General features: G+C 35.9%; 4 protein-coding genes across 5 annotated transcripts; 3 read left to right on the forward strand and 1 right to left on the reverse strand.

Annotated features, from left to right (window-relative positions):
- Positions 1-24581: 24581 nt before the first annotated feature.
- On the forward strand, positions 24582-25007 carry LOC114541735. Its single transcript, XM_028561541.1, has one exon. It carries the CDS (start codon positions 24582-24584, stop codon positions 25005-25007), a length of 426 nt encoding a protein of 141 aa, XP_028417342.1.
- Positions 25008-26369: 1362 nt separating this feature from the next.
- LOC114541736 (receptor-type tyrosine-protein phosphatase F-like) lies at positions 26370-42936 on the forward strand. The gene is made up of 19 exons (XM_028561543.1): positions 26370-26655; positions 27227-27532; positions 28877-29145; positions 30286-30412; positions 30507-30803; positions 31628-31933; positions 35005-35080; positions 35751-36006; positions 36113-36170; positions 36448-36714; positions 36946-37021; positions 37560-37836; positions 37985-38030; positions 38778-38916; positions 39563-39651; positions 40393-40499; positions 42436-42523; positions 42705-42772; positions 42895-42936. The coding sequence occupies exons 1-19, from the start codon at positions 26370-26372 to the stop codon at positions 42934-42936; spliced, it is 3180 nt and encodes a 1059-aa protein (XP_028417344.1).
- A 644-nt stretch (positions 42937-43580) lies between these two features.
- Positions 43581-51118, forward strand: LOC114541740 (receptor-type tyrosine-protein phosphatase alpha-like). Its single transcript, XM_028561546.1, has 12 exons — positions 43581-43644; positions 45262-45381; positions 45513-45661; positions 45937-46078; positions 46268-46414; positions 46825-46924; positions 47127-47203; positions 47862-47993; positions 48198-48326; positions 48475-48626; positions 49482-49617; positions 50584-51118. Exons 1-12 carry the CDS (start codon positions 43582-43584, stop codon positions 50659-50661), a joined length of 1425 nt encoding a protein of 474 aa, XP_028417347.1. The 5' UTR covers position 43581; the 3' UTR covers positions 50662-51118.
- Positions 51119-66957: 15839 nt separating this feature from the next.
- LOC114541741 (A disintegrin and metalloproteinase with thrombospondin motifs 20-like) lies at positions 66958-69857 on the reverse strand. 2 transcript variants are annotated; one of them, XM_028561548.1, is made up of 3 exons: positions 69705-69857; positions 68339-68562; positions 66958-67476 (listed from the first exon to the last, which is right to left on the reverse strand). In XM_028561548.1, exons 2-3 carry the CDS (start codon positions 68444-68446, stop codon positions 67132-67134), a joined length of 453 nt encoding a protein of 150 aa, XP_028417349.1. In that variant the 5' UTR covers positions 68447-68562; positions 69705-69857; the 3' UTR covers positions 66958-67131. The 2 variants fall into 2 exon arrangements, with proteins under 2 accessions (XP_028417349.1, XP_028417348.1); XM_028561547.1 differs by lacking the exon at positions 69705-69857 and adding an exon at positions 69160-69245.
- Positions 69858-72089: the final 2232 nt, after the last annotated feature.

The raw sequence follows: 72089 nt of genomic DNA on the forward strand, positions 1-72089 counted from the left end.
TTAATTTCATTGCTTTTCCATGATTTTAATACCTATGGTGAGGTTGAAAGTTCATTATCTGGTGGATAGCGCCATCCAACCTTTGTGCGACCGGACCCTGACTTAAATTCCATTATAAGGGGGCGTCGAGGAGAAATTGAGGAGGCCGTTATTCCCGTTAATTGGGAGGAAATTGAACTCGCGGATGTTCACTCATTCACGATCACTGCTCACGATGTCTGAGGCCGAAATACGTCATTTTAAACGTTTTTTTTTCATTATAAAATATCATTTCAGGATGTCTAAGGTAGTAAAACCAATTTGAAAAAACAGTTTTTCCTCAAAAAACGGCAAAGCGACCTAAAAACTAATATAAATTTTTAAATACAAATTTTAGTTGTTGCTAACGTGGTTGCTAAGAAGAGGCATTGTTGTAGCCAATAGACGCTTGGCTTAGCATTCGGGACTTGAATTTGCCCCCATTAATGCGTTCCCTTTTTCGACTGATGTTTCCGATACCAAGGGCGCTTTCCTTTAAGCGGCCAAAATGGTCAGACCGGTCGTATTTTAAATTGAAATAGAGTATTTCGTTAAAAATATAGCGGTGAAACTGCATTTTCCTTGCTAATCAGTTGTAAATAACATTAAATCTCAATGCAGATCTCAAAAAACACCCTAAAAACTAGTAATCTGTCTGAATTGAAATACAACAGGACCGGTCTGACCGTTTTCACCGTATAAAGGAAAGCGCCCCAAGCCTCCTCTAGTGTTATTTATAATCCCTATGGTCCCGCAGATGTTTCCATGATTTAGCGAAAACCAAGTAGTCAAGTTAACACTAAAAAGTACAAAACGATGAATTTCTTTATTAGTGTTTTCACTATTCCTTAACTGTATTTTTGAATAAAAAAGGAAATATTTACGTAAATTTAAGCAAAATTTATTTTATCCTGTCATGATACTTTTCAGATTACATAACGGTAGCCCTTTTTTATACTCTTTTGGTTTAGATATAGCTTCCAAAATTTGCTTTCATAATGAAATTTTTCTCACTCTGAAAAACTGAAAATTTGCGTCGGATGCATGCGTAGGCCTTTATAGCCAATAACCCTGATAAGTTACCCTGCCTAATATAGACAAAACGCTTCTTGACGTCTCGACTTCAGGGCTTTCGTCATGCTGCAGAGTATGCTCTTTTCGGATGTGTAGACTTTTATAGGCAATAACCGAAGGAGACAATCCTTATAGTATTTTAGCATTTAAGTAATCATTATTACAGACAAATAAGCCTCTCGAATCTGCTTAAACAGAAGAGATAGTATATGAAATACCTTATGAGAAGTTATTCGAAACGCTTCTATACTGTCCTTGGCTATATTGAAATATTATGAGGTATTTGCATTCAAAGTTTCCGAACGAAATGCTCTTGACAGATTCCTCAAGAATGAATTCATTTACATAAATATTAATATTCCAATTTCCTGTTTTCGTGAACTGAGTGTTATATTGAAATAATATTGAAATCTAAACATTCAATACTTACGACCCTTAAATTTCGGCTTCCCTTCGCTGTACACAGTAAAGTTTTGTACACAGGAGGATGTCTTGGCTACTTCAACGAATGCTAATCTTCATTAGTACATCCCTACTGTGGTGTAAAGGTGAATGTTATGTTTACTTATTATTTTAAGTAATATAAAAACACTTGTGGTGTTGACGATATTGAATTGTGCTCTTCCAAAAGATGAGCTGTGTGGTTTTCAAAGGTCAAGCGCAACGATATAGAACAAAATTAAATGACCTCCAAAGATCTTAATTTTTCAGGAAATTTTCACACAAGAGAGTGTTTAATATAACTCGAATTGTAATTTCCGATGAGAATAACATGAATGTATGCAAACTTCCTTGCAGATAAATTGCATACAGCGTAGACTAATTTTTTGGGGGGGACGAGGCAAATAAGCTACTACAGTTACGGAGAACATTGAACACTGCTAAAATGTGTGTGTAAAAAATTTGTGTATACTTTCGTATACAAAGTCTTTGTATACAAATTTTGTATACTTTTGTATTGCATGCGGAAATTGTCTATTGTCCACGTGGATCAGGCGACGAATTGCCTCGCTCAGTATTTTCTGTTTGTTAATCCAACTTCTTCTTTGAGTTCGCATTATTGCTTGATCATGATGCCTTGATATCATGTAAAAGATTGGGAATTTTTACCTCTTATTATTAATAATTACAATTAATTCACTAGTTTGATAAGTTTTAATTTCTCATATGCCTCATGCATGAAACATGCTGCTTTTTAAAGAGGGAAATTGTTTGTAGCTAAGTCCAAAGAACGGTTTTCTTGTACGGAAGAGAAGAGAAATGAAAAAGTCGACGTTTGAAACTGAAACATGTTTCCAACATCTCACATGTTTTCATGTGAAGTGTTTCCTTGTAATTTTGATATTACTGCCAAAAGAAATATCAAGAAAGTAAGTGAAACATTGTAATAATTATAATACCTTCCAATATCACGATCCCATCTTCCTGCTGCATTGAACTGATGCATGCAGTTTATGTGTTGATTTGAGTACCCAGAACTGTGAACTTGGTCGAAGCTAAACGACTGGAATTTGCACCCTTTAGCCTGCTAATTGCTACGATTGATAGTTGTTGGAAACTGCTGATGAAAAAAGATCAGTAATTAGACTAGATAAAATACCAAATGGGTTGCTGAAAATTGCAGCACATGTAATTGCACCTTCCTCGACAGAAATATTTCAAAATCCATTTATTCTCGAATATTTCCTTATGAATGGAAGGTATATTATATAAAGAATGACCCAAGCAATTATCGACCAATATCTGTTGTTTTGTTGTCTGACAGAATGGAGACATTATAATATTATTACATAAAGTAATATAAACTGATAGTTGACATTTTTGAAAAAAGGTTGAAAATAAAGACGGAGCATGTGTTTTGTATGAGAAGAGAACTTTAAATGTTATGAACAGTGCTAACCAGAGAGTCTGAAAGAAAGTTGCTAACCAGTGAAAGTTAATATAATTGTTAAAGTTGAGATTCGGGAACAGAAGTAAGCTAAATTAAACCATATAATTGTATTCTTGTATTATGTCATTATAGATCGAATAAAAACGTTTATAAGATACCACATAACCAACTTATCGGTTCGGTCTAAACCTGGCGAATCACCTGTTATTCCAACAGTTTCCAAAATCTTTGAAAAAATTATTTTCGACCACCTTTATGTACATTTTATTTCCAATAATTTACTGATTTCATGCCAATTTGGATTTCGCTCATTACATATTACAATGACTTCGTTATTGGAGGCTACAAATGGCTGCTCTGTTAACATAGATAATGGTTTAATTAATGGAGTTGGCTCTATTGATTTAAAGAAAGTGTTTGACATAGGCGTACGGGCCTATAAATTTTGGAGGGAGGGCGGGATCATAGTTTCCCCGACGAGCGCCAAATACCGAGGAAAAAAACGGTGGTGCAGGGGCCTGCTCCCCCGGTATTTTGGAACGTAGAATCGCTGGAATACCATTTCCTGCGTTTTGGGAATGAGATTTTCTGCATGCAGCAAGTGAGGAACGAGGAGAAAATATTACGAATATTAGCTAAGAAAAAGACCAAGTTTGACAACTATTTTAATTATATCATACAAAATGTGACTTTTCCCCGAAAATCTAACCTAATCTTCTGGGGCCGGTTGTTCGAAAGGTGGATAAGTCGCTATCCAACGGATAATTCGCTATCCAACGGATAAGTTTTATCCAGCGTGTGATTTGCGTTGGACGAAGCTTGGATAACTTTATCCAGCGGATAAAAATCGCTATCTACCGGATAAATTTATCCAAGGTCTGGAGGTGGTTTAAATCCACTATCCAGTGGATAAATTCAAAGATGCAAGGTAACACTGTAAACATTTATATAAAATAGGACAAAATGCCATACTCCTGTTACTGTGTTTCAACAAACTAATATACATCATGATTGTATTCACTATTAGAAATGTTTTCGAAGTGCAATTTATCGGAGCAGCGTTTCACGTTGCCTACACATTCCGTTCCGACGATTTTTTGGAGATCCTCGCATTTATAACAGGCGGTAAATTTACTATACGCTTCTAATCAGTTTATAAACGCGAATATGCAAAGAAAGATTCAACCTATTCAAAGGAAACTTGCTAATATCTAAGTAATTTCATTCACGAACACTAAAATAGTGTTCCTAAATTTGCTATGGAACCGAATAGCAAAGCGCTGCAAGGTCAAGGAATAAAATTGCAATGTGTTTAATTAATAAAATCCGACTACGATGTGAAGTGCAATGTTCGAGCAAATCACTTGTTCAAGTCTTTTCCATTCCGTAACTATACTCGAGAATTCGTAATGATTATGAATTCAATGTTGTAAATGCTTAGCAACAGCTGACGTTGTGGTACGAAATTTCAGGATAATCCTGTTTTCTTCCGGTAAATTTTAACTTATCTATTGGATAGTTATCCACTTCACTATCCACGCTTCGTGCAACGCGTTTTTATCCAATGGATAACTATCCACTGGATAGCAGATTTATCCGTTGGATAGGACTTATCCGTTGGATAAGTTATCCATCTTTCGAACAACCGGCCCCTGTACTACAAGTGTTTATTGTGTATTGTATATGAGTATAGTAAGTATATTCTCAAAAGAAATGTGAAGCGCGGTGACTTCGTTTCTTTTATCAATTCATTTATTCCCGTTTCCTTTAGGCTTTACACAAGCTGCAAGCATATATATTCTACCATATTTAAGAATTAATTGAGCATTCTTAAATATTTTTATGTAGTGAAAATGCCAAATTCACTTAAGTACAAATTGCCCGACTAATTAATATTTCCGACTAAACTGGGGCGGCCGCAGACCGCCCAGCCCTCCCATCTCGTACGCCTATGGTGTTTGATACGATTGACCATCACATTATTTTGCGAAAATTAAGAATTTATGGATTGGATAAAAAATTTAACTTTAATTATTGACTTTCATATTCGATTCCCGTTACTGTGGAATTCCCCAAGGAAGTAATTCAGGTCCACTTCTGTTCCTTATCAATATTAATGACCACCGTGCCGCACCTACAATATCTGCTGATGATGCAAGCATAAGTTATGCAGCGAAATCATTGAATGAACTTTAAATTATTATTAATTAGGAGCTAAAAGACCTAAAAACTAGTTGATAACCAAAAGACTTAGCTTAAACATTGCAAAAACGGAATTTATGACAATGAATTGGTTCGCGACAAAGAATTAACACGATGCATGATAACATTTCAATTAAGATTGACGGAGCTGAAGTAAAAAAAGTAGACGCAGTTAAATATTTAGGGTTAAGTATTTATAAATACCTTTCATGGTCAATTCATATTGAAAAAACGTCAAAGAATTGCCTCTTCCATGCATAGGTGCTTTAAAATGCATAAGGCCATTCATAACGTTAAAAACTGCCAGCACAGTGCTTTATCCGGCTCTAATTTAGCCTTATTTTGACTATTGTTGTTCATTTTGGGATGGACTTGGAGGAGGACTTATAAATACGGAAACTCCAGAACCGGGTTATGGTAAAACGCGGGTACGGACGGACAGACGGATAGCGACGGACGGACCGACGGACGGACCGACGGACGGACGGACGGACCGACGGACCGACGGACGGATAACTTACTTTTCAATAAAACAAATTTTAAACGTCATATCCGCGTTTTACCCGATTGGGTAAAACGCGGATAGGATTTTTAAACGCCCGAAAAGCACATTTTAAACCATATCCGCGTTTTACGCAATGACGTTTAAATTTAAAATTTGTTTTATTCAAAAGTAAGTTATCCGTCCGTCCGTCCGTCCGTCCGTCCGTATTCGCGTTTTACCCTATTCCACAACCGAGCAGCTCGAGTCATCAGGAGGTCGAGTTATGATGATACAAGTGCTGATAAACTTTTACCACCTTACCCAGAAAATCTTATTTCTATACATGACATAGGGTGTGATTTAGGAATGTCCAAAATAAATTACATTTACTCAAACCTCGTACCAACTATTTGAAATGAAGTTTTTGCTACAATGGGGCAGCACTGTGGAGCAGTTTGCCTGAAAATATACGAAAGCTTCGTTCATTACCATTATTTAAGAAAGCATTTAATGTACATTATGATAATAATGCATAGATTACTGCCATACGGCAAAATTGTAAACCTGTCCAAATTAATTTATAACGTGTAATTAATTTAACAGTATAGTCAGTACTGAGGTTTTTACCGTATTCAAGTAAAATTGACTTGCTTACTTATACTTACGCATATTCTGTGCGATGAAAATTAAACGTCTGTACAAATATTCTATAGGCCCATGCACACAGACCGGACGCGATATGGCAACGCGACGCGAATTTTCAGTTTTCAGAAGCACAATCATAAACTAATTTCTGGAAGCAAAATCTGGAATCTATAGACGCTAGAGCAGTCAAAATGTCTTATCGTTAAGTAATCTACAAGAATCTTATGATAGTTAAATTTATTTGCTTTTAGAAAATCAAAAACTTTGAAAATCGCGCGGCGTTGCCAAATCGCGTCCGGTCTGTGTGGGCCTTATATGTCTCGATCAAAACTAAGCGATTGCGCGTATCTGCTTTCATTTATAAACTTCAGTGCGGCTTAAAGCACGAGCAAAAAAACTCCTTTAGCTCGAGTAAACGCTTAGCAAGCGTCTTGTTCCTGTTAAATTTGCCTGGCTAGTTTAATTGTTTTTCAACTATGAGGTCGGCATTTTTTCAAATCAACCTCATATGCAGGGAAATGCCATTGATTTCAAAATGAATCTTCAAACGGCTCACATAACCAGAAATACACAGCAGAGCGGAAGAAGTATTTACAAAGCGCCATATATTCAACTTGTATGATAAACATTCACCCTTACGTACCTCTATATCAAAACTGTTTTTTATCTGTTTTATAACTGTAAGTACCAGCTAAGTATCTGTCTATAGAATAGGATCTAAAAGATCGAATTTAGATAGAAATTTAATTGATTTATGGAACAGTAGTATAAATGTTCATATTCTGTTTCCAGGTTGTGAAGGGTTTTTTCTCAGGCATACTTTGTCTGGAAAATGTATTTCAGCAGAGGAGTTATTTTCGAATACTTCCGCCGGTGCACGTTATTGGGCTGAATTGGTTGACGACTGTTTGGGTAAAAATGCATCATTTCGTTACCTTCAGAGCAAAATTATGCAAAATATTGCCACAGGAGGAAACCTTGTGACTTCTGATATTGCTAAACATCAAAACCGTTTGTTCGTATTCGGCGGCAAAAGTCGCTTTGGAAAAATATTTATGAACAGTCCTACTCACCGTTTAAAACAAACCAATGCTGGATCGCTATATTTCTACGACAACAGGACGAACTTGTGTGCTCAGCCTGATGCCAGAAAAAAATATATTGATGAAAAAATGAATGGATGCAGGGATACAGAGGAACAAAGATTTACTTTTGGTAAGATTTTTACCAGTGGCGTTACTAGAACGATATAGGGGGGTGGGGAATATCCATAAATTCATTTCTGCCCAACGGATTTCTTTTATAAGTGCAATAGATTACAATAAAAACCCATCGGGCAGAACGGAATATATGGATAATCACCCCCCCCCATCCATTATGGTTCAAGTTACGCCCATGATTCTTACATATCAAATCAGGGGGGCTGTATGTAAAATTATTTTAATAGAGTTCGGGGATGAATTGATAATTACAAACTTTGGTAAAACGCCTTTTAGAAGCCCTTGACTTCTGACTCCTGACCCCTGACCTGACTATAAACAGCATGTGAATGATTTCGCATCAAATGTGGTAAAACAACGCAGTTGTGCCTCCTGTAGGGGGTTGGTTGGATATTCATATATTCGTTCTGCCTGACGGATTTATTTTTTCAAAAGTTTTGAAACGAAATTCGTCGTATAGAATAAAATACTTATCATTTATTGACCTGGAGTGAGGGGGATTAGGCGAAATATTTCCCTCAGTGATGATATTTCCCTCGAGCTCCCCCGAGTGGAGGGTCTATAAATGATATATTATAACGAAAAAATATTGTGAGCTCGTAGAATATCCAAACACACGGTACAAAGGCCCAGAAAAATTTACCGTATAACTTATTTTAGCATTAGTCAACTTTCTTGTGATTTCTGTATGTCTTTTGTCGAGAATACGGTTAATTTTCTCCTCTCCATACACGACCACATCATGACGTGGAGTAATAGTTTCTTGATTTCAAACAAACAGCTACACTATTCCCGCCATTTTCTCCATGCGCGGACGCTCGCGAGGCCGCCACGCGTTTTTCTGGGAATTGATATTCACCGGTAGATATGAAAAAATCTGCCGCTGCGGCAAATAGGAATATCGCACGTAAGCGCGATACCGAGAAAAAAATCATGATCACGTGGTATAATCCCCGAGCGGGCGCGGAGCGCCTGCGAGGGTACTAAATCCGCTTGGAGATTAGGAATTACACGAAGCGCAGAATGTGTTGCACAGAAATATTCCCAGAAACGTATTCAGTTCCTTAGTAGAAGGCTTGTAAAGGAAATAGTGGGGTTATATCATTTTAGCCTAATCGAATGCTTTTTTGTGCGCTTCATGTTATGGTTTATGCTTAGCGTCGCAGACATGAAGGCTATTAAAATATTCAGTGCATGCTATTATTTCATTAGCGACAAATTTCAAGTCATAAGCTTTCTTTCAAAAATTTATCGTTTTTTGAGTTTCGGTAATGCACTGAATGGTTAGAATTCGTGCTTTAATTATATATACTTCTTTAGCTTCTATAAAGCATCTATGGACTGTTTTGAGGGACAAATGATTTCAAACTTATATTTTCTGTCCCTCCAAATAGTACATAGATAGAAATAGATCGATAGAAAATTTTATTTAAGCACACTTGTCTCATTCAACATTTGCTGATTTCCATGAGAGGTGTGCAATTAACTATATACAAAATTAAACCTATTTCTAATACATGCAAACTATTATGACTATATTATAAACACTTAACTTTATAACTGAGAGGCCGAGGAGAAAAGGTTTTTACAAAAAGAATTATAGCATTCTGAATTTCGAATATTTTCTGGTATTCTATTCCATTATTTCGCTCCACTGTAACTAAAGCTTTTTTTAAGAAATTCTGTCTGGGCCTTGGGATGAAAAGCCCAGTTTCAGAACTTCTAAAATTATAACTATTAATTAAAAATAAGTACGCAATGCGTACATGTGGGTAGCCTGTTAAACATTATTAATGCGATAAAGCTGCTATAGTGGCAAGTAAATATCAACTGATGCAATAAAATATTATTTTCTAGTCTTATGTTTTAACGCCATAGACAATGGAATAAACGCCCTATAATTAGCTGGTTGAATACAGTTATAACGAAGTCGATTTATTACGCAATCTATATATTATAATATTTTATTGTATTAAATACATTTTAGGACAGATCAAAACATATATAAAAGCATTTTTACAAGAGATAGGAAATGAAATTTTTTAAGCAGAATAGGTGAACAGAACAAAAAAGACAGTAAGGTTCCGGGATGGTGGCACACATCGTCTGATAACATAAAGCTTAGTTTAGAAGGAGAAAGATCTTAACAAAGATTTCATTGAGGATAAACTACTTGATTTGCCAGATCATTTTACAGTCACATAACAAAGAGTCCAAAATTGTTTCAAACGTTTCGCATTAACATTTTTTAAGGACTTATCTATGCATGTATCTGAACAATATTTTAAATATTTTTGATCAGTTGAAATGCACTTTTGTTAACAGCTTTGTTTAATTGTTTTTTGAACTCCAAAGCATTTGGTTTAATAGCCGCATGTCCACAAGCAAGAAATTGACAAGTGAAATATTGCATTATAATTTATAAAACAGGGCAACTTGTTACTACCATTTGCCGAATTATAATTTATAAAACAGGGCAACTTGTTACTACCATTTGCAATAAGGTAATGTATTTGGTTTAATAGCTGCATGTCCACAAGCAAGAAATTGAGAGGTGAAATATTGCATTATAATTTATAAAACAGGGCAACTTGTGACTACCATTTGCAATAAGGTAATGTATTTGGTTTAATAGCTGCATGTCCACAAGCAAGAAATTGACAGGTGAAATATTGCATTATAATTTATAAAACAGGGCAACTTGTGACTACCATTTGCAATAAGGTAATGTATTTGGTTTAATAGCTGCATGTCCACAAGCAAGAAAGACAGGTGAAATATTGCATTATAATTTAAAACAGGGCAACTTGTTACTACCATTTGCCAAATTATAATTTATAAAACAGGGCAACTTGTTACTACCATGTGCAATAAGGTAATTGTATTTGGTTTAATAGCTGCATGTCCACAAGCAAGAAATTGACAGGTGAAATATTGCATTATAATTTATAAAACAGGGCAACTTGTGACTTCCATTTGCAATAAGGTAATCGTATTTGGTTTAATAGCTGCATGTCCACAAGCAAGAAATTGACAGGTGAAATATTGCATTATAATTTATAAAACAGGGCAACTTGTGACTTCCATTTGCAATAAGGTAATTGTATTTGGTTTAATAGCTGCATGTCCACAAGCAAGAAATTGACAGGTGAAATATTGCATTATAATTTATAAAACAGGGCAACTTGTGACTTCCATTTGCAATAAGGTAATGTATTTGGTTTAATAGCTGCATGTCCACAAGCAAGAAATTGACAGGTGAAATATTGCATTATAAGTTATAAAACAGGGCAACTTTTTACTATTTATTTCCTATTAGTGTAACTTTGTAGTTGTAGATTCAACGCTCACCGATCACCGCTTTTGCGTCTTTAAAGTACTCAACTTCGCTTTAAAATTTGACAAACGTATTAACGTAACCTCGGTTGCTTCCGTCCTTCGAAAACAACGAAATTTTCCGGAAGTAGAACGTACCGTTCGTCATCTTTCGTATATCCGACGATTGCCGAAGATTGCCACAGACACACACACACACATCCGGACACTTTTTCGACTACATAGTGGTTAGCCGCGCATGCGCAGGCTACCCACAAAAATGTTACACAGTCTTTGTGGAGCTAATTGATTCACTGTTTTATACACGAGTTTTGCCTTCATCAATGCTCTACGTTCTTCAAGAGATGTCCAACCAAGAGCAGTTAGAGCCAAGATAGACTGTCCATGTTCGTTTTTAAAATTCATAATTAATCTAGCCGCCCGATTTTGGAATTTTGAAGTTGTTCAGCTAGGTCTTTGTCAAGCTCATCCCAAACTTTACAACAGTAATCAAAATGCGGTTGGATCCCACCCATCCCTAAGGATACTCTACTAATGATACATTCAATGTGTTTTTCCAAATTTAAGCTCTCATCAATTTTCAATCCTGGCAGTCTTGCGCACTTTACTCTTTTGATTGGACATGTTTCGATCTTAACTGTAGGTTGGACATCCATACTATTAATCTTAGGACGCGATCCAATCAAAATATATTCTGTTTCGCAATATTTAAGCTAAGTTTGTTTAAAGACAGCCACACTTTAACATTTTTCAAATCCTTATTTGCTATCTCTTCTAATTCATGTAACGTTTTGCCAGCGGCAGTAAGGTTTGTATCATCTGCAAACATCCTCGGTGTCGTATGTTTGAGACCATTTGGCAAATCATCTATATAAATAATAAACAGAAGAGGGCCAAGTATACTTCCCTGGGGGATACCACAAGTTATTCCTCTCTGTCCCGAAAGCATTCCATTTAGCTGACATTTCAGTGCTCGATTTGTCAAGTAATTTCTGAGAAGATCTATGGCTTTATTTCTAAAGCCATATCGTTCGAATTTACAAAGAAGAATTTTATGATTGACAGTATCGAATGCTTTCTTTAGATCGAGAAGAAAAACTATATTATATAGGCCACGGTCCATGTTAATATACCATTCATTCGTACAATCTAAAAGTGTGGTAACTGTAGAGTGAAACTGCCTGAAACCAAACTGATGTTCTGAAATAATATTCTGTTTCTTTAAATAATCATACATTTGGTCACACAGAATCCTTTCCATCAGTTTGCTGACTACAGGTAGAATTGAAATTGGTCTATAGTTATCTAACGAATTTCGTTGGCCTTTTTTAAAAATTGGAGTGACTCGTGCTACTTTCCACTCCGTTGGGAATCTATTAGTAGCAATAGACATATTAAAAATCCTTGTTAAAGGCTCTGCAATAGCAGGAGCTGTTGTCTTTAATACTTTAGCTGAGATGCCATCAACTCCCGTAGCTTTGAAGATAGTTAATTTGGTTGAAAGCCTGTAAATTGTTGCAATATTTACGGGTTGAAAAGTAAATTTCTTAACAGGTTCATGTTGAGGAATAAAATCTCGAAAGCTATAGCTATCAATTTTTTCAGCAAGTTTAGGTCCAACATCAGTAAAATAATCGTTAAGAGCATTAGCCAGTTCAGCAGTTGATGTAACTGTTTTCTCTGGTAATTTAATTTCATTGACAGTATTGTGCTTCTGACCTCTTCCTAATATCTCATTTACTGTTTTCCAAACGTGGTTTGGATTCGTTTTGTTATTGAGGAATTTTGTTGCATAGTATTCCCTTTTGCCATTTCGCGTAGCAATGTTTGCAGCATTTCGAGATGACCTGTACTGCTTCCAATAATTTTCATAATTGGTTTTTATTGCAACACGCTTAAAGGGATCTCTCTGAAGCAACTTCTTTTTGACAGTTTTATTAAGCCAAGGAACATTACCCTATCTTTTTCCTTAATCTTTTTTATCTATTCGGTGCGTGTTTATCAAGCACTTGAGTAAATAGGGTTTTCCAGCATTCCCACATTTCATTCACATTGTGTCTGTAGTCAAGCTCTACCCATGGAAGCATATACAAGTCCCCGAGAAAGCCTTCAACTTTGAACTTGCTAAAGTTTCTAAATTCAATGAAATTTTGAGAGGTTCCTTTAGTGACATAGTTAAATTTACGTGTTGCATAAATTAAACTATGATCACTCATACCAAGATGCACCACGCCTGATTGAATAATTTTATCTGGAGAGGAAGTAATGCCGATATCAAGTATCGATTTTGTACATTCTGTAACACGTGTAGGATCCTCAACCATTTGTGTTAATTGATACAATTGCATTATTTCTTGGAGCATTTTATCATTCAACAAATGTGAGTCGAGTAGATTACAATTTAGATCACCTAACATGTAAATTTCTAGCTTTGTTTTCATTATCTATTAGTTGAAACGACCTTTAAATTCTTGACAAGGTCTCAACAGTAGAATTTGGTGGTCTATAAACACTCGAAAAAATAAAAGACTTATTATTAGCTTAATTTATTTCCAAACAAACAGCTTCTAGATCATCTAGAATTAAATCTTGACGATTTTCGTAGTTTACGTGACACCTGATATATATACATACTCCCCCGCCATTTCGTTTTCGATCAGAGCGCAGTAGAGGCCAGTGGCGTCGCCAGCATTGATAAGTGGGGTGGACATATTCATATATTCATGTTCACAGATCGTTGGAACAATCAATTTGAAAAGAAATGAATAATGTAAAACACGAATAAATGAAAAAGTCCCCCCCACTTATCAAGCTGGCATTGCCACTGATAGAGGAGTCAAGACGGGTTTCATTTAGTGCCAAGATATCCAATTTTTTATCATGTAATAACAGGCGAATTTCATCAAGGTGTTTCGGAAGGCTAGCTACATTGAGAATAGCCATTCTAAAACCTCTTAATTTAGGAATATTTAACCAATTAATTTCATTGCTTATTTCCCTCGGCCTCGTACCATATCATTTTAAAATATTTCCTATATTAACCTGAAATAGGGCACTTCCTTTATGAGTTAGGTGTAAGCCCCTGCGGTTTAAATGTAAACTATTTATGTTACTATTGTCTAGGAACGACTAATTGTTCTCTTCACACTTCAATTTCAAAGCAACGTTAGTCTCTTTTAACTTATTTGCAAATTCGGGATTGTCACTTCTGGTGATTACAGATGAAATAATGACTTCCGTTTTCTTTGATTGTTGTCTTAACTGGTGTGCCACTTTAGCAACTTCGTCAGCGATATTCTGCGGCGTTGAACTTCGTAAATTATTTGTGCTCGCGTGTATAATCAATTTGTCAGGTTGCCTTGGAATTGTTGGCCTGAGAAAGTCATTCATGTCCTCTACGGTGGCTCCTGAAAAGATCTTTACTGCGACATTTTGCTCGTTATTAGATAGTTCCCATCCCTTCACGTATTGTATTATAGAATCTCCTGCCACAACAACAGTTTTTCTTTGTTGTTAAGGCTGTTTTTCTTGTTGTTCAGCTTTTTCCTGATCTAATTCCTCCGATTTACGTGACACACCATCTTTAGCTATCTTTTTCTTTGTCTTAGATTTCCTTTTCGTATTTTGTCGTACTTAATCTTTCTCAGTTTTCTGGTTTGATATTGTGCTTGATTCGCCGTCGTCTGCCTGTTCGTTCGTCCTTTTCCAGGACCGAAAATTTATTCTTTAATTTAATATTCGGGTTTAAGATTTCTTTTGTCTGGGGGCACTCATCCACTTCATTGCACGATTTTTGTTCAATGACATTATTTTCTACTACGTTACTGGTTTCAGCAATTAGCAGACGCATGGCGGTGATTACACTGTCCCTTTCTTGTTCTACATTTTTTTACTTCTGTTGCAGGTCGGCTAAAGTGAATGATAGATTGTTGATTCTTTCGATGTTTTTATCATTTTCATTTTTTAAACATTCGTTCTCGTCCATTGGTTTACAGATTTTTTCCTTTAGGCAATCGACTTCACTTTTCGATTCAATGACCTAACAATGGGTTGGAATCCATGTTAGCTTCCCTTATGCTTTTTAGAGCCGCCGTATTTCCATTTACTTCTTTGGTAAGAGTTTGAATTTGACTCTGAAGCATCTCAAGAAATAACATTTGGTGATCTTGTGTAATGCGCGCTGGGCTTAAGATGGTATTTTCGTCAATATTCGTTGGGCTTTCTATAGAACTCACTGAAGCGTTCAGAGCCGAATTATCACACCCATCGTTTCCCTCAGGATTATGAATTGCCAACTGCTCTGAGATTCCGGCTAGTGAGACTAACTTCACTTTTAATAACACTAAGAGTTATTGATTGGCTTTCTGGATACCATCTCATATCTATAACTTTAGATTTAGACTGCTTTGTATCACGGCCAGGATTTCCCCATTCGCCATCAGTAAGATTTAAAACCTCTTCAAAAAACATCTGTAGTTCTGAATATGATTTAGTCCATACCAACTTGCCTTTGCTGTTAATCGATATTCCGTGTAAGAGGCTACTTTGCTTTTCTTTTTCAACATTCATATTTAAGATCTATGATACAATTTTACGGAGCAGTTTATCACACGTCTTACCCGTAGCACGTCGAAATAAATGCTTTGCGGTTCGCGAATAGACCCAGTATCCTGCTCGATTGGGAAATTGCTAATTGAAGGATTATACCAGCGCCGCGAATCGGCGCGCCCGTATAATCAATCAATCAAATCAATCAAACAAATTTATTTAAACACGGTAAAATCTTCAGTATAACAACTTATGAGAGGATTAAAAATACATTATTACAGTACCTATAACTAATTACATAATTTTTAAAACTTAAAATTTCACTGATTTACAAGATTGCCGTGCGGGAGTTCAGATTAAGTATTATAGAGTATTCGCCCTCCGAAACTGCGAAAATGATTGTAATTTTCGTATATTTTTGGGAAGGCTGTTCCACAACAATGCTCCACTATAGTGGAATCTTCGCTTTAAATAATTGGTACGCGGCTTAGGAAGATTCAACTTCGTGCAATATGGCGGTTTGCGGACGTGTCTCACAGCACAGCGAGCAGAGTAATCAAAAATACCAAATTGGTGAAGAATCATTTAATATTTTAGTTGCTTTAACAGATAAGAACTCTCTAACTTCAATTATGATGGAAAGAGCGTCAAATGGAATGGAGATCTAGCCCTATTGAAGCAAATAAGATCAGACATCTTTCACTTTGAGAGCAAACAAAACTCATTGACCTTTCAAGGTAGGGACGGTGATACCTTACAGAAATTTTGTATTAGATTCTGTACAGAAAACTCAAGTAATACTGGAAATGTGAGCCCGAGCGAGGATTGTACGAGTGCACGCGTAAGTGAACGTTTGAGAGCCAGCCGACAATAGAAATGTGTGCTAACCGCATGACACTAAGAACTTAAATCCGATTCCAGTAGCTAACCTATTAAAACAAACAACCGACCACCTATCTGTGATCGATGCCAAAGCAAAGGAACATAAAAATGTTGGATTGGTTCCGTCTGTTTGTCAATTAAATAACCCGGTGTGTGGCTGCCAGTGTAACATCCTGACTGCGGAGTCAAGCTCGATATGGCCACAGATTAACACCCAGATGTCTCACTTCTGACTCAAAAGCGTAAGCGATTCGTCACTGCGCATCGCTTTCTGCGCACGCTTAGCAAGTGACTAGAGGCATTCACCCCCCCGAAATAAAATTTCAAAATGGAGACGAACTGAATTGAAGTGAAAAACTGCACGATGTGTTAAATGAGTCGGAATATATGTACATTTATTGATTTGTACAGGAAGCTCCATTCAATGTAAAGATATTCAAACACTTTTTAAAAGAAATATGTTTGAAATTATGGAGATTTCTACTGCTTATAATTTTCCGCTCCTACGACAATCGAAAAAAGATAAAACACTCGTACAATATTGAAAACGAGGTACTCTAAACTCACTTTTCCAAAGCGCGTATAGATGATGATGGATTCAGACACAAACTTAACTACACAGTCGCCTTCTCTAGCAAATGAAAGGAGGTTTTTTTCCATGTATAAAATAGTTCGGCTCCATTTTGAAATTTCGGGGGGGGGGATGCCTCTAGTCACTTGCTGAGCAAGCGCTTACGCTTTTTTAATCAGAAGTGAGACATCTGGGTAATCTGTGATATGGCCATTATGAATAGGAAATTAGAGTCCAAGATATCGGCAGCTATGAGTGCTCGGGAGAAAGACGAAATTAGTATTCTTAATTAAAAGAGATCTCGATAACGAAAGGAGAAAGTGTAATCAACTAGAGAGCCATATATCCATTTTAATCAATGGAAGAAACCAAGAGATAAATAAATTAAGTAAAACTATTGCCTCCCTTGAGAACAAAATAAAAGCAGCTGAAACAAATAATGAATCGTTAAGGGGGCCACGTCCATATTCAAGTCGCCACGCAAAACGTCAAACTGACGTTTTTAGGAGAAAAAAGAAAACGTCAAGTGTTACGCAATGAATATTTCAAAACTTAGATTCGTAGATGAGGCCTTTTGAACAATGCAAATATTAATTTTATTACTGCTGCTCCCAGTTGTCATGAGCTATTTTATTAATTGTTTCAAAACATGAAGAAACTGTGTTAAAACAAAACACAATAAACAATAATTATAATCATCTGCTTGTAACCAATGCGATCTTGGACAGGGACAGGGTATAAAGTGCTCAACGCTGTTGAAGGTATTCAAGACGTGTTCGATATATTAAATAGGAAATGGCATATTTCTTAGCATCAAGTCAGGTGCAAACAAACTCATGCCGGCAGTACTTTGAAAAAACCTTATAAAAATTCACATTTGACGCAAAGAAAGTCGAAGTTTTCGAGTTCTTCTTTCGTCATAGTGCCAAGATCAACGCATTTCTGGTGGAACCATGCGCCACACTTTCTAAACTCGATCCAGTCGACATCATTGCCATTATCGTCATCCCTTACTTTGCAGTCATCAGCAGCACATGGCTCTTCTTCTTCTGGGACCATTTTCTTTTGCTTCCTTCCATTTGCTTTCCAGAAGGTATCTGCAATCGTGAAGAGCATTTTTGTTTTTTTCTGCGGAGCCCTTTGGCCTTGTTGACTTTGGTCTCTTTTTCTATGCTTCGACGATGTTTGGTGCCACGACAAAGATGGCTGCCTCTCAAACGTTCTACCACAACCGTCGTAGTTACATTTGAAAGCTTTCTCAGTTGCCCGTGCATTTAATCTTTACCTCCGGTGGAACATAAGGTGACGGTCTTTTTTTGTTTTCGACTTGAAAGAAAATGCTAGGCAGTAGGCACATTGACCAAGATCGTTCTCAGCGGAGGGTTGACCTTTATCTCCTAATCTTTTTTGCGGATTAAGTTGCTCCTGCAGGAAGGTATTCAAATGACGTCTGTATTCTTTGCTTTCGGAAGGAGATGGAAACCTAACAACGCATTAGAAATGTTCTTTTATTTTCTGGGATCGAAAATCAGTGCAACAAGAATTATCGTCACATTTAACAAAAATTATTTCGTTTAGGTGACGGTCAATATGTTTGTTGCACTCATGCATGAAACGCTTTGATTATGTCGACATGTTGACAAAGGTCACGAAGGGGACTCTTAAGACAAGCTTTTACGGCCTCATAATCATTAAAGACCAAGTTGTCATGGTCGCATGGAATTACTTTTGTGCGGACAGCGGACAGGAAATCCATCAAATAAAAAATTCTTCCAGTGCTTATCCTTGATATCGTCCATGGCTTGATTGAATATAGCTAGTGCCTTCTTTTTGTCTTACTTTGGCTGCATCAATACCACTTTGAAGGGCAGGCGCAGTTGTATCCTAATCGACCAATAGAGGTGCCCATAAATGCTCAATCGGGTTGAAAGCAGAATATCTAGCTGCATATGTCATGACCGTGAGTATGTCGGCATCAGGTTTTTTAAAGAGGCGGTAGTAAAATAACTGATTTGCGATATGGGAAGGGTTAAAATCTGGACCACCGTCAGCAAGGAACATAAATGTTGATTTTTTTCTCGGACCGGTTCTAGCATTTCATACAAATCTCTAACGTGTGTTGCTACAGATGTAGCATAATACTTGTGCGAACGTATATAACGTTAGCAGTTCCAGAATATGGTGCTCTAAGATGAGCACGCCCGACCCCATCATATATTATATCCTCAGGTGTAAGTGGAATATCATTTCTTGTTTGAAAGTTCACGAGCACAGCTTAATTTGCCCGTCTTCTGGAACAATACCGAAATATATCGGTGACTGAAAATTGCTACAAGATCGTCCTTCAAAAACTTTTGAACTGTTATTTAGCTTATTCAGTTGCACTATTTGACAGTAAAAAATGCTGCTCAATCCACTTGATAATAAGTCCAGATGTTCTTGGCAAGTATGCAACTGCTCGTCGATGTTCTTGCACATTTATTTTCAGTTATAAAGTTGGCTACCATTTTGAACTTTTGGCAGTAGAACCCAATGTTGTGATCAATTTCTTCTAGAACGCTGTCACGAATTTCTTTTTCAGTAGTTGCAATGTTCAACTGTTTTCTACAGTGGAAAACCATATCACTCCAAAAGTTGCCTGCTTTCCCAGTTCCAATATTTACACCAAACGCATCTTCAATCCTGTCTGTAGCAACACTCGTTTGAATTGTTTAGATGTTTTATCGTACGTTTTGTGTTGAAAATGTTTATCTACCTTGACATTCTCCTCCAAAATCGGCCCTGCCACATTCCTTTCTTCGAGGAACATGTATCCTAAAGAAGATTAAGCCCTATTCGTAATCTTCAGTGCCTTCTTTTCACAAGAAAGAGCTCTACATTTACCCACAATATTATTTTTTGGCGTGCAGCTTCATGTAATTTAGTTTAATGCATAATTTTATGCGTTTATAACTTTATGCGTCTCCAAGATGCTTATAAGGCTGTTACGCTAGACAATTAAACTACTACTCACCTGAAGCAGATAACAAGTAATTTGGCACAGGCATAGCTGCCGCAATAGACCTTTTTCATAATGACGTCAAACGCGGAAAGTCTGATGTTACACAAAGTTTGATTAGCTGGATAGTTTTGTGGAGACAATCAAATTTCGTGTAACATCAGACTTTCCGCGTTTCACGTCATTATAAGAAAGGTCTATTGGTGATACCGAGAAACAGCGGGGGCACCAACTTTTATTTTCCCCATGTCATCAATGCTTACTATACATGCATCTGATTTAAATAACGTGCCTAGGAGTACCTAGTTTCGGTTCTTCTCCGGCATTGAGCGGAAAATCCGTGCATGTTGTTTCACAAACTCGGAAGCTGCATCGACCAAATCGGGAAACCTAGAGACTAAAGATGGTTGTCCACAGGATTTAGACGACGGATTCTGCACTAATTTATCTTCATTTGGGTTTTCAGTTGGGGCAATATCTGATTTTTTAGGAGGCATTTTATCTATAGATCATCATCACCACTCACTGCCGAGGAGCATTCCAGCAAAGCTTCAATCGCACTAGAGGTGTAAACGAATTCTTATAGGTTCAAAAAGACACCAGACTTTTCAGTCTTTAGAAACATGACTGGCATGTGCCTTAAAATTTGGTGCAGACAGTCATCGTTCATGACAATTTCAATTTCAGATACAGTTGTGACAATATTTTCAGATATTATTTGCCCAATCTCGGTCAACTTCGTTGTTGTTAGTGGTCCATGAAGTGCAAGGTTGGAATTTTCATGGTCCAAGAAGATATCGAACGTGTCTTCCCACGATAGCTTAGAGTTGTTGTAGCAAATGCACTTATATATGAAGTTCGCCAGACTTACGCGATGTAGAGTTGTTTGTTGCTTTAGTCTTCAACGAAGGTTAGACGAAAAATCTTTGTTATTAATTTAATTTCGTTTGTATGATCCCTATATCGTACAAATCAATTCTTTGATTTTCTAAGCTTTTTTAAGGTATACGTTTCACTGATGAGGACAGCCCTCATGGTAGGATTTGTGCGCAGTTTACATACTTCGCCAAAGATCATAGCAAGTTCATTGCATTTAATATTGATTTCGCGCAAGTTAGACTTTATATTTGAGTTCCATTTATACTTAGACTGATTTAGATAACTTTTACGGAGTGAGGAGAAAGTTTTCCAATCAAATGAGATGGAAGCTAACGTTTTCACTAGTGAATCATCACTGATTATATCGTCAGTAAAGAAATCGTCAAGTCTTTTGAATGCGATATCAGAAAGAAATGCTTTTATCATCTGAAATCCTTGGGACAATAGGTAACTTTCACGAGATAATGTGGGTACATTTAATATTTCTGCTATGTTCATTCTAGGAAGCGGTGTTGTATTTTTTTCTGGAAACAATAGCCGGTTTTGAAAGCAAAGAGTTGATAGGTCTTTACATGGAAGTAACTGTTGGAGGCTGAAAAAACTCGGTCGGTGAACCTTTTTAGAAGGAGATGTTGTTCATTTTCAAGGTTTTTTACAAGTCTCTCCCTGTCGTTTTTTATTTTTTCCCACTCAACGAGGACAAATTAAAGAAAGTTCTGCTTTCTGCCAAACCTTTCACTTTACTCGCTCCATTTCGTATTAACAAACCATTCATAATCACTTTTTGGATTCGTAAAGTAGGAAGCAGGGACTGCCCTGTCCAAAAAGTGTTAGTTGCTTTGACATGTCTATATACAATGAAATAAAAATGCATGCAATAATTTTTTTAGCTAGAATTTTAACTGATATGCAAAAACTTTATATACACTATCAAGACAGTACAGAAATATAAATATTACCTTTTGATTGAATTCTTCTTTTTGAATAAAAATTATTACTAATTTACAATGCCTTCTTCCACACAAAACACTTTGCACAATTTGCAAAAATTCCAAAAAGGCAAAGCAACAAGCAAAAAAAAAACGTCATCGCGGGCTCAGGAAAAATTTTCGCGCACGTGCCTAATTTGGTTTTGACTTTTGACGTGTTTACAAAACAAATAACATAATTAATAAATGGCGAAATATCGCCTGTGAAACAAAATTTATACCTTATCCATTGGGTTTTTAAAATATGTAGAAAACAAGAAAGACAAGAGTTCCACCAAGTAAGCTCGTTTTTGATATAGAACATTGACAAAATGGTGTAAATATATTAACTTTATATCCTGGTACTAAATCGCATTTTGAAGGAAATATTGGCAATTTTTATATTAAAATACATTATTCAGCGTGTAATTTTGCAAAATATTCATATTGCCACGGTGAAAACGTCACAAGACTATAGTCCTAATCCACCCACCCAAACGTCAATTTGACGCTTTGCGTGGCAACTTGAATATGGACGTGGCCCCTATAAAGGCAATAAATCTATTCAGCCAAATCCGTTAAGCCAAATAAAAGCAAAATCTCACCACAGTTAAAATTACCCATGCCCAAAATAACCCGGTGATCCCGTCAAAATGAATTACTTAAGCCTAAACCAGCAGAACCAACCAGTTTTAACCTCTCGTAATAGCTCAGTCGAAGTCGATCATTTAAAACGTAAGAACTTAAATTTTAGCACAGAACTAAACACTATACGCCTAACATGAAGCTATCTCCTCGTAGCAATACGATATCAATTCTGAAGCTAAGCAAGAACACTGCTAAAGGTGACCATAATAATCTGGATGAAGTCTCCGAGAAAAACCAACTTCGCAAACATACAACACAGATATCGTTAAAGATCGACAGGTTACCACTCATTGATTTAATAAATTCACCTACTAAGTCTGACGTTTCTAATCCCAAAAAGTGTGTTAGCGCTACCCGAAAATCAAACGTCCATCCGGAACTTCCTGATGAGCCCGGTGTGACAGAATCGTTCGAGTCAATCCATCGACCTACAAATGAATCCTCGTAGTTTTTTGGGAGACTCCCCTTCCCGTATCGGGACAAATCTGGGAAGTTTCATTAAATGACTGGCCATCTGTCAATGCCGCCGATGACCTGAATATCCCTGAAACAAACAGTCAAACTAAAATAGAAATTGTATCTAATCGCCAGGTCCGCGTCAAAGTAAAATTTACCCAACGGGCTGGAAACCCACATAACCTAACAGTAATATGCCCTACACCTGCTCCTCGCGCTCAGCATGAAGCTACCAAGCCACAAAATAATAACTTTCCTACAATCCTTATTGCAAATGTAAGACACAAATCGACACAGCCCAATCTATAAAAGAGAAATGAAGGATAGCAATATACGAGATTTTGGTAGATGGATATGTAATAAATCATGGGACGATGTTTCACAACAAGTAGATTGTAATAGTAAATTTGACATTTTTTATGATACAATAATGGAAGCTATAAAATAGATATTTGCCTTTAAGAAAACAGAAAATAACTCCTTGTGATAAACCATGGCTAACGAACATGTTAAAATAATTTATCTTACAAAAACAATCATCATTGGCAAAGTATGGAAAACAATCGCACACGTTTAAAATGTGTCGTAACAAGGTCCAAGTAGAAGTGAAAAGATGTAAAGAAACCTACTGTAAGGATAAGGTCCAAAATCTACATCGTGGTAGTGATGCTTCTAAATGGTGGAAAGAAGTTAAGAAATTGGGAGGCAACGTGAGTCAAGTGAAATGGCCGGAGTAACTTTTGGTCGACAATGTTTCATCACTGGATGAACTTGCGGAAAATATTAACAATTACTTTGTTAACCTGTCCGCAGAATACCAACCACAAGATCCGAACACCAGTAATCATCTAGACGAAATTCCACCAGAGTTGCTCATTAATGATTATGAAATGTTCCATGCTTTGAAGAAAATTAAATCTCATAAAGCGCCCATCCCAGACGTGATCCCTAATAGAGTACTTCGCGATTTTGCGTTGGAACTATATCCGGTATTGGCAGAAATCTATAATAACACTCTGCAGGAAGGAACAATCCCAGAGCTTCTCAAGTCATTAATTGTATCTCCGATACCTAAACCTATTCCACCTAAGAACATAGAACAGGACCTTCGTCCCATATCGTTAACTCCACAAATTGCAATTTAAGTAATAATGGAGGGCTTTTTTCTGGAACCCCTACTTGAAGATATCAGCGACAGGATTGATCCATGTCAATTTGCAATAAAGGGCCGATCAACAACACAGGCATTGGTTCTCGTACTACACAATATTTTGGAGGCACTTGATCGAGGTGGTGTTTCGTACGTGCCTAATTCTTCGCTGACTTCAGTAAAGACATCGACTTGGTGAATCACAACGTCCATATCGACGAATTGATAAAATACGGTACGCCCCTCTATTGTTAGATGGATACATGCATTCCTTAATGGAAGGAAACAATGTGTAGGTGTTCATGATACATACTCCCCTTTCAAAAATGTAAATGGCGGTATACCACAAGGCACTAAATTGGGCACAATATATTATTTGCGGTTTTGATAAATCGGTTAGTTCGGGACTGGAACCCATAAGGGTCAAGTTTGTCGATAACTTGGCGACAATCGAAATTATTCCGAGGTGCTCGCCCAGTCTAACACCGCTTTTGGTCAACGATGTCCAACTATATGCTGAAACAAGGGGCATGCAGCTGAACTCAAGAAAGTGCAAGGAAATGGTGATTGATTTTCTTCAGTATAGACTACCATAATTATGAGGATGCTTTATGAGGATTGGCGAACAACAGATCGAGAGAGTAACGTCACATAAACTATTAGGAGTTTTCCTTAGTTGCGATCTGTCATGGAACACTCATATTGACTACATCGTCAATAAAGCGAATAAAAGACTCTACATCTTGCGTATGTTACGAAAGACAAAAGTTGGCCATTCAGAACTTGTAGCAGTATACCGTAGTGTAATCAGAGCGATCCTTGAATACGCTGTCCCCGTGTGGGCGGCTATCCCGGAGTATTTAAGTAATAAAGTCGAAACGCTGCAAAAGAGAGCAATGAGAATAATAAACCCTGGAATCTCATATGAGGATTCGCTTAAAAGATTTGGCCTTGAAGAGCTTTTTAAGAGAAGAGTCGAAATCTGCAATAAATTTGCTAAGGATAACAAATCATCGGGACCACTAAGCATACACTAAGTATATTTCGCGCTAAAACACACTTGCGACGATGAAAAATAATAAACAAAAACAAAAACCAAATAAAAACTAGGCAAATTTTCAACTCCGTCGTTCACGCCGAAGTAATAAACTTGGTGCTGCATGAAGTATCAACAGTAACACCAACTCCTTTTATTGCTGTTTCCAATTCAGAATTATCATTAGCAGGATATCCTGACGCACGTTTCGTGTCAAGTATGTAATGATTATGTAATCATTTAAGGTCGGGAGTTCGGATAGGGTTTCAAGGGCAACGCATGCCTAAGTTCTCCAAAAACGTACCCACCGATCTGGCTCATCCAGACATTGTTTCGGCTAATTTGGCACATGAGATATCTCTTGGTCCAAAATTTCTAAGTCTCCCCAATCGGCCTTGTACCGAAGAAACATTCAAAAAAATTTTGAAAAATTTTCCACCTTTCTACTCCATGCAAAGTCCGACCAAACAAGCGCAAATGCGTCTATTTTAAACGAGGATTTAAGATTTTCGACTTTCAGCTTTTCGACTAAACCCTGTACACTCGAAAGATCATGCATGAACTTCTAGGTATATGTACTGGAATGGTAAATATTACTACGACAAAGTGCTACCTTTCGGTCTCCGGAGTGCTCGAAATATATTTCATAAACTTTCGGAATTAATATATTCTAAAATGGACTTCCTCTGACGTTGGGCGTTTTTGGAAGAATATCTGTCAGAATATCTGTCAATCTGAAGCTCTTTTATAGTTTCTTTAAACAAGTAGGCCGGTGCATGGATTGTTTTGATTGGGAAAACACAGATTCAAACTAAGTGAATCTGGTTCAAAACACAGTTGAAATTTTGCATTAAAATTGCGTTAAAATTGAACACTATTGGTAGGAAATTTATAGTTGAATTTGGTGGTTCAAGTTAATTTACTTGATAGATTCAAGAGCTACGAGCGCAAATGCCGCCGGGACATTTTACGACAAATGGTAACTAACTCGTCTAACAATCGATCTCGTTCATCGGGCCTGCGATTTCCTCTAGCTGGGAACAGAGGCTCTTGGGATAATCGAAATCAGAAATGATTTTCATCAGTCGTTCACGCCGTTAGAATGTTGTAATGCATTACAAACCCAATACAAACCAGAAGCCAGGATTTCTGGCTTCCAGTTTGGATTATCCCAGAGGCCAGAATATTTGTTACGCGGGGAACGATCGAGTTCGTAAATAGAATTTCGCGAAAACACTTATTTAAAACAGCATGGCCTCTTTGCTCTTTGGATTGACAGCTTCTTCGTTCCAACACATATATCCGCAACAGAAGTTCAATGTAAGCGTTTCTTTCAGGTTCAGTGACAAGGCACGGTAATAAAATGAAAAATGTTCATTGTTCTCCAATACAACATATGTTGGTCAAGAATGCTCATTATGGAGACTTAAATAAAAATGGCAAGTTTGATGCCGCTACGAGCAGTGATGCCGAGTGTAGTGCTGTAGCAAGTTGTATGGTTAAATCTATTTGTGGTGGAATTAAGAACAAGTCTTGTGACCTGACCATTGACAACAGTTTACTGCCAACATCCCTTTGTTCTAGTCGTACAAAACAACTTTATACCGAATACACCTGTGTGGATAAATATATTGCCACAATAACAAAAGGTAAATGAAGTAGCCAATATACTTCAACAATAGCCTGCATGCCTGCTAGAGTTAAGCCAGTTTTCCACTAGCGATATTTTTCGCGTCAAGCGACATTTTACTTTTGTCTAAGAGCTCTCAACTGCAACCATCTGGAACAAATTGCTCAAATACAAATAATAAAGTCGCTTCGCGCGAAAAATATCGCTTGTGGAAAACCGGCTTTAAGCCAGTTTTCCACTAGCGATATTTTTCGCGCGAAGCGATATTTTACTTTTGTTTCAGAGCTCTTAACTGCAACCATTTGGAACAAATTGCTCAAATACAAAGAAATAAAGTCGCTTCGCGCGAAGAATATCGCTAGTGGAGTTGGAGTATATTTGGGCAAATACTATAATTATAATTAATTTTTGGTAATTCGTTTGCACACTTAGCTATACCACACGATATTTTATCACTATTGCGTGTATCGTATACCAATAATGAATCCCGTGTAGCCAAAGATTTGAGGGTGTTTGCACCAAAATCGAAGGCGGAAGTGACACTGTTGACAAATACACACGTTGAATTTTAGATAAAATTTCTGTTCTAGTGCGTAACATACGGTTGAAGGAGTCACCAAAGAGAGGACACCTTCAAATAAAAGATGGTTTCGGTTGGAGATATGTTATAGAAAATAATTGGGATAAAAAACGTCAAAAAATGCTGTGTCAGCACATGGGGTTTGATGAAACTGCCAACAATATTATTAGGAGAAGAACACTGAGAATGCGCGAAAGTGTTAAGATTGCATCAGGGGACTTGATATGTTACAGCAGACAGTCAAAAGGAACATCATGCTGTGCTCATCTTGTTCCTTCAACAACAAGGTCAACTGTTTCTGTACCATATGTTAAATGTGAGTACGTTAAGATGCGTACATTTTCTCCGCGAACATCAACTAAAAATTATGTCACAGTCAGAAATAACACCACAGTTAATAGAATATACATGCATGGCTTGGAGACTAAAATTATTAAGAGTACAATAAAACTCATTGACTATGTTATTGTCCACGTTTATTCAAAAAAATGGTCCCATTCTCGTAACGTGTCTATTTTATTTTAGCCAAATTTACCAAGGGCATTCGTCTCGGTAAGCTCCTCAACTTTGACTTAAACAATTTGTTAATTATAAGATTGTTATTGGTTTATCTGTGCAAAATACAATAGACATGTGATAAGAAGGGACAATTTTTTGCATAAAATCATATATATTCTATTAACTGTGATAACACTAAACTCATTTAGACGACTTGTCCACCAAAAACGTTCGCCGAATGTTTTCAGCGAAAATAGCTGCAGAGCAAACATTAAAATACATATGGTGTACCATAGGCTGGCCGGTCAATGCGGATACCGCATACTTAGTCTATCTTATCCATATAATTATCCTAAGGCTGGCAACTCTCTGACAAAAAATACAAATTATACAATGCATATACACATTAACGCAGCCAGCCTGTCGATTTGTTGCGCTATGCTAATATTTTGGTGTTCACTGACTGTGAAAACAATAGATTTCTAAAGACATGAATAATTGTAATAACTATAAATTTACATAGCGGGACAAAATCGTCAGGCTGGCTACGCCACTGCATATAATACATTAATACCATCGCTTGAAACACAAAATTTACCCTAGTTTTTTTTTAGATACAAACACCTTGGACATATTTACTAAATTTATCTGTCATTTTTAGACTTGGGAACAACGTAATTAAAATGCTTAAATTTTGCAAATAAAAAGTATATTCTTATGGAAATATTGTCAAACAGAGGCGGGATGCAATTTACTCGGCAAACTTCATCCGGAAAATTTTGATTATCTGTTGAAAGTTCGGAAAATAACGGAAAATAAAAGACCAACTCAATGAAGAAAAAATCTCTTCGTGAAAATGACAGATAAATTTAGTAAATATATCCAAGGTGTTTTGTATCTAGTTTTTTTTTCAAGAAAGTAGCAAATTTTTGTGTTTCGAGCAATGGTATTAATGTATGCATTATATTTCTTGTCAAAGAGTTGCCAGCCTTAGGATAATAATTATACATAAGACGATATACCGTACCCGCTATGGGTGTACACAACCATGTTTAGCATAACTGATATAATTCTCCTGTATAATGTAAAAGAACTACCCTGTAAACTGAATTCAAATTTTGTCATTTTGTCTTTTAATTTTTGGTCTCCTTTACTCTCCTAGGTAAAATGTGCAATAAACCCGAATTACTCCAAAACCAAGCAACTTTTTCTGATTCTTTTGTCTCCGGAAGTGGTTCGCATTCTTTTATGAACGCAAGATTTGACAGAACTGGTTGGTGTAACGACGGACGAAAATATCTTTTGATTGATCTTCAGAAAGAATATCACATAACCCGAGTTGTCACCATGGGAAATAGAGACCAAACTAAATGGATTAGTAAATATACAATGGCGTACAGCCACGACAACAGATTTGAGAAAAGAAAACAGGTATTTACACGCCATCGAAAAAATATGCATGCTTTATGTAATTCACCGTAGAGCGATATGGTATATGATCCCCAACCCCCTGTGAAGCGAGGGTACTAAATCCATCAGGATGTTAACTACACCTGGGTATTGTGACGGAACAAAGCATTCTGAATTCTGAATCCAAAGCCGTCAAAATAGTATATCGACAGACCCAATATAACAAGAGAGCAGCGTGGCAGCGTCTTCAAACAACTTAGCATCAAATGTGGTATAACAACTGCCTAAAATAGACGAAACACTTCTCGACGTTTCGACCTGTGGCTGTGGGCCTTCGTCAGAGGAGTTAGTATGAAAATAAATAGGGGAGAATATATGCTTTGTACGGGGCAGAACACGTGATAAAAATGGGCCAATAGAAAACAAAAAATCAAACTAAATTGGAATACATCACATTGCCAAAGAGGTGTCTGATTTTTGGCAAAGAATAGCCCGCAATGATGGAAGCCTGATCTGCAATGAAAACGTATTACAACCAGCTTTGATGTAAAAAAGAAATGATAGTCATATTACTCAGGGTGAAGTAGTCTGGGTGAATAGCTGCATGGTGAAGGAGTCTTTCATTTATGCCAGAGGGATGAAAGTGCCAAGAAGTTTTCTTAGTTACGCGCATTAGCAAAATACGAATAATCCATTGTTAGTTAGCCGGTTAAGCTAGCAGGTAATAAAAAAGTAAACGTTCCAATTGTAAGTTTTTATTTCGTTGGGATCATCAGCATTTCGACATTTCACTAATTTCAATTAATTTTTCAAATATACATGGTTCTTTTTGTTTGGAAAGTACATATGAAACATGCAAAATTATTGCTATAATGCTATGAATCCTATGATGGCATATTCGCGGAGCAATCAATTGACTTTCTACTGAGTTAAAAATGGCAGTAAAAGGAGTCATATCGTTTAATAAAACACGATTTGTGGTTAATAAAAGACTACATTCAAGTGGAACAACTTGGCAAAACAAAACAAAAAATGGTGAAAGAATATGATTGACGTTGCGGCACCAGATAGAGAAAATGTGTGCATGGACGGAAAAGTTTCCATTTCCACTTGAATTTTATACTAAAATTCTAAAATAAGCTACTTTTAATTGAATTTTAGATGGCAGGAAACACCAACGGTTTTCAAGCGTCAATTACGAATCTTGACATTTACAACGTGAGACATATAAAGATCGAATCGATAAGTAAAACAGATTTTTGTCTAAGAATAGAACTCTGTGGAAAAGGTAAGGTTATTATATACGGCTACTATATCTTTGGCGAGTAATTCTTAAATATATCAGATGCAAACCTTACCCTTCGTTTCTGTTGCTTTTCTAGCTCAAAGGCCAGCACCCGTAAAAATTGTTGGAACTAAAGAGAACAAAAATTCAGTAAGAGTAACATTCAGTATAGAAACATCAGAATCAGCCTCTAGTTATATCACAAGGATCAATGCATATCTTGACGGCAAAAAAAATCAAAGTGTAACACGGGAAAAACAATTTCATAGTGCACGTTACTTCGTTATTACTGGACTCACGCCAAACACTGATTATGATATTGAATTTGAGACTGAAGATGGTTCTTCTGAAAGGAGCAGCAGGATTCATAGAAGGATCAGGACGAAACAAGCAGGTATTTATATCATAGATGCAGTCACCCTTGTTCTAAAACGATCCAATACTTTCCTAATAATTAAATGAGTCCTGTACGAGTACCGAGTCAACATTGATAGTACCAAGAACCTCGTATTCAGAGACTTTCAAAAAATTAAAAAGGCTATTGTACCAATATTCGTCAAGGGATTGGGAGTACATCTCGTAAAATTTTAAAATACCATTATTGCTAGAAAACAACCAAAATTGATTGAAGTTAGAAAGAAAAAGATTCTCCAAATCTATTCTCTAAGTGCGACTGTTCGTTTGGTGTGGTTTTAAAAAACGAAAGAAAACACCTCGCTGCAGGTCCACGTGCACGTAATGCAGGTTAATAAGCAACCAGAACAAACCAACTACAATTTCATCAAAAATTAAATTAAAAGATATATTTGTTTCTGTCCTTTCTAACATGGGCACGTTAGAATGTGTGTGTGGGGGGGTACAACTTGTTCCAGACCACACGTTTGTACAGTGTGCAAAAAAGTTATAAAATATTTGATATTTTGAAAAATAATCCAAATCGCATCTGCTGTACTTCTCATTTCTAGGATTTGTACCCGAAATTCCTTAATAAATGCTAATCGCAATAATCGTACGAGCAAAAATAACCACATTGGCAGTATTGAACAGTGAAACAAAAAAAGCACAACCGAAATTACAATTTTTTACTTTAGTGACCATTTTACAGTAGATTAGGGTTCATATTTTGTTATTTTGTGTGCAGTGAAATTAACGAAGTATTTTATAAGACAAAATCTTAAGCCTGGCTAATTATTCCCGATGTAATTTTTTCTCTTTCAGCTCCCGGTGGACCACCATTGCGTGTTAAATTAACATCGCGCAGAAAACACTCATTTGAATTGTCCTGGGAGGCTCCAGTTGAGAACCTACGAAACGGCAGAATAACAGGATATAAAGTCTGCTATTCTAAAACATCTGGTGCTGCTAACTATCCAGGTCCCAAATGCATCAATAGATCGATACGATCATCGCCTTATACAATCTTTCAACTTCAATCCGCTACTATGTACTTTATTACGGTCGCAGCTGGAACCGAAGCTGGTTTCGGACCAGAGAGCAAGATAATTAGCGCAATTTCGAGCGGAGGTAGTGTATATATATTCGTCATAGCATAAACGTTTAGCAAATCAGTATACACTTAATGTATGCTCCCGAGGGAAAGAGTGAGTTTTGTTTTCCCATGAGTCTGAATGTTCCTCAAGACGTCGAGGGAAAACAAAACTAACAATTTCCCGAGGTAGTTTACATTATAGGCTTTGTTATATAGGACAAAAACATACATGTTACATAACAAAAAAACACTTATTATGACAATATGCGGGCAACAATTTTTCACTTGTTTCCCTGGCGGGAAACATTGAATTTGAATTACGTCATGTGACTACGAATGAACTAATGACATTTATACAGCCAACCTATACAGGGTGTATCAAAAAAATGTCCCTGATGTAAAAATTCCGTTTTTCAGGATATTGTGCAGTATTTGGCAAATTTTTGTGTTCCTAGATATGGTTAAGACTTATCTGGTATACCTAGGCCAAGTTTGGTTTTTTATTAACAAAATTATGTTACCGGGGGGGGTTGGTTCCTTTCCACTGATATTGAGAGGGCTTGCGCGCGAAAATGTGAAGCTGAAATTGAAATATTATTTAGCTGTCTAAAAGTAAGAAAGCTTTTTAATAAACTGTCAAAGTTTCAGGAAAAATAATGCATACTGGGAGCAACGCGCGACCCCTAAATGTGACAAATATTTCATTGCGCGCAGTGGATTAAATGCATCGTTGATTTTAGCGTGACCGATCTCAAGGTGGGCAAATGAACTGAACACAAAAACAAAGCGATTCATTCGTGTTGTTAATCCTCAGCATGTCCACTATTTCATTCTAAGCAAACTGCGGATTGTCTGAGCATACTAAACGCTGAACAGCGAACCATTTGTCTGTCTATTCGCCTAGATTTGCCGGTGGTAGCGTAGGCGATTTGCAAAAAAGAATTTCGAACGAATTGGATAATTTGAGGCAGGCCAGACAAATGTGGTTCGCCGTTCAGTGTTTACTATGCTCAGACGAGCCGCAGTTTGCTTAGAAAGAAATGGTAGAAATGTTGAGGATTGACATCAAGAATAAAAATCTTGTTATCAAATCACTTTGTCTTCTTGTTCAGTTTCTCGCTTTAATTTATTCATTTGCCCAGCCTTGCATGAGATCGGTCACGCTAAAATCAACCATGCATTTAATTCACTGCGCGCAATGAAATATTTGTCACTTTTAGGGGTCGCGCGTTGCTCCCAGTTTGCATTATTTTTCCTGAAACTTTGACAGTTTATTAAAAAGCTTTCCTACTTTTAGACAGCTAAATAATATCTCAATTTCAGCTTCACTTTGTTAATAAAAAACCAAACTTGGCCTAGGTATACCAGATAAGTCTTAACTATCTCTAGGAACACAAAAAATTGCCAAATTCTGCAAAATATCCAGAAAAACGGAAATTTTACATTTGGGACATTTTTTTGATACACCCTGTATAACAAAGTAATATAATGCCCTCTAGGACGCCAAACAGTAATATTGTTTAAGATGCTAGCTTTTCCATTCGTTGGACAGTGTTGTTTTTAAGCTCTCATGAAAATCAAAATCACACTTTATAATAAAGACATTGAGTCAAAATATGGTCGGGGGTGGGGAGAGTGTGGAGCACGAGGTCGATAATGTTCGAGTTAAGCCCTTCGTGATTAAGCCCTTCGTGATTAAGCCATTCGTGATTAAGCCCTAGAGATAAGCTCTTTTTGAGTTAAGCCTTTCGTGATGAAGCCGCTCTAGTTAAGCTATTTTCGTATTAAGCCCTAGCCACGCCCATGGCATACCTTTTTTGTGGAGGCCTTTAAACAAAGTACGAAGTTAAGTCCCGGAAAATGTTCTTACGTTTGAGTAAATGTGTCGGCTAAAGTACGAATGACTGTCGCATATGTGTCGATTGTGCCTCCTTGAAATCTGTTGTGGAATTTACACCGCTCATAAATGGGATTTGTCATACCTATGCAGTAATTGTTCCATATTTCTATTATTTTCGTAATATCTCCTCTCTCCTCATCTGTTCGGAAAGGTAAACACTAAAACTTTATGAAGTTCCATGGCTCCAGGATCAATGCACGTGATAAATTTAGCAACTCGATATTTTCGGTCGCGTTCGACTAGGTTTGTGATTACTTCATATGCTTGCCAAGTCTAGCGCCAGTTCTTCCAATTTTTTGTTAAATTGCCTGTTAGACGTATTGGCTTTGGGAGCGGAACATTGGATCTGAAGATCTGCTGGGTTGATGAACCTGTTGGGCTTTCATTTTCTTATCGTTCTTTTTGTCCTTGCTGTCTTCGTGTCGCCATATTGGTACACTTAAGGACTCGATCTTTTTTAGAGATTATTCGCTTTGTCAGCTTTAATACTTTAGCTTCTTGATGTCTCACTTAATGGAGAAGCTAAAGGTTCTTCACACCTGACACAATGTCATAGTAATGCAGAGAAGCTCGTGTATGATTGAGCACAATTACAGAAGAAGAGGGTCAGTTTATTTCAATAAGCCTATTTTATACTCCTGTTACATTACCCATTATGCATACATATTTAGTTGCACAGGGCACCTATGCAAATAACGTTACAGTTTGCATAAAATAATCAAAGACGACGAAAGCTATCGAGATTTATTTTTTATTATATGTGTATAGAGATTTATATAGTCGAAATATAGGAGTGAAATTCAAAACATAATCCTCATATTCAAGATATTTTTACATTCAGCACATTCTCAAATCTTTCGGAAAGAATATCTAACTTCTATTGAACAAAATTACAAAGAAACTGAACGGTAATAAATATGTTTTGATGCATGGATAAAGTTTCGAGTTTGCTGCTCGCTTTGTTTTTGTATATTAAAAGCGTGCCGTTGTCAAATTGATCTCTACAGACATTTAATAAACAAATTAGTTCATGGTTGGCTCGTTTGTACGATTTTTATTATGCACTCGTTGCGAAGGATCGCAAACTCACTCGTTCGCTGCGCTCACTCGTTCGTATTGCGATCCCTCACAACTCGTGCATAAAAATCGTACGCACTCGCCAACCATGAAGTAATCTCTATTTATTTTTAAAATTTCATTTTTTAGATGCTGTTAATCTTGTCCGATATTCGTCTTCAAGTTTACGGATAACGGGTCTTAAACCGCCAGGACCTTATATCAAGTAAGTTTCTTCAAATTTAAGGTGTTGCTCATGAGGCTAGTTTATTGTGTAAACCTGCACCAGAACTTCTGCAGCATGACGTGTCATGACTTTGACTAAAAAGTACTGTCCAATAGTGTTGCCAGATCATACTAAGAAAAGAAGCCAAACATTATTGTAGAATAAAAATAGTTCTTTGGTACAAACAAACTTTACTGTCATAATGCTTAAAATTAAAAACGTTTATTCCAAACATTAACACACTTATACGGGGTGTTTATATTATAGGCTTCTAAGTGCTTCGATTTATGCTCAAAAAATATAAAAACGTGGGAACTGAATTTTTACAATTTTAAATTCAATTATGGCCTTCAATTGTTTTGAGCATGTGCGCAGAAGCCGCTTTAACCGCTTTTAAATAGCATAATATCTCTTTTACTCCAGTAATATGTATGGTACACGCAGGGCTTCCACAACTTATTTCTATATGGCTGTCCTCAAAGGGGGTTAAGGGGTATAGCAATAACAAAATAGAGAACATTAGTATATGATAAACTCTTTTAGAACTGTCCTTTTAAACGCCGAGGTAGGAAACTAGTCTAAAGCGCAAGTCGTCCTTTGTCAGTGAAGCCATGATGATACCCTTGTTCTCGCCAGGGCCTTCTACTCAGTCAATATGTTATACATTTAGGGAGGTAATGATCGTCGTGAAAAGTGAAAAAGGTGAACAAACAGCGGTCGAAGATATTGAAACAAACCATCTCAAGTCTTTCTCGGCAGACACCGCTAACCTTTATATCGCAGCCTATTTGAACGTCAGTGATCTATCTTCGTCGTTTGTGATCGGCGATAAGAAGAATTACTCTTTCAATGAAAAGAAATACTTCAACCAAGCCTTGAAACCGAATACAAGTTATTCTGTGTTTCTAAGGTTTTTTAAAAATCAGGTAAATTTTTAATGTGCTGAAATTTTTAATTGTATACACATAAAACACTTTGAAGTTTCGTATATTTGGATTAACGGGAGAAATTTTACATGAATAATTCATTTAGCGCACGTTTTACTCGACAGAATGGAGCAGAAGCGTTAAGACGTCGATGCAACCTTCAGGTAAATATCCACCCAATCCTTGGTTCAATTTTTAGTTCTGTTATTTTGTTGTATTAACATAAATATATTCGTGACCTAAATATATTGATAAAAAAGTCAGCATGCAAGATCTATCTTTGTTTTTTTGATAATCGATAAGTAGACGCGTATACTTGTTTATCCCGTAACAAAACATATCTAGAGGTACTTGCCAAGGTACAAGGCTGGAATGCAAAAAGGTATGCAAATATGTTAAATTAGTATTTTTTTAATGATATTCTTCTTCTTTAAACTACAGCTCCGCATGAAATAATTATCATGTCCACTGCTCAGAAAAAGTATACCATATCCTGGTCTATATTTTTACCTGTGAACCAAACTGTCCTGCAGTATCAAGCATTCTACGGACAAACAGGAGGCTCTAAAAAAGAATTGATTATCTCGAACGATATGAGATCAGTTGAAGTGGACGTTAACTATGAAACGGAGTACTCATTCCAAATAAGCGTCGCTACTAATTTCGGGAGAAGTGATTCAGCATCAATGTTATGGTTATCTCATTCAGGTATAAAAATGTAAAAGATATAAAATATCATTGCAGTCAATTTTCTGCATATTTTCTTAACCATATAAAAAAGTTAAATTTTAGAATAATCGCTTTAAAATGTTAACCACTAAAGCCAGGCAATGACTAAAATCATCCTAATATCCCTGTGGCTTCATCCAGTCAACTTCGTTTAAACACCTCAATGGCATTTTGCCAGGCATGATGATTAATGTAACTGCCTCCTTTTAGAACCTATTTTGCTCCAAAAGGAAACGGATGGTAGTTACACATTACTACTGAAAAAGCCAGAGAGTAGAGATATCGAGTAAGTTTTTGTCAAATTAAAGAACACTACTCTTGCGGCAGTCAGTGCCGAAGCTGGCATGACGATTTAATCTGCTGTGCTATGCAAATTATATGTTATTATCATTACTCATTTCTTTAGAATTCATTGTTTTTACAGCCAATGAACACAAAAATATTAGCATAGCACGACTAGATTTTCGGCTTGCTACGCCACTGGCGGCAGAGAGAGAGAGCACCGGAACCACGTGGGTAGCAGGGGCAGCTTGTCCTTTAGGTGTTCATAGACATATCTTATTTCGTAATTTTCCTTCTTCCAAAAGCAAAGTACACACTGTTGAATTCCATAAGATTCCATTCTTTATTTTAAGATTGAAAACTGAACGAATTAGTGATTCAATTAATTTTCTGATTAAAACTAAAGCACCCTTTTTCCGAGATTCTGAATCGAATATATTCTCAAAAATGTGCAAAAATAGAGAGTTTAACAAAGAGATGACGTTGGGAATCAGTTGCTGAACAATCAGTGAAAAGAATGCTTTTTTTTTCTTATCCTTTAGAACGGTCGCATTAGTATTACTCCTAGTTCAACCGGATTCAAAGAACCCTCCGGCAATGGAAACTCTAAAAATATCACAGGGGGCGAGAGAAAATGGTGCCTTTGTGGCCAAACAATACAGTATACGTGAATTGCAAGGTTTAAAAACCATAAAGATTTCGCTTCAAAAGTCTGAGCCCATCGAACGGAGAAAAAGAATCCTAGCCGAGTTCTATGTATTAAAACTAAGTACAACGTCAACGTATAGATGTGCGCAAATGAGTAAGGACACTTCCGGGGTAAGTCGAGAAACCTAGACTACAACCTAGTATCCATGCACATAGAACCATAGACACCATATTGATAAGATTTCCGTATTGGAGGAGAATTAGAGCATAGCACTTCAATTATCTATTACTAGAAAAATGTTATGGACTTCTATTTCAGAAACAATTCTGGTCATACTGGAGCAAACCATTCAAATTAGACAAAGGTATTTTGTAAATTTCATGCATCTAATAACCTAAAATGAAGCAAACATAAGCCGTGATTGCAGGAACGCGTTAAATTTTTCAGGTCCTTGGGCACGTGGTAAGTATGGCATCTGACTTCCATGTATAGCCCGGATGATCCTTTCGCTAAAACACCCTTTTTTCCAAAATGCGAACTCGTTTCTTTTTTTTTCGAGTTCCTAACTCCATTTTCTTCCGCACCCATATCTACTAAATGGCTTATAAAGGTATGTTAGGGTGTTATATAATTAACCCAAATTGTAGCTGTTGTAATTTTATTTAGATTAACGCAGATCTGTTACCAAATGTTCGATGTGTATAATAAGATTATCGTATAGGCTTTGGGTCTTAGCCAAGGTCGTAAGTGGTATAAGTCCGAAACTGTCTGAGTTAAAGCCTGATTACATGCAGCGAGTTATCCCGGCTTGGGGAGGTAAATGGCGCATCAGATCAAAGGCTTAGCCTGATTAGTCTTTCATTATATGCATTTTAGCCGAGATTTTAGCTGAGATCGAAAATTTGGGACAATGCGCTGGCATGCATGCATAATGTCGGGTTTTCAAAGTTACAATTCGTGCCTGAAAAAAGTCTAATCCAGGCTGATATATACAATATTCCAGTGGTCTTGTTCCTTGTATCGACAAACTGCCCCCACTATTTTATATATTGTAGTAATAATAGTATTAACGGTAACCTTCCCAAAGCCTGATATTCAATGTGTTATAAAGGGAGTGGTGATGTCAACGAGCGGGTTGATGATGGTGGTAGTGGTAGTAGTGCAAGTATCGGAGTCGCAGTGGCCGGAACGCTTGCCGCGATTGCTGTAGTTGTTGTACTGGTATTAAGTTATATATTCTTCAAAAGAAGGTAATACTGCAAGATGGATAATAATTACGTTAAAGATTAATAATATTCTTGTAATTTTGTATAAAATACTTACGTCGCGTCCTACAAGCTATAATTTAGTTATGTAAATAATTGTCCTAAATTAGGCAAACAAATAAGCGGTGTTTGGGGATGTTACAGATTTCTACTCAGTTTAATAAAGTTGTCCAGGAGTATAAAAACCAACAAAGTGAAAACTTTAAATTCTGAATGCGAGAACCAAATAGAAACCGGAGTGAGACGTGTTTTGGGACGTTATATAATCGTGTTGACTCTTTAGGAATTCATAGACATAGTATTTCATGTCTGCAGGAAAAATTGGCGAAAATGAAGGCAGTATAGCAATGACAATTTGTGTTTTTATTTCCTGCTATAAAAAGTCTTTTGATTCATATCACTCCAACAGTTTTATCATAGTGTAGGAGGACAAAGTTTGATGATGATCAGTGGTTTTGGGGGAGGGGGGATTTGACGGCTTTTTAAAATTTTCAGAATTCTAAAATTTCAAAAAAATGTAGCCGACATTAAAAAAATGCTGCATAAATATAATTATTCTAACAAATTTTCTAAAAAAGTAAAAATTTTACATTATATTTGTAAGTTAGACCTCCTTCTCGCCTTTTCTTAGGAGAAATTTTAAAGAATGTGAAAATTCGGAAAGCGATACCCAAAAGGAATGCAACGAAATGGATGAACAAGCTGATTCAAATGAAACTGGTCAGTTGTTTAGAAAAATACTGGCAATGGAAAGTGTACACAATTAGCGTTTTTTTTTATCTCTAAAGCAAAAGATTCATCGATAATAAAATACAACCGATTTATTGGAGTATAACTATTACCTATGATCTAAATATACATGCACTGAAGCCAAAGAGATGAATTTGAATTTATATTCAATCGAGAGTCTAGCTCAGTTGTTCGTTTTCATTGAACGTAAAAACTAAGTTTATGAATTTAAACATCTTTTTATGATTTTTCTGTCTGCGGTATGGCCAGGTTACCAAAATGCCTATGCTCTTTTTTTATTTCTTCTGAGAAAGGGATATGGACGTTTTTATATTGATAACTGAAAAATTATTATCCTGCATTGATTGTTTCCTATCATATAGACATATGATAGCTAATGAACAACGTACGTGACTGTATACATGTCACAAATGAAGATCAATCTTTTACATTCCTGGCGACTCAAATGTTTACCATCCTGTTTGAAATCCTAACCAATCGTTTTGCCTCTGTAAAACAATAGCGAATCTTATGAGAAATATGGTATAACGTTATGTCGTTCTAGGCCTCTTTGTTGCTTTTGCTTACGATTGCCTAAGAATATTTGAAGTTGCTAGTGTATATATACCAGATAGAAATTAAGAAAAAATTTCAGTACCACTACAGCTGATACCCTATTGCTAATCTGTGTAAATAAACTAATATAGTTACTGGAACTTCTATTTTATATAGGTGCGATTGACGAGAAGACTCATTCTCCCGTTCTGATTGCTGACTTTGCACATCATGTGAACGAACTGAAAGCAAACGAAAATTATGAATTCCAAAAAGAGTATGATGTGAGTGTGAAGCAAAAATTTTTTAGCAAAACCATCTCGGTTCAATTGGTGCATATAGCTGTATCATGCGTGCCTCCACCAGCAAATAAAATGTATTCTTGCTGCATAATTATTAAGGCGCGCTAAATAAATATAAGTTATCAATATTAGCTACGATTCTTTGGATTAAGGATAAAAGTATGTTTATTGGTATACTTAGTAGTCAAATGTGACTTACCTCAAGCTGAAATTTTACTGGAATTGTATCACATAACAGTAGTAACAAGACTGAAATTAAGACTGACGAACGAATGCATGCTCAGCGCGAGTGATGTAATATCGATGTTCTTAACCTGCTTACACTAACAAAGACAACCCCAAAGGAGCGGTAGGATGAATTTGTCAGTCTTAGTTACTATGGTTACGTCATGTAACCATACTTACGTTTAGGTCAAAATTTAACACAAGATTAGTCTAGTTTGTATTCTAAATTATACACACATGATAAATATTACACTGTATTACTAACTCATATGATAAAACAGGCTGAAATTCACTGCACTAGTAACATTTTAGCCAGGTCTTTTTGGAATTTTGTCGAGAAGTAGACTAGAGAATATCTATTGCAAAGGCGGCTGTCGCAGAAGACTGCCCTTAGAATGCGTTTTAAAAAAAACATGGATACCTGCACTTTTCAAGACACCTTTATTCCTGACCATCCAGATAGGGTTTGAGTCCCCGAATGCTGATGAGGTTTGGTGGCACAAATGGTAGCAATAAACAAAGCTTAAAAAGGTCATGGCTTTCTAAATGTTGCCGGGCACTCGACGGACCATCAGTTTGAGCGTTCTCATCTTGTGCAATTCATCAGTCAGCTGCCCCAATTTGCCGGTCCATATCAACAATTTCAATAGTTGAAGTAACATTTGAGCGAGGAGAATGTGCTAAGAGATTTTTTCCAAATATTGCGAGACTAAAATTAATGAAGAAAACGAAAATATTCATTGCTTTGCGTTCTTCCAGGATTTTTGTGAAATTTTCCATATTAATATTATTGTCTAAGTGACCGCATTTGACCGCATCTCAGAGATGTCATGAGGTCTCGTGATCACTTTAGCTTGCTCTTGCCTAATTCCCTGTCGTCAAACGTAATTTGTCAACAATACAACAATCGTTCTATTAATTATGGGACCTTTGAGCTCCATGTTAACTTCTAATTGTTTATCATGATTATTGTAATATCTCTCTCTCATTACCATCCGCATCAACGATTTGACTAATTTGATTCACATCCACAACCGTTGTTTTGTCCGCTTTACTATATTGTCGATGTCTAAATTGCCGCCAGCCGGTACGGACTCGGGGTCTGCAAACCCCACTTTATACTGTTGGGCGACATTCTCGTTTATTTCAGTTTTATTTCAAGGTCCTCATGCAAAATAATAGCGCGGTTCACATAACTTTGATCAGCACATTGCTCACACGTTTTATTATAGTCAACATTGCCTTCAGGCTTAACTGCAGGCTATGAGTCATATTAATTTAGAACAGATGCTCACACCGAAGGCAAAGGCAATGTATAGAAGACTTCTTAAGTAGCCACTGTAAATCAGTCGCTAGTGACTACAAATAAATTATATTTTATTGCACGCAAAGAACTATATCCGACTTAGAACATAAGGATTGCCTGTACAAGACAATCAAGGTGAAATAATAATGCCGTGACTCGTACAGAGGTCACTTTACCATCAGTCTGAACAATAAATATCACTTATGCTCACCTAGCTGCTGCCCAAAGAAACCAAACTATTAAGACATCACAAATTATAACCGGTAGCTCAAAATCAAAATCTTCTCAAACGATGATCCTTTGATACAATGATGTTACGTCATTCCCGCTGAGCCTGCGTTCGTTTTTAAAATCATTTGTCTCAATTTTCATATTCTATTTGTTTAGGCTTTGCCGACAAACTTGAACATATCCTGGGAAGTATCTAAGAAGCCGTTTAACAAGCCGAAAAACAGATATGGAAATGTCGTTACATGTACTGCATTTAAATTTTCTAACATAATTTCCTCTGTAATTTGTCCCGAAGCTGGATGGGACTAGGGCCCAGCAGCCGTTGGGCTTGCTAATATTGCACATTGTAGTACTATGAATTGCGTTGCCACACTTGTGGTGTAATGTACCATTACCCTAGCTTGGCACTTGAATTTATAATTTAGATGACAATTCTCGCGTAATTCTATCAGGAGATGAAAATAGTGATTACATTAACGCTAGCCACATTGATGTAAGTTTTGGTCTATCTGTAATTTTTAACTATGACGTAAAACGTCCGTCCATAGAACGAAAAATGTTTTGCAAGCCCACATTGCCAATTTATTCATTTTAACTGATTTTTCATTCACTCAGGGTTTCGACAAGAGGTCGTACATTGCATGCCAGGGTGAGTAAAATGGTGAAGTAGTTATATACGGTGACTCTAAACAGAGTGAATATGCCACATTACTATTTTTCATTATTTCAATTACTTGCCAATTTCAGGGTTCTCTATGGTAATAGTTACGTCATTTGTTTGACGGACATGTGATGAAAAATTTGTTTTGTTAAAAATAGAAAATAGGTTTATGAATATCTACAAAAGTCATGACAAAATGCCACTTCTCTTGCAATACTGCAAACAAAGCTAGAGTATAAGGGCCGTTTTCCACTGTTGCATTTTTTTACGTACGTATATACTACGCACGTAAAAGTTTAAAATAAATTAAATGATACTTATGAAATATACTATTGAATAGATCCATATGTTGGATTCTGTTAATGATTTGGTGTGTTTTTTCTACGGTAATATTAATTTTGATTTAAAAGTGAAATTTCAGTTACTGTATATCCATTATGATGATCATCTACAAAAAACTATTTTGTTACAGGAGAAAACCAACGTAGTAAACACTTTATTAATTCAAATAGAGTAAAAAAAACTAATCTCACTATATATTCCTCTTTCTTCAGTCTTCACCACGGTCATTTCATTTTTTAAATACATTTTGCCTTATCCTATTAGGTCCTAACGAAGCTACTGTGAATGATATGTGGCGAATGGTTTGGGAGCAGAATAGCTATTCGGTTGTTATGGTAACCTCTCTTTTTGAGCGTGGAAAGGTAAATGTCTCCTCGGCTGGACCCAATAAATGGGAATAGTTGCCAGTGTATTTCGAAATCATTAGCATCATAATCCTAAGATCAGAATGTCAGGGCTAACGTAGCCTGCAACGCAGACTATATATTGGGGTATATATAGTCTGCTAATCAGCGGCACAAAGCTTGTATGGTCACGTGGGTTTCCCGAGAAATTGTGGGACTCATTTTGATTGGTTAGCTTATAATTATGCAAAATAATCAAAATTTCAGAATATTTATTATTTTCACAAACAACATGGCGTCCTTCATCGAACCATCTTTGCTTGAAGAAGAGCACTTTTCGGAAGCTATTCGGATTGTATGCTGTTTTTTTTAAGTGGAAAGTCTTCATCGAGAGCAAGTCGAGGCACTCAAAGCCTTTTTACTCGGTAAGAATATCTTCTTTAGTGCTGGCACAGGCTACGGGAAGTCTCTAGTCTTCCGAGCGGTTCCTCTCCTCGCTGATCTTCTCGAAGAACAAGTCGTTGGAACCAGCATTGTCATCGAAATATGTCGGCCGCAATGTCGAGAGAACGCTTTCTTTTTACAAGATTTATATCTGACTTCTTTTCCAGCACAGAGAAACACAGCACGCACATCAGCGCGGCCATGTTGTCACAAATAATTATGCAATTTGCGTGCAAATCATATACATAATCATATGCATAATCATAATTATAATACCGGAAATAATTCGAACATTCACCTGGCCATACAAGCTTTGTGCCGCTGATTAGCAGACTATATATACCCTAATATATAGTCTGCGTTGCAGGCTAGGGGTAACGACGTTATTTCCATAACTATCAGTGGCGTAGCCACCCTGACCATTTTGTCCCACTGTGTAGATTTCGAGTTATTGTAATTATTCATGTCTTTAGATATCTATTGTTTTCACAGTTAGTGAACACCAAAATATTAGCATAGCGGGACAAATCGACAGGCTGGCTACGGTACTGATAACCATAAACCATACTGTCTATCTACTTAATCACCATGCTCAACTATAATCAATTACTCAGATGCTCTCAGCATTTTAAACCAAGCAAATTTATTTGGAGAAACTAAGCAAATATATTCCTTTATCAATCACTTCATTTTTTAAAACTCCAACACAATTGTGCGCCATGTTTCTTTTTATTCAGTGTTCTCTTTTTTCTCTTGTAAGGTCTCAGCTAGTTTTCGCTTGTTTTGGTTCTTGCCCGCAATTCTCTTTGGATAAAATATTTTTTCAGAAAAAATAGAAAATGAAAGCTAAATGAACAAGTAATAACTAATTACTGGAGGATACCAGATTTTCCTCACGCAAATAACTAGCCAAAGTCTAGCTATTTAAAGTGAAGTGTTTTATTGTCAATTACAAGCGAAATTACAAGTAAATTAGAAGAGTTTGCGCGAAAAAATTAAATGTATCCAAAGGACTTAAAGAATAAATAGAAAAATATCAAATTAATATTTGGATATTGTCCAGCTAGTTCATCTTTCATCCATTCATCTTTCGCTACTAAATGCATTAAAAAGACTTAAAAATGGGTCCTGAATCACAAGTTGTGGAATTGTTTGTGTGGAATAATTATGGCATACAAACCTACATTTTAGCCTAAATGTGACAAATATTGGCCTGACAAAGGAAGTGAAATGTATGGAGACATTGAAGTGACTTTAACGAAGACAGAAGAGTTCGCTGATCACGTCACGCATACCTTGGAAATTAAAAAGGTGAGGGAGAAAAGTTGGATTTCCTTGAAAATATTTACAACTCAGCATATTTATATTAGTGTTAATTTTTTCTTGCTATCATCTACGTCAATAGAACTTCAACTCGTAATTAAGATATTAACTTCATGTAGGATGGGGAAAAACGCGACGTGCGTCACTACTATTTTCTATCATGGCCTGACCATGGTGTACCCAAATATCCGACTCAACTCCTGGCTTTTAGAACACATTTCAGATCTTATCATCTGGAACAGTCTGGGCCCATCATCGTTCATTGCAGGTCAGACGATTTTCAAAAAAAAGACTGCAATTTATGCCAATTTTCGAAAAGAATAATTGGTTTGGGACAGGATACGTGTATCTATATAATCATTACTGTTCACACGGCGGCTAAAATTAAGTATTTTTTCGCATTATTTTGATGATCTGAAATCCGAATAAGTCGAAGTCAAAGTCAAAGTGAATTCATTCGAAGACAATTATTATAAGTGGTAGCTAGGCAAACATTGCCCTTTGGTCACCGTCGCTCTATTTGTTTTTTTAAATTTATTTCAGTGCTGGTGTTGGTCGAACAGGTGTTTTTCTTGCAATTGATACTATCCTTGATAAACTGGAGAAAGGTGTTATCGATTCCATTGATATTTTTGGACAAGTATGTGCAATGAGGGAAAGGAGGATGAACATGGTACAAACTTTGGTACGGGTATAGAATATTGCTCTCATATTGATGTTAATCTTTTATTAACTTTACTAAATAATATTAATGGCGAGACAATTGGTTATTGGAGTAGATTGTCCTCTTTACATGATACACTTTCAAAGACATTATTTCGACCAAGTATAGTCTTAAACGAAATAGCTTTCCATCTAGTGCTTTCTATCTTAGCAACAATACATATTCATCCACGAAGCCATTTTGGAAAATATTCTTTGTGGAATGAACGAGGTTGATACCATCAAAATCAAGAAAGAGAATGGAATTCTTGCCAAAGTTAAAGCCAGTGGATTTACTGGTTTTCAGGAGAAGTTCAAGGTTTGTTATTCGTTGAAATAATAATATTATAATATAAAATTATATTTACTGTACCAGCTAGTAGTTACGGATTAGAAATTATTTGTACGGAGAATTTATTTGTCGGAAATCATGATGGTGATATATAATGAGTTCCTGCTGCATTTTTCAACAAGATTTTGTTGCATGCAATACAATCGAAGATACGATGCATGGAATTTGTCCCAGAATCTGTGGATCTTTCCCTTTTCGCTTAATAGTTTTCAAGCGCGCAATGCCTGAAAACCTTGCCGACTCTTTTTGCTTCTTTGTTAAACTAAATCGATCCCGAACATCGCGAAATCACAATTCAAATTGACCTTGATGAACAACTACCGTCACGCATTACGCGCTTGAGAACTCTATTGTTCAACTTTTTATTTCTGTTTCAGATGTTGGGTGAGGTTTCGCCAAAATTCTCTTCAGAGGAACACAATGCAGCAATGCTTGAAGAGAATCTCAAAAAGAATCGCGACAAGAATATTTTTCCTGGTATACGTAATATCTAGTATTTCCAAAAGTATTTGAACAGGCTTTCGAAATGCTCATATTTCACACAGATGAAGAGGTCTTGAAGTGAAATTTCAAATGACTGTCTGATTCGAGCTTAAATTTCTTTGTAAATTAGATAAAATTACACCACTCTATTGTGACCGACCTATCAAATTCAACATAAACATTTTGTGTTTTTCAGGCGAAAGCAATCGTGTACCTCTACCGTACGTGGATGGATTGGAATATTCAGACTACATCAACGCTGTGTTTGTTCATGTAAGAGCATCAAAAACTTTTTGGACCGTTTTACAAAATTATAGTCCTTTCTAATAATTAGTGCTCGTCACACCTTTTTAAACGAAATGAATTTCTAGTTTTACTCTGTTGAGCTATGTGCGTCAATTATATTCTTAATTTCGACCAATATAATACAATTTTATTCGGAAACACTTTTTAACATGGAGCCGAGGCGCGATGTCTTAAGTCTACACATTGATTGTTCATAATAAAAAAAGTTTTCATGCGAGAACATTCCCCGAGGGAAGAGAACGAGATATTCAATCCATTTAAGGTGGCTCTAGTTTAGAAACAGTTAAGTTGTAATATAAATCCCGGAGATATCATTAAAAAAAAATCAGTAAAAATGGATTAATTTCAGTAATGGATTAATGAAATCAGAGCAGATTGAATCAATTATTCAGCTCATTTAATATTCGGAAGTACGCAAATATTGTGCACATTGTCCAACAACTATAGTATTGCTGATTTTGCTTATTTTTCCTTTGCCAAGTACAACGGCAAACAAAGGATTAATTACTCTAACTCTTTAATATTAAAACTGTCGATAAATCAGCCACGTGCATTCGTTGATTCATGAACCACGTCGTTCTCGTATAGTGAATATTTGTAAACTAAGCCCCCCATATCTCTCCAGGGTTACCTCGGGCGAAATTATTTCATCGCAACCCAAAGTCCACTTCCGAATACGATGAACGACTTCTGGCGATTGGTTTATTATCAAAAGTCATCCACGATTGTGTTGTTAAACAACGTCAAAGACGGAACGGTAAAAATTATAGCATAGAAATTCTAACCTTTTTTCAAATCAGCAGCGGTCTCTAGCAAAGTTGCATTGTACTGTATATTTGATCGGATAGTTTTGTTCTGCGAAATGTTGTGTCAATAAAGTTACAATTATACATTTGAACATGACGACAATTCCTTATAAAAAAACTGCATGAAAGTTCTGATTAAAACGTTCATGTTTCAGTCGTTCCCAAAATTCTGGCCAACAAACCCAGGTGAACCTGCACAGTACGGCACGATGACAGTTCAGTTGAACTCTGAAGAACAATCGGATGAAATATGGACTAGAACCTTTTCCCTATCAACTTATTCAGTAAGTGTATAAGAATATGTTTGAAGACATGTAAATATAGAACAGATTTATCATTAATCGATCCCATTATGTGTACTGGTGAATATAAAAATATCATTACCATGAAACATGGATATTTTATTTAATTATGCTCTTTGAATTTATATAGGATATGTCAGAACCACGTATTGTAACTATTTTCCAATACGCGAAATGGCCGGACCACAGCGTACCTCCTAAAGGGAATGCCGTCATCACACTAAATTCACTGGCCGAAAATTCCAGGAAGAATCATAAGGGGCCAATAATCGTGGCATGCAGGTGCATAGCTAAAACGTTACATACTGCTTTAATTTGTTATAAATTGTTTCATAAATTAACATTAACATGTGTTCTGATTGGTCGAAGCCCGATGAGCGTGCGTTCAACCTCAACCTAAAATAGGCTGAAAATTTTAAAGCTTGCCAAAGTAATTCAACTTTACTATATCATATGCGACTATTCCTTATTACCCAAAATAACTCTTCAAATAACTCTTAGTCTGATCAAATTGAATATCGATGAATAAAAGGCAATGCAGATAGTATCAATATAACCAATGACGGCGGGCAGCGTGGCAGCGTCAAACAACTTAGCATCACATGTGGTATAACCACTGTCTAAGTAGACAAAACACTTCTCGACGTTTCGACCTGAGGGCCTTCGTCAGGAGAGTTAGTATGAAAATAAATAGGCGAGAATACATGTTTTGTATGGGGGCAAAACACGTGATAAAAATGGGCAAATAGAAAACAAAAAATCAAAACAAAGTGGCATACATTACATTGCCAAAAAGGCACCTGATTGCATGTGGGCTAGGAATAGCCCGCAAATGCATGAGGGAAGTCTCATCAGCAACGAAAACATATTACAACCAGCTTTGATGTAAACAAAGAAATGGTAGTTATATTAGTATGGGTGAAGTAGCTTAAATGAAAGAGAGTCTTTCATTTATGTCAGAGGGATGGAGAGTGCCAAGACTGTGGATGAGTCGCATTTCTTGTCGTTTACGGCTATCGTTAGTACCGGAAATGGGGCAGAGGGCTGTAATTTTCATGTCCGTGACACACAAAATGTAGATAGTATGCGGTACTCCAATATTTGTGTCAGCATATGTATTGAATAATTTAATTTCAGTGATGGGGCAGGCCGGACAGGGACGTACATTGCAATTTCAAACCTCCTGGAACGAATAAAAATAAAACAAGCAATGGATGTCTTCCAGACCATAAAAATTATCAGAGGAGCACGAGCCCAATTTGTCGAAAATTCTGTGAGTAGATTTTGGGATTATTCGCTTTGTCTAGATGGCTGCATCATTTGAAAGTATAAAGCGTGGGGTTTAGTGCAAAAATGTCAAAACCGCAGCAGATAATGGACGATTTACGCTTTAGACTTATTTCTTAGCTATATATCAGCTTGGCTATGAAAAGTTGTAAATTTCGGAAAATATAGGCATGCGAAACTGACAATTTCTTTTACTTCTTTTGTATCCGGATTAAGTGCTTAACTAAATGGACGACTTGCGCTTTAGACTTTTTTTTTATAGGAATAACAACAACGAAATAGACCACAAGAGCTAGAAAGAGCGTACTTAAATTAGTGCAAATGCAAAGTTTGGCCGCAAATTCTTTAAAATGCGGAAAATATAGAAATGCGAAGTTGGCAAATTTGTGGGAAATGTGTAAATTAGTTACAGTTCCTGCCGAAATACAAATGTGTACAAAATCTGTCAAATTCGCATGGCTATATTTTCCGTAATTTAAAAAAATTCGCAACCAAACTTGGCAGTTTTACTAATGGCAATTTTTATACGCTCTTTTAGAAAGTGTCTTTTTTATTGCCTGGGTAAGAAATTAGCCTAAAGCGCAAGTCGTCCATTTGTTACACATTTTTGCACGTATAACCTTGCTTTGCCTCGCATTTAACAAAATTTCGCGGCCAAAGTTCGCCGACATTTGCGCCAATTTAAGTATGCTCTTTCTAGCTGTTGTGATTTATTTTCTTCTTGTTACTTCTATCAAAAATTAGCCTGAACTCTGAAGCGCAAGTCATCCATTGAGAAATAATCGATCCTGGATAAATTCAACAATTTGTTTTATTTTTGAACTATGTCCTATGAATTGCAAAGTGCTATGAATTGCTGTTGAGTAACGTTGCTGTAAATAAACTGTGCTCAATACTGGACATTTTTATGTTAATGCAGTCAATCATTCTTCATATATTTTTCTTTGTATAGGAGCAATATCAGTTTTGTTACACAGCCATAATGGCGTACTTGGATTCTTTTGATGAATACGCAAACTTTTGCGTATAAAAATGCAATAAGTAAATAATAAGAACATAATACTTTTTTAATAATTTAGTTTGATTATTCATAACTTTGTATATTAGAGACAAGACAGAAATATTCGCAAAAAAGTATGGTTGGAAGTATAGTCGAAAATATGTACAATAATTCGTAAATTACTCCATTTAGTTTGCAATTATGCAAATTAAATACAAAACCCGCAAAGTCTTGATAAATGTACTGCACGTTATAAATGTTCAAACCACTATTTACTACGAAAGATTTATGTATTCTGGCTAAAGTTAATGTTAACGATAATAATTATGTATAACTATTGGGGACTATATTATGTCAGACGTATATATGTCAGATTTTTAGATTTCACAAAGCCTTTCGCGCCTTTGTTAAGAAAAATAGCAAGAAATAAATATTAATTACTTGATCTCAATATTAAGCGTTTGAATTGAAGAATATTATGCAACTTTGGATTTAAAACTGAAAGAATCACCGGCAAGTTTTTCATTGATTTTTTTTCACCTATAGCCGTTAACGACCTAATTTTTTCATAATTTTGACACAAATAGAATTAGCTTTACCATATTTTCAACACAAAATGACACAACCTATCCATTTTTCTAACACTTTTCTATATTTATTTATATCACAATTACATGGAAAAATTTACGATAACCCCTTTTTCTAGTTCTAGGACTTTGGAATCTTAATACACAATAAATTTAAAGGTTGAAAATTTTCCTGAATCCATTACTTGCACTTCTCTTCCCAATAATTGTATTACCATCTGAAGGAAAATTAAATATTGATTGTTTATTAATAAATTATTATAGTTTTTAAATACAATAAGACGATATGCGATATAGAAGGTATATGCCACACCCTTTGATATAGTCCTATAAATTTGATATAGCATTATCTACTTTGGTACCTATGTACATTTGAATATTCCTTATTAAAATTCAAGCCGTACATTTTGTACTGTTTCTTACACAGAATAACTATTACTCCCTCTGCTCAATCCCATCTCGGCTAACTCATGTTAAACATAATACGGAAAGGGTGCCTTGAATATAAATAATTATGTGCTATATTAAATTACTTACAATGTTTCATCTGACAACAGTAGAACTTTTCGATGCAGTTAATGCCATCGCAAGTCCCTTTGTAGAATCCAGCCATGTAGTAGCCTTGCCGTTTGCATTCACTCCAACCTTTATTGTCGAACGAAATTGAAACGTCTTCCTCGTAGCAATCCCCGTATTCGTTTGGGTGAGTCTGTGGATGGCAGCATTTTGCTTCTTCTATATGGCTTAAACCAACTGCCATACTTATTCTGAAGCCTCTCAGAAAGTAGCCACGTGGACATTTTGCCCATACATTGATGCTGGAAGAATTGACAGAAATCACTATTATAATTAATAAGTAAAAATATTTATAATAAAACTGCGTGGCGGTTGTTCAGGCATGCACTTCCTTGCAGGCGACAAAGGCATTCGGGTGAGTAATGCTACTTTTAAAACGATTTCACTATTTTCCCACAAAAAGGAGTTTCCTTAGTTTTGTACGTATAGTCGCGAATATTTCACGTGCGTATAACTTTTTCGATAACGAATCAAACTGTAGAAGGTGCCTAATATGAAGTAACACAGTATCAACAATTATCTTTTCACACGATGACGTTTTTGGGGTAATTTCAATTTTCCTAGATGGCTTTGAAAAATTATAACAACATGAAAAGCACTTTCTTTAGAATCAAGAGACCATTTGAAGAATGAATTCAGCCTAAAATTAAACACACGCGCCACGATTTCAAAATCGCGTAGAACGTCATGATTTTTAAAAGCACACTCACTTTCTATGACATTTTCGAACGGATGCATCAATTTCAGTTTTTTAGCGCAGTTGGTCTGAGGGACTAAACCTGGTGACGTTTCGGCAAACATTGCAATTAATAAAGTTCATTACCTGTCCAATGTGTATCGCCAGTTAGCATTTTGGCACGAAGATGATTTCCATGTGTAATCTTGTATTACTGCATCGCAGCATTTCGCTTCTTCAATAAGAAAGAGATTTTGAGTGTCTCGTTGTTCATTTCTCCATAATCCCTTGATGTAGGTACGGTCTCTGAGGCATTCAGATAACCCAGCGAGGTTAAAACTATCCCACCAGTTGGCAATGTCACAACAGCTAAGAACTGTGCTTAGCTGAAGTAATTGCATTAAAGTAACTGTTTCAATAATGAGAGCCCGCATCACAAGAGTATGTTGCTTACAAGTAAAAGCTAAAAAGACAGAAAGCGTGTTTTATGAAATTATTTCAGAACAGATACGATATCACTACGTGACCAGCGATTGGATTTTGTTCACTCAATTGTAACAACCAAAAATTTTTCCTTTTTACAAATTCATTTTCAAGATGATGATGATTCTGTCCATGTGTTCAAGTTGAGAGATTAATTTAAAACATATTTTTCAAAAATCAAAACAGCCTAATTTTTCATATAGTATTCCGCACCTTGATATCCTAATATTCCACCCACGGCAGCACGATTGTACCGGTGCTGATTTGTAAAAAATAGACGAAATAATAGATCGATTAGGATAGATATTCTAAAGACCGTCCCTTTTATAAAATGGAAAAGACTTAATACGAAAGAATGATTGGCAATTTCCCTTGAAATTAGGAAACCAAAAGTGGATTGAATGTATTCCTTCACGTTGCTGACCTATACACGCTATGTATATTAGGAAAGAAAGGCTAGCACTAATATATTGTACCATAGGGATTATATCAAAAGGAAAGCAGTGAAACTGGATCCCCAATTCATATTTTGAAGCTTATAAAGTTTGTAAAAAGCAAAGTCACTACAGTATATATCTTATTACTGAAAAACTGAGAAGTGCATAAATAGTAACGACAGTTGGAGATATAGCTATTATCAATTTGCTAAGTAGCAAAACAAGGAATATCAATCAGCAAAAAAACGATCGGTTAAAATTATCGACAACGATGGCGTATAGCTATACAGTAATTAGTGCATATTAATCAATAATTTTGTGACATTGCATTGACGTTACAGTATAATTATGGCCGAGTCCATGCCAATAAATAATGTTAATCCCATTCAATATGTTTCTAAATGTGTTATTCAGTAGATTTTAATCAAATTGTTTGACTGATATAGTCCAGAAGTTAAAGCAAAGCAGGATCACGATTAGGTGAAATTGCTAAATGAAACTGCTAGAAGCAGTAGTGGAGGATATAAATGCTATCCAAGAGTCACCACAAGGGAAGTGGGGGTGCATGATTCATATTAGAATAATATCTATAAAGTATACAGTATTTTGTTTTTGCAAAATAATTCGGTGCTCTATATATATTGCTCTATAATTTGCAAAATATAACTATATAATGTCTATAATTATGGCTATAATATATATAACATATAATTATATATAAATTTTGGTTAAACTATGCATGTATATTGAAATAAATTGGAATTAAAGATCTACTATATTTAGCGAAAATACTGTATAGGTCGCCTTGAAATACTACATACCGCTAGTTAGAGGGAATGATCCAGCATTATTCTATTTAATATATAAGTCTATTGAGGTTTGCATGGATGCACTGTGAATGGAAATATATGCACTGCCCATTCTAGCTGTTATATCTAATCACCTCAAGCTATAAAACAATGTGCCTACCTTATGTGTGTATTCCAGGAGTAATACCTTCGATCCAGTGATCTTTCTGATCTGTTTTAACACATTTATATATCCAACGTACCAGACCATAAAAAATGCATGGAACTGTTGAAGCGCACGTCTATGATGGTGTTGTGGCTTGTTTTTAACATACTTGAGATGACATGTGCGTGACAAGAGCCCTACGTTGGTAATTAAAGCACTCGGCGAGTTTGTTACGAAATTTGCATGCACGCGAGTTCAGAATTATAAATAAACAAGGTTAAAAGAGGTTAAAGATATTATCATGCACGAAGCAAATATGCCAGTACAATATCAATGTCTGACCTTCATATTTCTGAAAGCGTAAAAATAATGAACAAACAAAAAGCGTCTCAAGTGCATGATTCTACTAACAATTACAACAGTAAGAATCAGCACTGGATTCAGCATTAATCAAAACATATTTATGCTGTACAATTAATTTTGAAACGAAGTTACCTGTTACCTGAATATCTAAACAATATTTTATAGTTATATTTATTTTTATTATTCAAATCTACGAATAGAAACCGTCACTATAGTGTTAAGCATGCATGATCCAAAAAAAACGTTAACATCATGTAAACGGCCAAAAATTGATCAGGTTGTCACATCAGGAGTGAACAATGTTGTGCTGCATCCTGGGAAAAGTATTGTTAACAATGTTGTTGAAGCTTGTTGGATCATCAATATTAATGCAATGATGTTGTAACAAGTTGCAACAACATTGATGATTCAACAAGCATCGACTGAACATCGTTAACAATACTGTTCACGGGGTGTAGCACAACATTGTTCACTCCTGTTTTTAACAACTTGCATCAACATGATGATTTTTACGCGTGTAAATCCAAGATTTTAGATATAATCAGTCATATGACTCTTTTTACTATTATTATAACAGTGATAATTAACCAGGAAAAGACTGTGGGTTGAATGTATTCCTTCACGTTGCTGACCTATACACGCTATGTATATTAGAAAAGAAAGGCTAGCACTAATATATTGTACCATAGGGATTATATCAAAAGGAAAGCAGTGAAACTGGATCCCAATTCATATTTTGAAGCTTATAAAGTTTGTAAAAAGCAAAGTCACTACAGTATATATCTTATTACTGAAAAACTGAGAAGTGCATAAATAGTAGATATGTAAAATGATGATTTTTACGCGTGTAAATCCAAGATTTTAGATATAATCAGTCATATGACTCTTTTTACTATTATTATAACAGTGATAATTAACCAGGAAAAGACTGCGAATTTTTAGTAATATTGTCATTGTGTTTGCTGTATTAATAGAATGGTCGAGTTTCGAAACGATTTAATGCGAAGCGTTTCTTGTTTACGTCTTTGATGGTGTCGTAGCCTGTTTTTAACATACTTGAGATGACATGTGCGTGACGAGATCGGTACGTTGGTAACTTAAAGCACTCGGTGAATTCGTTACGAAATTTGCATGCACGAGTTCAGAAACAAGGAGGAGAAAAGAGATTGAAGATATTACTATACACGAAGCAAAATTGCCATGTACAGCTAGTGCAGAAGTCTGACTCTCATAGTTCTGAAAGCGTAAAAAAAATAATGCAGGAGCAAAAAACGTCTCAATTGCTGATTTTTCTAATAATTATAACAGTAAGAATCAGCAATGGATTCAGCATTAATCAAAACGTTGATAATTAATTCGGAAAAGACTACGAGATTTTGTAAAATTATCAATTGAGTTTGCTGCGTTAACTATATCTAACGTAATTTATCGGGTCGACTTTCGAAACACTCGAAAACAATACTTGCATGCATGTTCACATTTCTATACGTAAAAAACATATGACGTTAACTCAAGCTAATTCATGGCGCAGGTAGAAAAGTCAAAAGGTTCTTTGTATATTTCAGGCAGTGTTAGTTGTTGAATATTGATCTGTTTATAGGAATTATAATCAACATGTATGATGTATAGGTACCAAGAACTTGAATATTCGAATAGAAGGTATTAGTCTTGCATGATAAACGTTGTGTGGAAGGCGACAAGTATTTTGGAAATTAGCTATAATAATTGTTAAATTCTTTCGAGAGCCAGCGCCGCAAACTTGGCATGCATGCTCTAAACCTAATCACTATATTTGTGTCTGCTTATGCATCATAAAAGTCTGACAGTGTTTTCTGTTTGTCGTTAATTTACTAAACATGCCAAGCTGGTTGCATGATGTAATAAAATAATTATTGTACTCTATGTCAATATGTAGTCATTTGTTCCAACTTATTCAGGTAAAAAATTCAGTGGTTTCGTCTATTCGGCTTCCAATTGTAAGTATTGTCAAACGATGAAAAGGTAGCTTTACAGTGATTGCCGTGTAAAGTGAGTGAGTGAGTACAACTACGGGATTCGTCATTTCCGCGCCAAACTCGGTGCTTTTGTCTGCGCCATCTGACAAAACACGTAGCAGTGGCGTTTTGGAATACGTAATTAACCAACAAACGTGCACTCATTCAAAACCTCGACGATTACAAGTTTTGGTTGATGGCGTAAGCAAACACAGCTTGGCACAGTTGAAGGGAAAATGAGTCAACCGGAACCTCCGCTTTTGCGATGCTGGTGCAATGCTCGATCTTGCCACTGAGCTACAGAGATAGCTGACAAGAGCAAGCGTGGTTAATGTGTATAGGTGAGGGTAAATCAATCGTAATTCCGGCTGGAGGACCTATAGTTGGCTCAGTTTTCCTTCAACTGTTTCTGGCTCGAATTTGAAGTGTGTATCGTTCCACTTGAACTTGACCTTTTAAACCCTATAACTTCAGTATAGTTTTCAAACCCGAATCCCACATTTAAGCTCAAAAGCAAGCATGTAGTGTAGGCAATCGTGTTAGTGAATTTTGCAAGGTCGGGCTCTTGAAACATTATCTACGTCCCAAAATATTATTAAATTGATAAAATTATTAGTATGCTTAGTTGAATTATTTGGAAATATAAGGTTTACAAAGACACAACATAGAAATTAAGTTCCAGACCTGGAAGGAAAAAATAAACTCATCTAAAACTTTTAATTTCCAACGTTGGTTATAGCTATAGTTATGAATCATCCCAACTGGGAGATCGCATGTTGTGCAGATTCTAAAATCTCGAGTGGCGGACACAGCAAAACAAAAGTCACACTGATAAAACGTTTTAGGAAGCTGATGTCATACAGAACCAACCCACGAAGACTCGGGAAATGACTGTAAAGCCAACAGTAATTAAGCTAGAGTGAGAGCTAGCTATAGATCATATTGTAAAGTTTCCTTGCCTAATTCCCTACCGAACAAATTAATCCCTTTTAAGAAGAATTTTAAAACCGATGTTAACAGTAGCCTATTTTCTATAGAATGGAATTCAATGATATATTTTATGCGTTCAAATAAAATGACTGCGCAGGTATGAAACACTTTATGGTATCCACATTTCAATATCTTACACAAATTGGAAAACCTCGCGCGATACCACTTCGGAATTTTTTACTGTCATTTCAAGCAGCAATTTATTCTTTGACCTTGGCAGCATAATCTAGTTGCTACTTAAGGATCTGCATGGCTACGCAGTTAAGTAGTTATTCAGCCATCTGCATGGTCGGCAGGGAAGTAGTTACTCATCATTATGTCTAGATACTCATCCACGGTGACTGCGCAACTTAGTCGCTATTAATTTATCTGGCTGCTGAGCCAAGTGGTTCTTGACCGTATATCTGACCGTAAATTCAAGTGGCCACTTCTTGCGTCAACTGAGTTATCTACTGTAACCCCGTCATCAAATGATTGCAGTCGCGACAAAATCGTGAATGCATCCAGGCCGAAAGGCCGAATATCAAGCATTGTATCCATTTTTTTGACATCTGAAATCGCGAATTCCTTTCCGTGTTCAAATCGTCCGTTGTTGTGGACACAAATAGCAATATGGTGCCAGAAATACAGATTCTCTCGGCCCTTATTGCAAGAAAGTAATTATTGCTCTGGTTACACGACAGCAAATATTTCTATGATTGCAAATAGAGTAACTTGAAGCCTCTCGCGAGTAACGAGTAGCGAGTGGCAGTTCACTCGCGAGTAACGAGTAGCAAGTGGCAATTCACTCGCGCGAGTAACGAGTAGCGACTGTCCGAGTCAATCGCAAATGAGTAGTGATTTTATAAATGATAATTTATGCAATTACATAATTATTTGCTCACACTCGCATTTTGTGTCTATAATTTGGGGTATTCCAATTCTTAAACTTCGCAATCGTGACAACCTGCAATAAAATTAGTTGTAGTATATAATTATATACATTGCAATCGGCTCCTCGCGCCTTTTTGTTGTGTCTATAGGCTTTCTCAGTAGTGAGACGATTGGTTTTTAGTTTACTACCTTAAACCACAAATAGGAATGGTATAATGATTACTGTTGTTGTGATGTCTCAACCCCAACTATATAAGTCAGAAACCCAAAATCTAAGTTATGTGTACTTAGAAAATAAGATCTTACCTTTATTTTGGCAACTGACAATGAAGCGTCGTATTGAATAAATAAACAAGCACGAGATAAAACGAATGACCACGCGGTTCTTGAATGACTACGCGAGTTATTTCATTCTACAGTTAGCAAATGGTTGGTGTTCATTATCAATCCGAAGTCTCCATGAACCTTCTTAGTCGCGTTTCGAAGTATTTACACAGGAAGAACCCAGTTAATAGAATATATATGGTTTTGAGACCAAATAAAACTACAATACAACTCATTAACTATGCATGATGAGGTAGATTTATGCCAAAAATTTTCCTTTCTTATCACATGTCTATTGTATTTTCCACAGAAAAACCAATACCAATCTTATAATAAACATATTGTTCAAGTCAAAGTTGATGAGCTTACCAAGACGAATGCCATTGGTAAATTTGGCTAAAATGCGATAGACACGGAACGAGAAAGGAACCAATTTTTGCATAAACCTGGACAATAACATAGTTATAATGAGTTGTATTGTACTTTTATTTAGCCTCCAAACCATGTATATTCTATTAATTGTTGTATAACGCGGGGGCGATCACAACTATCAACTGTTAATTTATTACCTTCACGAGTTGGTTTGCATAAATTAAGAGTTGATAGTTCGGATCACCCCCACGCTCTGCGGCTAATTTGAATTTCAAAGGTGCCAGTATATTTACTCACTCTGTAAAACGGCAACGGCAACGGCAACCGCAACGTGCTTATCACCAATGACATTGATCGTTGAAAATATAAATTACGTGGCCTTTAACGTTGCACATTAATTGCCGTTGTTGCTGAGACCACAGTTAATAGAATATACCATGTATATGATAGACTAAATAAAATTTGGAGACTAAATAAAAGTACATTACAACTCATTTACTTTGTTATTGTCCAGGTTTATGCAAAAATTTGTTCCTTTCTCGTCACTTTTCTATTGTGTTTTAGCTAAACTTATCAATTGCATTCGTCTTGCTAAGCTCTTCAACCTTGACTTAAAAAATATGTTAAGTAAAAGATTGCTACTTGTTTATCTGTGCAAAATACAATGGATATGCGATGAGAAAGATACAATTTTTTGCAAAAATCTGCCTCAACATAGTTAATGAGTTGTATTGTAATTTTAATGTGGTCTCCGAACCGTCTATATTCTATTATCATCCACTTTATCGTTTACCCAATTTTGATTTATCAGCTTAACTGCAGTTGACTGCGTCCAAATAAAGGTCTGAGCATGCGCATTTCTTAAAAACGTTGCTCGGCTGCAAATAATGCTCTGGGCATGCGCATTGATGTCAATTTTTTAAACAATAATGGCGACTCTTTTTGCTGAAATTATGAACTTTCGACAAATCAGGCTATTTTGCTCGACCTCGTCTAATGATTAATTATTAACTTTGCTGAAACGACATCGTGATTTCCATTATTTTCACGGTGCATGACCACGCGGCAACAGTTAATGTATGTATTTGATGTTGTTGGAAGTTTTGAAAGTAATTTTGTCGATCGACCATATTTGTAATAGTTATTAGTTAATAACTGTTTGAGAGAAAGAGGAAAATTATTTTCCTGGAATATGACAATATTAGGTAAATATATTTTACCATTGCAGTCGCCGTTACTGTTGCAGTTCCCTAACTCATACGCGGCTACACTATAGTTTGTCTAATTGTGTGTTTGGTAAATAGTTGGGTTCTTTTTGTGCAAATTCCTATAAACGTGGCTAAAAAGGTTCATAGAAACTTTGGATTGATAAAGAATACCATGTGTGCTGGTGATTCGTTTATACCGAGATTGTGCATCGGCTGAAAAATGCTTTATTGCCAGTTGCCGAAGTCTTTTCTTATCTTTTGAATACTCATAACTTAAATTTTGGTGAAGAAAGGCTTCTTCCCTTATAAAAAATCTATATTAGGATAACAGGATAAGTGAATTCACGGTGCGTCGGAAAAAAAGAGGAACAAAAATTGAATATATTTCTATACTTTAACTGATTATATGACCAATAATTATATTGTTATGACCAATTTCAAGTCGGTTGCTATGGTGATTTTTAACTCTCTTCGGTTAATGTTGAGATAAAAACAGGTTTAATAGGTTTTCGTTTAAATAACCAATTCAGGCATGTTTTAACTCGAAAAGCAATGCCGAATAATGCCGCATCAGAGATGACCGATTTTAAATTGGTCGATAAGCAGTGTATAATAAAATGTGCAATTATTAACTATATAGTCAAATGAAAGTAACATTCAGTTATAACCTCATAACCTTAGATGGCAATTTGTGCATAAACGATATCAGTTTCCTTCAGATATAGATATCAAGATTAGCAGCCATTCAACAACAAAGTGAAGGATTTTGGCCAACATGATCCACAGGAACCTCCGCATTTTCCAGACCAACGCAAATTGTCACTGCTCATCGATGCTGCAAAAACTTTTCTCACGCAGACTGGGAATGAGTAGAAGTCGTAGGCAATAACTTGGGGCAAGTGAAAGCTAGTTCCAGTCAAATCCACTTTGAAACTACCTTTTCTTTTTTCAGCACTGCAGGAATTGGAAAAACAATCTCTTGCCTCGGCGTAAGGTCTCCTTGCAGTTCCAGGGTAGTTTGTAGTGGCGAAAGCAAAGTCGTTTCTTTTGACGCGTCTTTCAGACAATACGAATCTAATCTGTTAAAATAAAAATATTGAAGTAAAATTGTTTGCAATTGAAGACGTTGCTCCTGCGCTGCTCAGTGGTTATATTGGAACGCCAAACAAAAGGCCATTCAGTGATACTCGCTGACTGAAATTTGAACCTTAGAAGTGTTTAATCAGGTAATGCTATTTGTAGTGGTAATGATTAGGCACGGTAAAAATACACTTTTACCTTTTTGAAGTATGTCTTTTCTTCCCTCATCTTATTTTTGTTATGACTTCCACCATAATTGTTTTTATGTTCAGTTAAGGAGATATATTCCAAAGGAACACGTTCCATATTTGCACAATAAATTATAGCTGCGTTTGTACATTCTGGCCAATCCAGATAAATACGGTATTCACCGTCATGACGGTAGCCAAGCGTAGTTTGATAATCTTTGCAGGTCTTTGGATCTATTTTTGGAAGATATGGATACTGTACGCCTTAATTTCAAAGAGGTTTCAAATCTAGTTTTAGCGTTATTAAATATTTCTATATTGCATTCGCTGTAAAATTGTGTTGGGGGTTCCGAAGATGCAAAGTGAAATTGATGTAAAAGTGATTTCAGCAAACATAACTCAAAATAAATTTATATTATTAAAGGTCATGGGCAACATTGTTGTCACATTTCAAAGGACCCTTAATAAAACTTGAAAAGGAATTAATCGTGCGCAACATGAATATGTGCCAATATATGCCCCCCCCCCAAATTTATCATCTCCAGTACGCCCAACGAGACTTTTCCCGGCGCAATTGACAAGCAAAATGAGGTTATGAGAATTTGTAATTAAATCGAATTATTATATTTCTACAAAGTACTTTTATTGAGCTTTTTCAAAAAATAAATAGAAACATTTTTTTCTTGTGTTTTTATACAGTTATCGAAACACTCGAAATAACGTTGATTATTCCTCGTCCTCCCAAACTCCTACGCGTGTTTCTGTAACTGTATAGAAACACGGAAAATGTTTTGATAGATTTCATGTTACACTGCAACTTACAAAATATTTGACAACTTGCTCCATCATACTGATCGGGACAATTTAAATTGATTTTCTTTCCAGTGTCATGACTTTGTGTCTAGATTAAAAATCACATGGTTAATTTTTACTCCAAATGTCGTCATCGGAATAAAAAACTGGATGCCTTAAAGTGGAAATTAATTGGAATGCGGTTGTTTATTAAATGATACATGCCGTTAGGTTTCCTAATTGACATATGTTTCGTGTATTGTATTTTACGGCAAATATTTAGAAAAAAGCTATTAATTCAAAATTATTTATTTATTTCACATATGGGACCAACATGTACTGTCCTAAAAGGAATGTCGTGATCTTCAATAATTTAAGGTAATATCGTTTAGGAAGCGCTGTCCGAATTAGGTAATTCCATACGTACGTGAAGATATTACAATATGAGTACACCTTCATTTCATATAATTCATAATATGCAGTGATGAAAATACCTGTGGCTGTGAATCAGTTACCATCTCGTAATAGGAAAATCCTTTATGATAAATATAAAACTCTGGAGGTCTCTCCATCTTAGTTGCGTCATTCAACTCACACTTCTGCAACGAACTGTTGACATCCCAATACTCGTAATTGATGGCTTTGCATTTAGGATTAGATGCACACGACAGGCCACATTGATGAAAGTCCTCAACGACGTAAGTCGCCACAACATGTCCAATAAAAACCCTATCTAGTTGTGACATGAAAACGAATTTTATTAGTTTCGAAAAATTGTGGTAACAAAGGTAGACTGGTACTTTTTGCAGTGAGAATTTTAATTTTAATAGACAGGTGATGGGCATAATTATATCTTGTTCCTATACCGCATAAAATTAGCAAAATAAAATAGGAACTAAAAGTTTTTGAAAAATGTGGTCAAAAAAATTTTTTAGTATACATATTATTCATATTAGTGTTAATGTACCTTTTAACATCTTAATAATATTTTTTTAAAAGCTTACCTTTACCAACCATCATAAACTGAGCGCTGGAGAAGGGATCTTTGTCAACAATTTCGCACAAAACCCAGGATTCGATCATCACAACGACGACGAACACAATCGATGAAGAATGTGAAAAATTTTCTTTTATCCATGTCTGTTCATAAAAAGATATGTTTTATCAAATTGCGTTAAGTAATTATAGAGTGCATTCTAATTCACTCAAATTAAAAGCTTCAAGCGCACTTAATTCAGGGAAGCAACTTTTTGAAAATATCATGTAAATTATTTAAATTGCACTTAAGCCCTGTTTACACTACAATCAATTTTGCTTAGGCCTATAGCTATAGACTACCAATACAAAGGCCGAGGCGGGATGGAATTAGTACGGGTACCATTATAGTGTAAACGGGACTTTAATTACACTTAAAGAAAATTAGTGTTTCTCAAAATACTTTTATACGTTTTGTTTCAGCCAGAAACGGATATAGATGAAGGCCTGGGTTACTTTTGTTTGAGATTTAAAATTCTGATGAAAAAGAATGGGACATCTCCCGGAGACTAAGTATAGCGACCGCGCAGCTGATTTTTTTTCTTAAATAATGGCATGTAGTAAAAAGGGTGAAATGTTGCATGCTAAAGTCTCAAAAAACATTAGGAATTCACAGATGTCTCAATAGTTAGCTATGTGCGGTGAATGATTAAGCATTCTCTCAAAAGGAAATATGATAAACCTACAGTAAGGCGTATATTAATTAACTTTCAAGCAAATGATATTCTTTTATTTGTTTTGGTCCGAAGTGCTCAGTATTTTTCTTGAGGTGAAGAGAGTGTTCACCGGCTTTAATAATTCTTATATAGCAGCATTAACATCTACACGATAATACGCACGCAGTTTGAAACATTCGTTATAAAACGTCGTATCCCATGCGGCGTAACTTCTACATGAATATTTCGTATTTAAATTTCAACCTCAGAATTTTTTTCACTAAACAAGTACTTAATTTCTATATAGACAGGATGTTGTCTAAGAAAATGATTTTTTGTGGATTCTTTAAGCTCGTGGTATTTTGGTAGTGATTAAGCTTATTTTAGTATCCTATTTCGTGGCTATTTAAGCATTCGATATTTTGGGAGAAAAATTTCACCCGACACTAAAAGTATCTTCTAAAGCGTCTATCTCATTTCACTTAATATTTCTAATCTAGCCATTTCATCTTAAACCGCTTCTCATTAACATGGTATAAAAATAAATATTGAAATACCTTTGTGAAATACTTCATTCTTGCTTGATAATGTTTGATGTTTTCTTCCGCGGCAATAACGGCCAAGCTATACTTCATACACATGTGTGAAATATAGCTACGCTGAGATAACCTGCGCGGAGTACATCTCATGCAGTGTTCACCTGTCGCTAGAGTATTCATCTTGCAATTTTGATTGACGCGGGTTTACAAATTAAATGCACACTTTTGTTGCAAGTCGTAAAAGGGATAATAAAAAACATGCGAATTACCAGCCAAAGAAGCCTAACAGAGTATTAATAACAATTGTAATAAGTTTGACTTTTAATAATATGAGCAATTATTCTTAAATTCATCATGCAATGAAATTAGAACGAGATGTTAGGCTATAGCTAATATATAAATATGAGTACGTCTTAATTATCTTTGTCTCTTTACCAATTTTCTAATATTGCATACGTATACTGGATTATTCTGTATTAATTTTCTTTTCTTACAAATAAATGACATGCACTCTTCATTTCATTGAAATCGATTTTCAAATTTTCTAAGGAGTCCCTATATATAGTATTGAATCCTCCTAAATCTTTTAATGGACCTAAATTGAATTTTAATGGCTAGCGCGAAATCCTCACGCCATTAAAACCATCTGACGAAGGTTGTGACATGCCTGTGAAAATTAATATGCATAATTATCTTAACCAAAATTAAATTCGTCGGATGCTCTGACATGGTTTATTGATATGGTACCAGTGTCATAGCAACCATGAGAAATAAATGCAGTAATGAAAGGGAGGGTCGTGGTGCCATGTAAATTATGACACTAAAAAGTAGATTTTTATTGTATGAGACAATACTAATACTGGTAACGCCCCTTCTTGACCGCATATTTAAGTGCTCAGTAGTGGGGCAATCGAGTTTTCCAACCCTGTCATCAAAGAATTGTAGTCGAGACAAAGTCATGTAAGCATAAAGAAAGGAAGTCAAAGTTTAAAGCATTGTTTCCAGTTTTTTTCAATTTAAAATGGGGGGTATTTTCCGTTTTCGAATCGTTTGTCGTTGGGCACACATGCATATGGCAATATTCTGCTAGCAGGATACCGCCACTTTAAAGCAAGCAAGTAATTATTTCTATCGTTATAACGAATATAGGCAAATATATTTTATATCATTAAATACGAAATTATTGATATTGTTAAATTCAAATAACCCGTTTTCTGCTTTGTTATAAGCAAGCATATAATTATAAATCTCCTCAAAATTTATAGTTATCTCTTATATGACGTAGTGCACAATTAACATTAACAACATGCAGCCATATTGATTATTTTTCCATAAATATTCTTTGCGCACATTTTGAGCGCTATGAATAGCTGTTTAAAATCGCATGTGTTACTATTTAAAAAAAGTTATTTGCTTAAGCGAATAAACATTTTATTGCTTTCGTGGGGATTATAGGGGCTATTCAAGGACTGTGGGGCACGTGGAATGAGGTTTTTGGTTATATATTCATCGCAATTAAACTTGTACAACCAGTTGATTTTCCGGTTGAATATTGCAACATTTCAGTAAATTTACATATCACGATTCACGTGAATACGTGGGCCTACCGTATAAAGGTGAGCATGAACTGTTAGTTCAAGGTCATTGATTAACATTTCGGCATTGTGTTTTGGCACACTGCCATTTATTTATACAAACCGGAGTATGTTACAATTCTTTATATACGGTCCTCACACAGAAAACAGAGCTCACCCGGTCTATCATTGCCACCAGAGTATTGGTCTTCATAAATTTATTTTACTATATGAGCTGCACCGCGAATTTAAAGCGATAAAAAACTTTTAGCTTGCTAAAGTGTATAAATGGAGCCTAAATTTCTAGCCTAATTTCATAATATAGCCACGTTAAACTAAGACGCTTCGTTTTACAACCGATAAACTTGTCCACTTCACAAATCTATATTACGATAAGTGAATCTACGGTAGTTCGAAAAAACAAATGACAAACAAAAAATGAATATATTTCTATGTTTAGCTCAACTAATTATATTCGTAACATGTAAAAACTGATTGTTGATATGACCATTTTCAAGTTGCTTTCACTCGTGATTTTCGACCATGCAAGTTTATTCCGTTAAATGGGATAAATAGCTACAGCCAAAATTGTGGTTTAAATATCGAATTTTCGGATGTTTCAATTAGTTATATATTGGTGAAAAAGAATGCATCTGAGATGGTGGATTTTAAAGAGGTCGACCAGCAGTGTAATGTGGTGCAATTAACCATATATATCCAAGCGCAAATCTTTTCACCATTTTAGCTTGCAATTTGTGAATAAACTATTATACTAGTTCACTTCAGATAGACATCAGGATTAGCAGCCATTCAACAACAAACTGAAGGATTTCGGCGAACATTCTCCACAGTAACCTCCACACTTTCCAGACCAACGTAAGTTGTCACTGCTCATCGAAGCCGCATAAACTTTTTTCACGCAGCTTGGGTACGAGTTGAAGCCGTAGGCAATAGCGTTGGGCAAATGAAAGCTAGTTCCAGTCAAATCCACTTTGAAACTTCCTTTTCTATTGTCAACACTGCAGGAATATGAATAACAATCGCTCGCGCTGGCGTAGGGTGTCTTAGCGGATCCAGGGTAATTTGTAGTGGTGAAGAAATAGTCGTCTCCCTTGACACTTTTTTCAGGCAATACGATTCTAATCTGTTAAAGTCAGAATAGTTAAGTATAACAGGATTATCCAAATGCCTAATATTATACGTATGGTATAAAAATTGTAATAATTATTGTTGATGGTCACCACTGATCATCACTATTATTTTAAGCTTTCTTGAAAAAAACTTCAAATTCCAGTTAATATATGCTATAAAAAAAACTTGAAACTTCTTCGAAGGATATACTGAATTTGATGATTTAATCCTCGCCCCCGGTATGAAAGCTAGATGAGTTATTCATCTTCCGAATAAGAAGGAAGCAATTAAGTATATAGCTAGCTAAATTTATGGAGGAAACTTTTATGCGTATATCAGTGCTTGCGCCAATACAATTGTCTATATAATTCCTAATGCATGATGAAAGAATTTGCCTTCCTCCTAGCAATTTTTAACCTATTTTTAATCTAGCCATTATGGCAAAGAAAACACTAGAAAGCTTCTTATTCATAGTGCATTGCAGCAAGTCAAAGACGACATTTTGTTGTTTCGAGACACACTGCATGTATGGTTGAAAGTCAATGTAGCAAAAAGAAAGATTACAAGTTTTGTTTTCTCTATAGAAGGGGTCTTTCCCTGTTGCGCCCCCTCCCGTAGTGTACCGCCCTTTACTAAAAAAATTTACTAAAAGATTTCGCAAAAATGTCCTAATTAGTTCAAAACGTCGAGAGAAGTGCTTTTGTCTATTCTTGGAAGTTGTTATAGTTATAGCTATAATATCGGAACATATAACCAAACGAGCTTTGCCATGCAGTTATACTCGCTGGACTTAAAATCTATCGATTAAAAGTGCTTAGCGAGCACATGGCGCTTCTGTAATTTTAACGATTATGCATAATAAAATACAACTTTACTTTTTTGAAGTATGTCTTTTCTTCTCTCATCTTATTTTTTTTATGACTTCCAGCATAATTGTTTTCATGTTCAGTCAAGGAGATATATTCCAAGGGAGTACTTTCCATGTTTGCGCAATAAATTACAGCTGCATGTGTACATTCTGGCCAATCCAAATAAATACGGTATTCACCGTCATGACGGTAGCCAAACGTAGTTTGATAATCTTTGCAGGTCTTTGGATCTGTTTTGGAAGATATAAATAATGTACGCTCAATTTGAATCAGGTTTCAATTTTACTCGTCCGAGCTGTTACGGTGTAAATCCACATGTATAATAATGCACCAGGGGTGAGGGACTGATAACGTTGGACCGATAGAAGTAATATTTTCTAAAGTTTTAAACGAACAATGGTTTTGGGGTACATAAACCAAAACACTGATTAAAATTCAACCCATGCAGGGTTAGCGCTAACCAAGCTTTGAACAACTGGTCCCTGGCGTAGATAATCATATACATCTGGGTTACAAGGCGAATATGTACGCTCTAAGAAAAAACAATTACAGAAGAATGCAATTTAATTCGAGATATCGAAATGTTAAAATGATATCCGAAAAAACGCTTCTTAAGTAAGTGGATATAAAATTTGTACATGCAAACGCGCTTTTTCATATTACTACATAAATAAGTAATGAATGATGACTCTTACATGCACAAAGATAGGGGTTTTCTTGTTCATGCATTTGTGGATAGAATAAACAAATTTACGCGGTGATGAAAAATCAAATAAATTTAATCATTACGCGCTATAGACGTTTAAAAATACTACACTGCAACTTACAAAATATTTGACAACTTGCTCCATCATACTGATCGGGACAATTTAAATTGAGCTTCTTTCCAATTTCATTACTGTGTGTCTATAGGTTTTAAATCGCATAGTTAATGTTAACATTTATGATGCCATCGAAATGAACTCTCGATGCCTTAATGCGGGAATTCATTGGAGTTATTTAGAAAATATGATACACGGCGTTATACGATTTCATAATTGGCATGCATATGTTTTGAGTGTTGTTTTTACAGCAATTATTGATAATGAAAGACAAGCTGTTGAAAGCTATATTGGACCAACATGTACTTCCATAAAGGGAAAGCCGTAATCTTCAATAATTTAGCATTATAATATCGGTTGAGGAAGCGCTGCCAGAATTGTGTAATTACATACACGACCAAAAATTGATCAGGTTGTCGCATCAGGGGTGAACAATGTTGTTAACAACTTGCATCAACATGATGATTTTTACGCGTGTACGTATGGGAAGATATTGCAAATTTAAATGAGTACACTCACATTTCATGTATAACATAGAGTAATGAAAATACCTGTGGCTTTGAATCAGTTACCATCTCGTAATAGGAAAATCCTTTACGATAAATATAAAACTCTGGAGGTCTTTCCGACTTAGTTGCGTCATTCAACTCACACTTCTGCAACGGACTGTTGACAGCCGAATACTCGTAATTGATGGCTTTGCATTTAGGATTAGATGCACACGATAGACCACATTGATGAAAGTCCTGAACATTATAAGTCGCCAGAACATGTCCAATAACAGCGCTATCTGCAAATAATGACATAAAAATAGATTTTTTACAGTTTCGATAACTTATTGTGACAAGTAAAGTAGATTATTTTTGCAGCGCGAATTTAAATTTTAATAAACAGGTGATGAGCATAATACCTGCATGTGCCTACTTTATACTGATAAAATTAGCTGTATATAAACAACTCGAAACTTTGACAATAATATGGAGAGTCAATTTTTTTTTTAAACATTTTCTGAATAATTGTGCTGATGCAATTTACATTTATTTCAACATCATATTTCTTCAAAAGCCTACCTTTTCCAACCATCATTAGCTGAGCACCGGAGAAGGAGTCTTTGTCAACTATTTCGGACAAAACACTGGACTCGATCATGATCATGACAACGACGAGTACAATAGATGAAGATTGTGGAAACTTTTCTCTTATCCATGTCTGTTTAATAAGAAAATATGAAAGTTTTACCAAATGGCTGTAAATAATCAGTTGAAACAATAAGTTTCAACCCCTTAATATCGGGAGTCATCTTGCTAAAATATATAATGTAAATTATTAAAATGATTACTTAATTATATTAAAATAATTCATTTTACTCTAAATACTTTTAAATACGTTTTGCTTCTGACAAAATCAATCCAGACAAAGGCTTGCATGGGGTTGCTTTCATTTGAGATTTGAAATTCGGATAACAAGAGATAGGACATTGATTTTACCGGAGACGAAGTATAAAAGTATAGAAGTTGCCATTTCAAACAACATTAAACAGTTAAAAAAAGCATTCCATAAGCGGTGAATGATAAGCATTCTCTCATCAAAACACGTCGATTAACATAGGCTACATGCACTAGGCCTTTTACTGTTTTGGCCAGAAGAGCTTCATGCCTTTTCTGACGTGAACGGACAGTTACTACCGGTAACCACGCTTACAATGTATATATTGAAAACGCAGCAGGATCTCTTAAGCCCTGCACGGTCGGTCATGCATACGGTGTTTGAAACATGTGTTGTAAAACGCCGAGTCCAGCGGAGTTCCTACGCTTATTTCATACATAATTATTTCGTATTTCAACCTTGATCGTGCAGTGTTTTCTACCTGGCAAGTATACTTTCGTCTCAGGTATTTTTAAGCCGTCGGTGCATGGCTACATGATATGGTAGCTAATTGACAAAGAAACCAGAGCGTCTATCTGATTCACTGAATATTTCTTATCAACCTCTCCCTCACATAAATAAATATAATACTATACCTTGGTAAAATATTTTATTCTTGCTTTATAATGTTTGATGTTTTCTTGTGCGGCAATAACGGCAATAACGGCTGGCATGCAATAACCTGCGTGGAATATGTCATGCATGTAGTTGGTTCAGCCACCTGTCGCTAGAATATATTCATTTTGCTATTGCACCTTTTGCATAATAGACTAACTTTTGATTTAGGCAAGAAAAAGAAAATTTCCGAATTTCCAACTAAAATGAAATTTTAATGACTCGCCATATCTTCTACGGCAGAAGCAATGCGTTGGATTATCGATGAAACAAAATCGGCCTAAAATCGATTTAAATTATCGTGGGAGTATCAAAAAATGTATAATATACGTTTAGTGTATAAAAGTATGTAAACAATCACTAGAATCAAAATTTTCCTCAAGACTTTCCTTATTCGAGATTTGAAATTCGGATGTGTAAAGAGAATGGGACATTTGCCGAAGACGAATTATAGCGGCTGAAGTTGAGCCCCAAACAACATTAGATATAGTTAAAAAAAGCATTGCATGCGCGGTGAATGACTAAGCATTCTCTCACCATAATATGATTAACATATAGTATGACGTGCAACTATTTTTCTATAGCTATAAGAACAGTGTTATCTCTCACATTGTTCGGTTTTCTTTGTTCTCATTGGGGATTATTTTATTTTTTTTGAATATAGTGCAATGGTGCAATGTTCCCCCAATATTTTACTCGTTTTTTAGAAGACAATTCTTTGGAACAAAATCATTTCCTTTCTATTATTATATTATATAAATGCAATCTCGCCAATGAGGAAAATAAGTTTATAGCTTTAATCACTATAGCTTTAATCACTCTTAAAATGTGGATATATAGGGGGTATTGAAAACATAGCGGGGTTTAGACCTCCATACGTAGTTTGAAACATGTGC

Source organism: Dendronephthya gigantea, unplaced genomic scaffold (genome assembly GCF_004324835.1).
Source record: "Dendronephthya gigantea isolate DGI-Jeju-01 unplaced genomic scaffold, DenGig_1.0 000307F, whole genome shotgun sequence".
Taxonomy (NCBI): domain Eukaryota; kingdom Metazoa; phylum Cnidaria; class Anthozoa; order Malacalcyonacea; family Nephtheidae; genus Dendronephthya; species Dendronephthya gigantea.

What these genes read in the sequence shown, in the direction of transcription:
- LOC114541735 (XM_028561541.1), top strand. Translation starts at nt 24,582, where the DNA reads ATGAGGATTGGCGAACAACAGATCGAGAGAGTAACGTCACATAAACTA.
- LOC114541736 (XM_028561543.1), top strand. Translation starts at nt 26,370, where the DNA reads ATGAAAAATGTTCATTGTTCTCCAATACAACATATGTTGGTCAAGAAT. An exon ending in TTCTGTACCATATGTTAAAT is followed by an intron (nt 27,533 to 28,876) that starts GTGAGTACGTTA and finishes TTACTCTCCTAG; the next exon opens with GTAAAATGTGCAATAAACCC. An exon ending in GACGTCGATGCAACCTTCAG is followed by an intron (nt 36,171 to 36,447) that starts GTAAATATCCAC and finishes TTTAAACTACAG; the next exon opens with CTCCGCATGAAATAATTATC.
- LOC114541740 (XM_028561546.1), top strand. Translation starts at nt 43,582, where the DNA reads ATGGTTTGGGAGCAGAATAGCTATTCGGTTGTTATGGTAACCTCTCTT. An exon ending in TGAACATGGTACAAACTTTG is followed by an intron (nt 46,079 to 46,267) that starts GTACGGGTATAG and finishes TTTCTATCTTAG; the next exon opens with CAACAATACATATTCATCCA. An exon ending in CGACAAGAATATTTTTCCTG is followed by an intron (nt 46,925 to 47,126) that starts GTATACGTAATA and finishes TGTGTTTTTCAG; the next exon opens with GCGAAAGCAATCGTGTACCT.
- LOC114541741 (XM_028561548.1), bottom strand. Translation starts at nt 68,446, where the DNA reads ATGGAAAGTACTCCCTTGGAATATATCTCCTTGACTGAACATGAAAAC. An exon ending in AAAAGACATACTTCAAAAAA is followed by an intron (nt 67,477 to 68,338) that starts GTAAAGTTGTAT and finishes TGACTTTAACAG; the next exon opens with ATTAGAATCGTATTGCCTGA.